Here is a 61,465-nt window from a genome sequence, read left to right as displayed (position 1 = left end):
GAAAGTCCTTGGAAGATATTTGATTTACCTTAGAATTAAAGTAACTACAGGGACTTGCTCTGGGGTTGTTCTAGCTAACTAAATTCCACTCAATGGGAAGGAAGTTTTTGATGAACTCCAATGTAGTGGAGCTGAGACCAGGCTTTGTGGAATTCAGCTCTGACAACATTGATTCGCCCAAGATAATACTTTTAAAAAATTATGAAACGCTAACCTTGTACCTATGTTTGTCCTTTGTAGTTGCATGTCTTTCTTTGTTTGCTGAAATTCATACTTTTTCAATAAATGTTGATCAAACACAACCACCGACTGTTTCTTTATTGGGATTCCATTGTAACATGCACATTTGCGCTGAGTTTCCATCTTACAGCAATGAGCAGTCACAGATTGTGATTAAAGTTTATTGAAAAAGTATGGCTTTCAGCAAACAAAGTGAGGCACAAAACTACAGAGGACAAACACAGGTACAAGGTTAGCATTTCATAATTATTATAAAGTATTGATCTTGGATGAATTTTTTACATTTTACATTTTTAGTCATTTAGCAGAGGCTCTTATCCAGAGCGACTTACAGTAGTGAATGCATACATTACATACATATTTTTTTTTTTCTGTGCTGGCCCCCCGTGGGAATCGAACCCACAACCCTGGCGTTGCAAACACCATGCTCTACCAACTGAGCTACAGGGAATGTAGTTGGAGCTGAATTCCACAAAGCATGGTCTCTGCTCCACTCTGTTGTAGAGTTCATCAGAAACGTCCTTCACCGTGGAGTTTAGTCTGAACCAGTATCTGGGCAGAGGAGGATACTATGAATTTGATGAGTCTCCTCTCTAGCCCAGTTAGAAACCATTAATTCTCACATTAGACAAATTTGAAAGCGTTATGTCAAAATACATTTGTTACTCACTAAATATGGAGTTTCGCTGAGCAACTATCATAATTTACTGCCATCAGCCCGGTATGTACTTCCCAATTAATTTTTTTATTTAAAAAAAAAATCGTGTTAAACACTATTATTGCACACAGTGAGTCCATGCAACTTATGTGACTTGTTAATACTTGCCATAACAAAATGGTTGAATACTTCTTGACTCAAGACGTTTCAACTCTTCATTATTTATTAACTTGTAAACATGTCTAAAAACATAATTCCACTTTGACATTATGGGCTATTGTTTGTCACTGATCTACACACAATCTCAATTTCATCCTATTTTAATTCCGGCTGTAACACAACAAAATGTGGAAAAAGTCACGAGGTGTGAATACTTTCTGAAAGCAGTATTGTTTTTGACCGGATTCTCTTTGATTTTCAACTGTTGGTGGGGTTAAATGTGGAATGCCTGTCATTAGACAGCCAACACTTCCTGTTCCTTCAAAATAAAGGTTCAACCTTCGAACCAATAGCTGCCTATACCGTGCCCACTAGCGGTTCTGGGGGCGGGGCAGTGCCCCTGTGACAACAATTTTGGACCCCCTTGTGGCCCCCCTAAATGTGGAGTATGAAATCATTTTTACATAACTAATTTTTACTATCGTTCTCTTTTTTTTACATCCGTTATAAGACAGTGGCAACGCGGAACACTAATTTAACCCACACATTTTCTAGAGGGACGGCTTTAGGCGGAACACAACACTATCGTACCACATGCATCTGCAAGTTTTTTTCTATTCAGAAGTTGTAAGAAATTCCGCACGAATATTATAGTTCAAGCACAAAGAAGGAAATATAGAGGTGAGTAAAATTGTTAATGTTGTATTTGTATTAAATACATTACAGAAGTGTAACGTTAGATCAGCTTATCTTAACCTGGCCGTTTGTTACTTTGTGGCAGTATGAAAAAGGATAAAATATATGATCAACAAACTCATGGTGCTGAGTGTTTTTACTTAAACCACACTCTGTAAACGCATTGTAACGTAAAACGTTTAGACATAAAGGGTAGTTACCTAGCAAGTCAGTTATTTTAAGTAAATTAATTAATAAGCGTGGTCCCCATTGCTTTTGCTCTTTAGTTTTCACCAAAATGAAGAGAAAGAAGGACATCATGTCCTTCTTCCAGAGAGAAGGCAGACAGTGAGACAGAGCCAGATGGTTCAGGTGTGGAGAGAGCAGAGAGCCTGCAGAGAGGGAGCAGGAAGACATGTCCATTGGAGAGACTGAGAGTGAAGGCATAGTAGAGCAGGAAAGTGAGACCGATGAAGAGACTGAGGCTGAGAGTGAGACACCAACAGAGGAGCCTCATGTGTCCACAAGCAGTGGACCATCAGGTTTGTGATGTTGAATAAATCTGTGGTTACTTGTAAAGCAGTGCAATTAGTCAGTTTATATGGTGTATAGAAATGACTCGGTTTGTGATTGAAATGAATTCTTATTTAACATGGTATTGGGCTTGTGACATAGATATCAGATGGATTTCAGAAATTGCCTAATGGCAATGGTATATCTAAAATTACCCAAATAGATACTTTTAATTATATATTTTTTTATTTGGCAGATAAAACCAAATCCCAGGAGGAACCTGGTGGGATGAACATATACCCAAGAACTCTGATGGGGGACTGGAGGAGGAGCTTCAAGGCGGCCTGGTACCATATCCACCCCTAGCTTGAATATTCAAAAAAATCAGACTGTTTTGTTACGACTGCAGGCATTTTAGCACTCCCAAAGTCTCAGAGACTGTATTTGATTCACAATTGGGTTTTAACAACTGGAAGAAGGGAACTTACAAAGAGGGAGGATTTGCAATTCATGCCAGGTCTGAGCGGCACAAACACGCAATGATTACATGGAGAGACTCAGAAAGCTGTAAAAAGTAATGCAACACTGGTAAATGCCCTAAACAAGGAACACAACAAACAGGTTCAAGAAAATCGGGACTATATTAAAACAATAGAAGTACTACTACTTACAGCCACACAAAACATTGCACAAAGAGGACACGATGAGTCTGCAGAGTCAGATAATAAAGGGAACTTCATGGCAATCCTAGAAACAATAGCTAAGCATGACACAACTGTTAAAAAAAGGTTGACTTCCATTCATAATGGAAAATATACAAGCAAAGGGATTCAGAATGAGGTTCTGAGTTGTTTGGCAGACATGGTTCGAACAAAAATGATAGAAGAAGTGAAAGACAGTGAGGTCTTTAGCATAATGGTAGACGAAACAAAAGATGTAAAAAAAAAAAAAAAAAAAGGAGCAGATATCTCTAGTACTCGGGTACTATTTCAGAGCTGTCCATGAGAGCTTTCTCCACTTTGAATCGGCTGATCGACTAGATGCAGCAGGGCTTACTGACAAAATCATACACATATTAGCAAGTCATGGTCTTGAATACAAAAACAACCTAGTAGGCCAAGCATATGACGGTGCTTCCGTTATGAGTGGCAAGCATTCAGGTGTCCAGGCACGCATTAAAGAACAAGCAAAGCATTCCTTTTACATCCACTGCAGTGCACACTGTCTAAACTTAGTTTTAGTGGATACAGTCAAAGCTGTCCCTGAGGTAGGACAGTTCTTTTCCTTACTAGACAGACTGTACGTCTTCACATCTGGGTCATATGTGCATCAAAAATGGCTTAGCATACAAGAAGAGATGTACCCAGGTGCACCTAGAGAGCTTCAGAGACTAAGTGACACTCGCTGGGCATGTCGATATATGGCTCTACATACTATTATGGATAGATTACCTGCCATTAAGCGAGTCCTGCAAGACATAGTCCAAGAACACAATGGTGACAGATCTGTTGAGGCACTAGGTCTGCTTGCACAGATAGATTTACAATTCATTGTGTGCCTTGTTACACTCCATAAAGTGGAGAAGCAACATTTCAATCAGATATGCTACAGTCTTCATCACTTGACCTGTCAAAGGCTGTTGATTTAGTTGAAGCCTTAGTTCAAACTTTGAATGACTACAGGGATGAGTCATTTTTTGATGACCTATGGAATGAAGTGTTGAACACAGCTGAGCAATGTGATACTGCAATACACCCCCCTGCAAAACAACCAAAAAAGCTAAGCTCTCAATTTAATGGAGACTGTGTACTCAGTACAGTGGGTCAGAACAAGAAAAAGGCAGTTTTCATACCCCTTTTTACCCTGTTTTAGATCATATGCTCAATGAGCTTAACAGAAGGTTCCCTAGCAAAAACTGTGACATAATGAATGGCATCCAAACTCTAAACCCTACAAGTGATGTGTTTCTCAAAGAGAAGTCCCTGTTTCCATTTGCTAGAATGTATGAATCAAATATTGAGGACTTGGGGCATGAACTACATCAGTTCAGAAGAATTTTAGAAAGGAAAATACAGTGGCATGCAGAGACCCTCCAGTGTAGTATAGCTGGCATTATTCATTGAGCCTTAGAAATAAGTTTTCTTTGAGCTCTTTAAACTGTGCAAGATAGATGTTTCAATCCCTGTTAGTACTGCTTCTTGTGAACTGAGTTTTTCTGCACTAAAGCTGGTGAAAATGTATCTCAGGCCCACAATGTCAGATGACAGATATTGAGTATTGAGTCAAGGAGGGCAAAGGCCTTGAGTCTAGATGAATTTGCTGATCTTTTTGAGAACCCCCCCCCCCCCCCCCCCCCCCACACACAAAAACCAGAGAATACAGTTGATGTGACCTGATACTGAATATGTAATGCAAATGAAAATTATAATGGAAATAAATTGTTGAATGATTATGAACATGGTCTTTTGCCTGCAATGCAGTGAAGAAAACGATATGACAACAATAACGTCTAATGTAACTGGCCCCTCTAACAGTACAACTGGCCCCAGCTTGGCCCCCCCAGTTGAAATGGTCTAGAACCACCACTGACCGTGCCACAGTGTCAAGGTGAGACTTCTCATTTTTTACATTTTAGTCATTTAGCAGACGCTCTTATCCAGAGCGACTTACAGTAGTGAATGCATACATTTCAAACATTTCATACATTTTTTTTTCTGTGCTGGCCCCCGTGGGAATCGAACCCACAACCCTGGCGTTGCAAACACATTACATTTACATTTAAGTCATTTAGCAGACGCTCTTATCCAGAGCGACTTACAAATTGGTGCATTCACCTTATGATATCCAGTGGAACAACCACTTTACAATAGTGCATCTAAATCTTTTAAGGGGGGGGGGGGGGGGGGTTAGAAGGATTACTTTATCCTATCCCAGGTATTCCTTAAAGAGGTGGGGTTTCAGGTGTCTCCGGAAGGTGGTGATTGACTCCGCTGTCCTGGCGTCGTGAGGGAGCTTGTTCCACCATTGGGGTGTCAGAGCAGCGAACAGTTTTGACTGGGCTGAGCGGGAACTGTGCTTCCTCAGAGGTAGGGGGGCCAGCAGGCCAGAGGTGGGTGAACGCAGTGCCCTTGTTTGGGTGTAGGGCCTGATCAGAGCCTGAAGGTATGGAGGTGCCGTTCCCTTCACAGCTCCGTAGGCATGTAAACACCATGCTCTACCAACTGAGCTACAGGGAAGGCTTCTCAATTTTACTTCAGATTTGATTAAATAAATGAAAACTACACTTTACAGCTGTGTTCGAATACCCATACTATTAGTTCATTTTACTATACTGTAAACGAACAGTATGCTTTCAGTTGAGTGTACTAGCTCGTCGCCAAGCTACCGGACGTTGATGCTGTTGCTATGCAACCTCTTGCTAGCTAGTTAACGTAACAAATTAGACGTTAGACATTTTACGACTTCGGGTGTGTTTTTAAATTCAATGTGGAGTGCGCTCCTAAATTCGAAGCATTGTCAGATTTGTTTGTTTGTAAATTCAGAGCGTTTCGCTCTCAAAGCGCACAATGGACGTTTAGGGTTGATTTGAACATTCTGACCTTACAACTGCAGTCAGGCACCCAAGCTAACGTTGGCTAGCTTGCTAGCTACTTCCAGACACAAATGAGACCACTCTGACCATTTTACTCGTCCTAGTAGAGCTGGTTAGGCAGTTTTCATGTTATCCAGAGCGTTGGTGAATGTAACTGCTGCTGGCAACAATTTAATTACGCTTTTTTTTGCCGATGTTTACCGACACCGGCCATATTCAACGGGTGTTGAGCGCTAGTAAATTCATTATTCCACGCTTTGGTACACTCAGACAAGAGTGCTCTGAAATCGGAGTAGATAGCCGATATAACTTTTGTCATACTAACTATACTCAATTAACGTCACAAATAGTACGGTTAGTATGAGTACACGGCATTTGTCTGGAAATAAAATAAACTTCTCTCAACTGCGTTACCCATTCCAGTCAGCAGATGGCGATGTGCGTCTTTCGGGCGATGCTGCTAATGTGACGTATATTCTAGTGGACGGGACCAGATGCTTCTTCAACAACCGCTAACGTTAGTCAACTACCTCGGTAGGTTAATAGCCAACAGCCGAAACACTCAAGCGCTTTACTGTCGGTTGTTTTGGTGTATATTAATCACAGTGTTTTAAACACACTGCTGTTGTATCTACTTGTTACCCCATTTAATGTGATACTTTGTTAGTCAGCTAAGTGGTTGGTTAAGTTAGCACTAATTTAGCTAGCTATTATCCACGACCATGAGCTCACTAAACTACTCTCCCCCTGCAAGTAGGGGGCGAGGCTGTTACGGTGAAAGAAGAGGATGTTGCCGTGAAAGAAGCTACTGCAGTTCATGGAGTGAAGAAGGAAGGGGAGATTACTGTCACATTGACAGAGGAGACCGGAGATCTGATTGACACCAGTAAGTACCGCCGTAATGGGTTTTCACTTTAGATATTCAGAGTTCGCTCCTCAGTAGCTAGGTTTCCATCCAATTGGCAACAGATTTTCATGCGAGTATAAATAAAATCTGCGCATTTTCCCACCAGAGATGTTTCCATCAAATTCACTTGAGGATAAAAGTCGGCGCGTGATGACGTAGTGCACATAAATACCTTTTGCTTTAAATTACCATGTACCGAATAATTATTTAGCGATTATTACATTATGGACAAAAGAGCGATATTATTTTAATTTATCAAATAGCAGCCAAGCATCGATCATTATGTCACCAGAATCAGACCCTCTGTATTTATTGGAAAGGAGCATCAAGCTCATCACCTTGCACTTTCACCAACCTGTGAAGTTCATAACTTATTGCCTCAGTAGCCTAATAAATTGTATGCTTTGCATGCTTATAGACAACTGCCATAACTACGTTTGCCCTATGGATAATATCATGCTGTTGAAGATGACGAATTCCCCTCTTTACTTGTTACTCCGTCCAAACCTCCACCCTCCAAAAAACCCAACATGAACTCTGACATCGTGTTCTCTCCTTACTCATCAACTCCAGGTCTGACGCCATTGAGAAAATGGTAGGCGCGAACACCATGGTTATCGAAGGCTTGAAAAAGACTGGAGTTTGTATGTGGTGAAATCAAGAATGTGAAAATGAGAGTGGCAAAAGTTGAAAAAAAAAGTGTGGAAAAGAATAACAGTGTCTACCATAGACGTCTCACTGATCTGCAACAATACTCAAGAAGATGGAACCTGAAACTCTACGGCGTGCCAGAGGTGGAGAATGAGGATGTGCGAGGAGAGGCTATCCGCATCTGCCAAGAAGTTATGCCTGCAGAGAAGAACAAAGTTGGTGATACCATCGACGTTGTGCATCGCCTCGGCAAGAAGCAACAGCAAAACGATTCAAGTATCATCATCCTCTTCACTGCCAGATTCAACAGGGATGCTGTCAGGAAAGCTGCTAGGAAGAACGCCTTCCTTCAGAGCCATGGTATGCGTTTCGCCGAGCATCTCAGCCCGGAGGACATAGAGAGAAGGAACAAGTTGTGGCCAACGATCAAGAAAGCACGAAATGAGGGAAAGGCCGCTTACTTCGTCGGAGGACGAGGCTTCATCGACAGTTCAGAAATCCATGTTCCTCCCTAAAATCTCACCAGGAGGAACAGATTGATGGTTTCGGCCATGGTATTCTCATTTTCCTTGTATTGATTAACGTTACCTAACAAGCATCAGGTGACTTTTTTTCCCCGGAATACTCGGCTACCTCAATTTATTCATTTGTTCTTGTATGACCAGAAGGCCTATTTTGTGATGAATGAGCCATTTGATTCAATGAAGGATGGAGCTGAGTTCAACTTTTTGCCCAAAAGGATGGAGCGAAGTACACCTTTTTGCCCAAAATGTTATTTAAGGTGATCCAAAGCTTTTTACAATCATCTTTTATATAATTTCTTTGTTTCATAATATAGTTTCTTATGTTTAGTCATATGATTTTTAGTCACACAATTTACAGTACGTTTGCCAATTGGCTGTGCAGCCAGACTTATTTGCCATTCCTTTTGCCTCGTTCCTCTCAACCATGCAATTTTTTAATTCCTCATCAATCCACAGGGATTTAGCAGTTTTTAGTCAGTTTCTTAATGGGTGCAAATTTAGTAACTGGATGAAGCTATTTCATAAATGCTTTAAGTGCGGCATCTGGTTGCTCCTCATTACACACAACAAACCAGTAAATATCCTTTACGTTTTCACCATAGGAATCACTACAAAACCTCTTATATTATCTCTTATACATTTATTTTAGGCCCAGCCTTTGGAACTTAGGTTTTTCTAGATATGGCTCCTATATTATGGTCACTACATCCGATGGGTGTGGGTACTGCTTTAGAATAGATTTCTGCAGCGTTAGTAAAGATGTGATCGATACACATGGAGGATTTCATTCCTGTGCTGTTTGTGTTTACCCTGGTAGGTTGACTGATAAACTGAACCAGATTGCAGGCACTGGTTACATTTTGATGAAAGCAAGTCAATATTTAGGTCACCTAGAAAATATACCTCTCTGTTGAGATCACATACACTATCAAACATTTCACACATACGCTACATGACCAAAAGTATGTGGACACCTGCTTGTCGAACATCTCATTCCAAAATTGCTTCCAGAGGCAGTTTGGAACTCTGTAGTGAGTGTTGCAACCGGGGACAGACGATGTTTACGCGCTTCGGCACTCAACGTTCCTTTTTCTGTGTGCTTGTGTGGCATACCACTTCGTGGCTGAGCCGTTGTTGCTGCTCCTAGACGTTTCCACTTCAAAATAACAGCACTTACAGTTGATCGGGGCAGCTCTAGCAGGGCAGAAATTTGACGAACTGACTTGTTGGAAAGGTGGCATTCTATGATGGAGCCACGTTGAATGTCACTGAGCTCTTCAGTATGGGCCATTCTATTGCCAATGTTTGTCTATGGAGATTGCATGGCTGTGTGCTCGATTTTATACAAGTGTCGGAAACGGGTGTGGCTGAAATAGCCGAATCCACTAATCAGAAGGGGGTGTCCACATAGTTTTGTGTGTGCATATATAGTGTTTTATCCAGATACTTACTGTTAGCGCTCGGTGGTCTACAGCAACTTCACACGAGAATAGGCTTTTGGTGAGGCAGGTGAACCTGTACCCATATTACTTCAACAGCATTTGATGTGAGATCCTCTAAGCTTTACAGGAATATTCCTGTGAACAGGGCGTGGGAGAACAAGTATGCTACGTAGGATTTGAATTCCGAACAACTTAAAAGGATACAAATAAATGTTATTTGATGAAAAATACATCTAAGAACGTTATCAGACCGTATAAGTTTATTAATGGGTTATATCCCCTGGAGTGACAGCTGTTTCCTCTGGTGTGACACCATCTTAATGTCACACCATTGGACATCTCAGGGAATACGGTCCATTTTGGCCATTATTGATAACAGTAAGCATTCCATTTGATTTCACTGCAACATGTTTTCATTGTGTTTTTTTTTTTTATAGTTCAATAGTACAAAAATATTTAGAATTTTCATATTTAGTGTCACACCAAAGGCAATAGCTGAAATGTGTAACATTTTGATTAATATTTCTGATAGAGCTTAGCTTACGGTCTTTTCAGACCATGTGCTCCAGCAATGTCTTTTGAATTTCCTCATTGCAGTAGAACCCTCCCATGCGCAATGGTGCCCAAATCAATCCCATTTTATTTATTACAGAATTGGAAATGGCATAAATTGACTCGAACTATTGTTTCTTGAAAATTACTTCTGTGTTATTATTAAAGGAGTAGGAGAAGGGGATTTTATTCATTTTTACATTAATATACTCAAGTAAAAAATTGTAAGAACCAATTATTCAGTGCATGAATTAACTTGTGATCCAAGTAAAAAAAAAAAAAATGTTTTTAATATGTCACCATTTTAATCAATTTGGCAGGGCGGCAGGTAGCTTAGTGGTTAGAGCGTTGGGCCAGTAACCGCAAGGTTGCTAGATCGAATCCCCGAGCTGACAAGTTAACAATCTGTCGTTCTGCCCCTGAACCCACTGTTCCTAGGCCGTCATTGTAAATAAGAATTTGTCCTTAACTGATGTGACAGACGTGACGTCCCTTTTTTTGGTTCATAATGGCAAAAACATATAACCTAATTAAAATGTGTATTTTATTTAACTATTTTATTTAACTATTTAACTACTTGACAGACACGCCTAGCTAAATAAAGTTAAATAGAACAGTACACTAGATTAGAAATCCTATTTAAGAGCTGTGAGAGGTAACATTAACTGAAGGTGCCATGTAGTTGTTAGAGCATGGCAACACAAGGGTTGTGGGTTAAATTCCCATGGCGGACCAGTACGAAAAAAAAGTATGAAAATGCTTTGGATAAGAGCATCTGATAAATGACTAAAATGTAGATTGTGGGAGGGGTTGTCCAGGGCCCGGTTTGCCAAAGCATCTTAAGGCTATGTTCATCATTAGAACCCTCGTAGGAGCATCGTTAACCCTCCAAGCTGTTTTCCAAAACCATTTTTACTAAAGGTGCACTTGAAACCGCTTGTGAGTCACAGATCTACTCACAAGTGCAGTGGATATACATGGGCAATTCCATGTTCACAGAAAAAGACTCTGAGACTCAGATTTTTCTCTTTATAATTATGCCAAACAAAAACTTTTGATTGCAAACTTAACAAACCACACAACCCTTTGCGTAACAACTACTTTTAACAATTTCCACTGAGAATTTTACAAAAACCTATTTCCTTGAAGAACAGTGCAGTTTGGTAAGGCCATTTCCATGTAAAAGGACCAACACGTGAGCACCAAGAAATGAATTCGAAGAGTTCATTTTACATTTTTTATTATGGCATATATACATTTTTCAGCAATCTTCCATCCTAAAATTAGGAAGAAGCAAAGGTTTTCAATTCTGGTCAAACATTGAAAAGGGGTATTAGAAAACGTCTTCCAGAAAAAGTCTTAAGGTATTAGAAATGCATCAAAACACAATAATGTGGAAGTTAAAACCCTTGCCAACTAATATCAATATTTATACAGTGCCTTCAGAAAGTATTCACAACCCTTTTTCCACATGTTGTGTTGCAGCCTGAATTTCAAATGGATTAAAATGTGATTTTTATCTCACTGGCCCAAACTCCACTTTCACATTATGGGGAATTGTGTTAAGTGTCAATAAGTATTCAACTCCTATTCCTAAATAAGTTCAGGAATAAAAATGTTCTTAAGTCACATAAGTTGCATGGACTCACACTGTGTGCAATAATAATAGTGTTTAACATGCTTTTTGAATGATTTCCCAATCTCTGTACCCCACACATACAATTATCAAAGGTCCCTCGGTCGAGCAGTGAATTTCAAACACAGATTCAACCACAAAGACCAGGGAGGTTTTCCAATGCCTTGGAAAGAAGGGCACCTATTGGTAGATGGGTAAAAATAAATAAGCAAACATTGAATATCCCTTTGAGCATGGTGAAGTTATTAAACTTTAGATTGTGTATCAATACACCCAGTCACTACAAAGAGTGATTAGAAAACTGACACTACACATCCAAATATATCTGACCAAATTATGAAAGACAAGCATTGTAATTTTTTATTCTGTAAAGTGAGTGTGGAAGAGGTGATTTTTATTTTTATTTTTTATTTTTTTGTCTGTCTATCAACAATGACAAGCGACCGGGGTCTGACAACTTAGATGGAAAATTACTAATAATAGCGGGCGATTTATGCCACTCCCGTTTGCCATATCTTCAATTTAAGCCTACTAGAAAGTGTGTGCCTTAAGGCCTGGAGGGACGCAAAAGTCATTCCCCTACCTAAGAATAGTAAAGCCCCCTTTGGTCGGCTATTTGAGCCAGTAATCAGCCAACCCTTAGTAAACTTTTATAAAAAATTGTTTGTCCAGATGCAATGCTATTTTACAGTAAACAAATTGAAAACACACTTTCAGCACGTGTATAGGGAAGGACATTTTAACAAGCACAGCACTTACACAAATTACTAATGATTGGCTGAGAGAAATTGATGATAAAAAGTTTGGGGGGGCTGTTTTGTTAGACTTCAGTGTGTCTTTTGATATTATCGATCATAGTCTGCTGCTGGAAAAACGTATGTGTTATAGCTTTACACCCCCTGCTAAACTGTGGATAAAGAGTTACACGTCCAACAGAACACAGAGGGTGTTCTTTAATGGAAACATAATCCAGGTAGAATCAGGAATTCCCCAGGGTAGCTGTTTAGGCCCCTTGCTTTTTTCAATTTTCACTAACGACATGTAAAGCCAGTGTATCTATGTACACTACCAGTCAAAAGTTTTAGAACACCTACTCATTCAAGGGTATTTCTTTATTTTTACTATTTTCTACTTTGTAGAATAATAGTGAAGACATCAAAACTATGAAATAACACATATGGAATCATGTAGTAACCAAAAAATATATTTGACATTCGTCATATAGACACCCTTTGCCTCGATGACAGCTTTGCACACTCTTGGCATTCTCTCAACCAGCTTCAACTGGAATGCTTTTCCAACAGTCTTGAAGGAGTTCCCACATATGCTGTGCACTTCTTGGCTGCTTTTCCTTCACTCTGCGGTCCAACTCATCCCAAACCATTTCAATTGGGTTTGGGTCGGGTGATTTTTGGAGGCCAGGTCATCTGATGCAGCACTCCATCACTCTCCTTCTTGGTCAAATAGCCCTTACACAGCCTGGAGGTGTGTTGGGTCATTATCCTGTTGAAAAACAAACTATAGTCCCACTAAGTGCAAATCAGATGGGATGGCGTATTGCTGCAGAATGTTGTGGTAGCCATGCTGGTTAAGTGTGTCTTGAATTCTAAATAAATCACTGACCGTGTCACTAGCAAATCACCATCACAGCTCCTCCTCTATGCTTCACGGTGGGACCCACACATGCGGAGATCATCCGTGCGTCTCACAAAGACACGGCGGTTGGAACCAAAAATCGCCAATTTGGACCCATCAGACCAAAGAAGAGATTTCCACTGGTCTAATGTCCATTGCTTGTGTTTCTTGGCCCAAGCAAGTCTCTTCTTCTCATTGGTGTCCTTTAGTAGTGGTTTCTTTGCAGCAATTCGACCATGAAGGCCTGATTCACTCAGTCTCCTCTAAACTGTTGTCTGTTACTTGAACTCTGAAGCGTTTATTTGGGCTGCAATTTCTGAGGCTGGTTTGAGTTTGAGTTTATTTTATTTTTACAGGGACAGTGCACATTAATCAATGTTTCAGTAAAAGTGCCGGTTTTAGCCAGCCGGCTAATTTTCAACCGCAGTCCCTGGGCAGGTTATTAAAAACAATTACAATATAGACAATCATTGAACAGTGAGCACACGCAGAGTAACATAGGACAAGCAAGACATAGCATACAGACAGAGCAACATAGAACAAAAAGCAACAAGACAAAATCCATAAAAACAACAGTGTTTCCACACCTCACAAGCTACAGACAACATGGAAAGCGGCAATACACTGCTAGGGATTATGTTCACAAGTCTGATTGACCTTTAGCCATGTCTTCATGCATTTTGTGAAAGTGTGATATGTGGTGCAGTTATGTGTGTCTGATGGCAGTGTATTCCAGACATGGGAAGCTCTCACAGAGAAAGCAGATTTACTAAAGGTGCTTTTCCTTAAGGGAACTATACAGTCACCTCTCATGGCAGACCATGTGGATCTGCTGCCATATGTTTGGGTTTTCTGTTTTGCAAAAATACTGAGTGGAGGGGGTGCTAGGCCATTTAGGATCTTGAATACAAGACATGCGTCGGTGTATTGCACAAGATTTTCCCAACTCAGGAGCTCATGCTTTCTGAGGATGTAACAGTGATGATGGCTATTGGGCTTTCTATCGAGCACTTTGAGAGCCTGTTTGTAGACAGACTGAATAGGTTTTAATGTTGTATAGCAAGCTTGGGTCCAACTAGTCAAGCAGTATGTTAAGTGGGGGAGTATCATCGATTTGAAATACAGATTTGCTACCTCTGTGGTCAAACAATTTCGTATAAATCGGAAATTAGCTAGGTTGAATTTGGTTATTTGAATTACCTTTTTCACATGCTTTTTAAAAGGGAGGTTGGAATCAAGTATGATTCCAAGGTACTTAAAATCAGATACCACCTGGAGCTTCTCCCCTGACACATAGACATCTGGCTCAGTAGCATCTGTTGCCCTCTTTGTGAAGAACATGCTGTTTTTTTCACATTGAGATGCAAACACGAGTCACTGAGACACTTTGTAACCTGGACCATTACAGTAGTGAGTTCTTGTGCAGCTTGTTGTTTGCTCTTTGCATGCACATATATCACTGTATCATCTGCATACATTTGAACTGTAATGGACTTATCCTCTTCGGCAGAGGTAACTCTGGATCTTCCTTTCCTGTGGCGGTCCTCATGAGAGCCAATTTCATCATAGCGCTTGATGGTTTTTGTGACTGCACTTGAAGAAACTTTCAAAGTTCTTGAGTGATGATGGACTGTTGTTTCTCTTTGCTTATTTGAGCTGTTCTTGCCATAATATGGACTTAGAGCTATCTTCTGTATACCACCCCGACCTTGTCACAACACAACTGATTGGCTCAAACGCATTAAGAAGGAAAGGAATTCCACTATTTAACTTTTAACAGGGCACACCTGTTAATTGAAATGCATTCCAGATGATTACCTCATGAACCTGGTTGAGAGAATGCCAAGCGTGTTCAAAGCTGTCATCAAGGCAAAGGGTGGCTGCTTTGAAGAATGTAAAATATATTTTGATTTGTTTAACACTTTTTTGGGTTACTACTAATGATGCACCGATTGTGAAAAAAATGGAGTTTAAATGTATTTGGGTCTATGTAAACTTTTGACTTAAACTGTATATACACTCCGCTTTAGGCACTCCTCCTTCTCTCCAATACTTACAACTTATGGTTCGACATGAAGAGGGTAATAGGGTAATGAACCATAATTTCTCCCTTCGGGGATCTGACCTGACCTCAACCACTCCTTCGCCTAATCCACGGATGTCCATCCGCTTCCCCTATAGCAATCCTGTTACTTCCTCCCGTCCACCCAACACATTCCAAAGGCATCTGTCTTTCTGTAGAGAACTATTATCTTCTGATGTAAAAACCCGTCTCTTTCACTCCTTTATATACTATGCTTCTGATCTATCATGTCTCCAGTATATCAATGTTCAAAGTTTACCCCGAATCCAACAGTAACAAGTCGAAGTTGAGCAGCATGTCCATCTGTGTGTGTTCTGTACAGTAATAGTTCAAGAACTTATGTTTCCAACCCAATGCTTTGTGCATCAACTGTCATCTTCATTAAGAAGCAACTTTATGGATGGAAGTAGGCTAGTATGCAAGCCATTCATAGGTTGTGTGCGTAAAAATGACCAACACCCGCAAGGCATCTTCAGAGGGTTTTCTTTTTTTGGTAACGCAAAGTAATGTAACGAGTTACTGTCCACAGTAAGTAACGTAACAAGTTACTTTAAAAAGTAACATTCCCCAACACTGCAGCTATGATATGACACATTAAGTTTTGAAAAATCTATTTTGGTTATTGAACTACAGTAAGTGAAGTGGCTTAACATCCGGTAACATAATTACATAATGGGTCCATGATCTGTACTATACAGAAATTCATAATTATTCATGTCATTATCTTCATGGTGATGTATCCTGAATAGGTACACAAAGGTAGAAAATGTAATATCCTCTTTTGCGTGTTTAGTTATTATTCTACACAATAGCTATTATTCTAATGAACTCCTCATAGATGTCTATGTTTCACAAGTTTGGCTCAGTTGGTAGAGCATGGTGTTTGCAACGCCAGCATGGTTTGTGCAACGCCAGGGTTGTGGGTTCGATTCCCACGGGGGGCCAGTACAAAAAAATGCATGAAATGTATACATTCTCACTACTGTAAGTCTGCTACTGTAAGTCTGCTACTGTAAGTCTACTGTAAGTCTTCTAAATGACTAAAATGACTCAAATGTAATGTAAATGTAAGAGTAGGTTTGAGTTCAGTACAGTAGAATAGAGTAAAGTATTGTATTTTTCAGTATAGGACAGTAGAGTAGTGTACAGTGTACTGAAATCTACTGTACAGGCATAAATTATTGGCATACATTTTAAAGTGAGTCTCAGGGCAATTCAGTTATGGAGAGAGAGAAAAACGCAGCAAGTTTGATATTTAATGATGAAATGTTGTGAAAACTAGCCTTCGGGTTTTGAGCGATCTAGTTTGGATTAAACCTCATGTGAAGACTGTTTTATCATTTATCACTCCATTTGTCTTTGGCAGGAGAGGGACCTTACTCTCGCCATGACAGCAGGAAGAGTCCTTCAGGGGAACCAGACCCAGAGACACCCAAACCAGCGAGACGACACCACTGTTCTGTGTGGAAAGAGTTTTACCAAGTTAGGTAGCCTGAAAAAACACGAGGGGACACACAGGAGAAAAGCCTCACCACTGCGCCCAGTGTGGAAAAAGTTTTATTTGGTTATGTGACCTGAAAAGGGATGAGGACACACACACAGGAGAAAAACCTTTCCAATGTTCCCAGTGTGGAAAGACTTTTGACGAAGTAGGGTACTTATTAATACATAAAAGAATACACTCTGGAGAGAAGCGTTACTGCTGCTCCAAATGTGGGACGACTTTTACCTGGTTAGGGAGCCTGAAAACGCATGAGGGCACACACAGGAGAAAAGCCTTTCCAATGTTCCCACTGTGGAAAGAGTTTTACCCAGGTAGGGGCCCTAAATAAGCACAAGAGGACACACACAGGAGAGAAGCCCTACCAATGCGCGCTGTGTGGAAAGAGTTTTACTAAGTTTAGGGGGCCTGTATAGGCATGACAGGGCACACACAGAAGGGGATAAGACCTACCACTGCTCCCTGTGTGGAAGGATATGTAACTGGTTAAGGCATCTGAATAAGCATGAAAGGATACATGCATAGGAGGAGAAGACATACCACTGCTCTCATTGTGAAAATACATTTTCCCGGTTAGAGGACATGAAATCACATGAGAGAATAGAAAGGCTGTGTTCAGACTTATGTTTTTGACTGAGAATTTGTGTTTTTGTTTATGCCTCATGAAATCAAATTGTATATTTGAAAGCTTGCTTGAAAATAGGCTTATTTTTGTATTATTGTTTTGGACATGATTATATATAAAAATCAGATGTATTCATTTTGTATTATGATATATAGAATACAAGAATAAACCCCTTAGATGTTCATTTTATGATTTGGATATTTTAAAATCTAAGTAGGTAGCCTTGCACAAGGCTTGGCTATTCTAAGCCAGAAGTCTGATAGGCTCTTGCTCCAATCCCCTATTTCTGTAGGTTGAGGCAGCTTGATGTGCAAGTACACCCCCTGGGCAGGATGTTAGTTTATACAATTATTATATAGATTAATGGTAATTTGCATTTTAATTCTAACCTTGAAAACCTCTTGAATTGAATATATGATTTGGATATTGCTAAATTAATTGGAATTTGATTGGATAAATTATTTGGATGTTAAATGTATTTGATAATGATTTGGATATGTCAATATAAATGATTAAATCAATGAAGTGTGCATTTCTTGTCAATGTATTTTATTGAGTTAATTTGTGTATTAGTCATCAAGCTAAAGGTGTATGAAAATGTGATGTTGTTCTGAGAACATTGATAAGTTGTTGAAATGCATGTTCCCATCAGTATTATTATACCATGTCAGAGAGAATTCTCACTCATTTAAAGTCTGCACTAATCAACACATGCTTCTTTTTGTACGTTTTCATGTAATATTATTCTTTAAATAGGGCAATTCGCAGTAGAAACAATAACAAACCGTTCTTCCCGCCCATGTTTCAGTAAATAGCTTTGGGATGAGTGTGGAGAAATGTAACCACTCTCAAATTCATAGACCGGTATGGACTGACCATCTGTGATAGTTTTAATATTTTGAGGCTATACAGTTAAGTTTAATATTTAGTTTCAATCAATCAATCAAATATATTATTTGACCCCAGCAGGGTCAAATAATAATAATCACAGTGGTTGTAGAGGGTGCCACAGGTCAGCACCTCAGGAGTAAATGTCAGTTGGCTTTTCATATCAGAGCATTCAGAGTTCGAGACATCAGGTGCGGTAGAGAGAGAGAGTCAAAAACATCAGGTCCGGGACAAGGTAGCACGAATGGTGAACAGGTCAGGGTTCAATAGCCGCAGGCAGAACAGTTAACTGGAGCAGCAGCACGACCAGGTGGACTGGGGACAGCAAGGAGTCGTCAGGCCAGGTAGTCCTGAGGCATTGTACTGGGGCTTAGGTCCTCCAGGAGGGGAGGGAGAGAAAGAGAATTAGAGGGAGCATTCTTAAATTCACACAGGACACCGGATAAGACAGAAGAAATACTCCAGATATAACAGACTGACCCTAGCCCCCCGACACAAACTATTGCAGCATAAATACTGGAGGCTGAGACAGGAAGGGTCGGGAGACACTGTGGCCCCATCCGACGATACCCCCGGACAAGGCCAACCAGGCAGGATATAACCCCACCCACTTTTCCACAGCACAGCCCCCACACCACTAGAGGGATATCTTCAAACCACCAACTTACTACCCTGAGACAAGGCTGAGTATAGCCCACAAAGATCTCCCCCACGGCACAAACCCGAGGGGGGCGCCAAACCCGGACAAGAAGATCACGTCAGTGACTCAACCCACTCAAGTGACGCACTCCTCCTAGGGACGGGATGGAAGAGCACCAGTAAGCCAGTGACTCAGCCCCAGTAATAGGGTTAGAGGCAGAGAATCACGGGGGAGAGAGGGGAACTGGCCAGACAGAGACAGCAAGGGCGGTTCGTTGCGCCAGTGCTTTTCCGTTCACGTTCACACCCCAGGGCCAGACTACTCAATCATAGTACCTACTGAAGAGATGAGTCTTCAATAAAGACTTCAATGTTGAGACTGAGTCTGCATCTCTCACATGGATAGGCAGACCATTCCAAAAAAATTGAGCTCTATAGGAGAAAGCCCTTCCTCCAGCTGTAGGGACAGTAAAGTAAATTCTAGGGACAGTAAGTAGGCCTGCGTATTGTGACCATAGCGTGCGTGTAGGTATGTACGGCAGGACCAAATCAGAGAGCTAGGTAGGAGCAAGTCCATTTAATGCTTTGTAGGTTAGCAGTAAAACCTTGAAATCAGCCCTAGCCTTTACAGGAAGCCAGTGTAGAGAGGCTAGCACTGAAGTAATATGATCAAAGTTTTTGGTTCTAGTCAAGATTCTAGCAGCCGTGTTTAGCACTAACTGAAGTTTATTTAGTGCTTTATAGGGTAGCCGGAAAGTAGAGCATTGCAGTAGTCTAATCTAGAAGTGAAAAAAGCATGGATTCACTTTTCTGTATCATTTTTTGGACAGAAAGTTTCTGATTTTTGCAATGTTACGAAGATGGAAAAAAGCTGTCTTTGAAATAGTGTTGATATATTCGTCAAAAGAGAGATCAGGGTCCAGAGTAACGGTGAGGTACTTCACAGGTCCTTCACGAATCCCACGCCGAGGTCCTCCTGCCCACAGTTCTAGCCAACTACTCTAAAATCCGCACCATTGTCACTTATGTTGGATTTAACAACATTCACTTTCAGCAATCTGAGGAATTGAAGGACTACAACATTCTCTTGAACACCCTTGTTTGCACAGGAAAGAGAACAGTCATCTCTGGCCCCCTGCCGTGCAAAAGAAGGGGTTAAGAACATTGCATCCACCTCGCTGCCCTAAACGAGTTCGTGAAGAAACTCTGCAAAGACAGGAATATCCCCTTTTGTGACAATTTTGACTTGCTGTGGGAGCAACCAACACTCTTTAAAAGAGATGGGATTCACCCTAACCGCAGGGGTTCCAGGATTATCTCCATCAACATAGTGAACTGCTTAAGAGTCTGGATTTGGTAGCGCTCCAGTCCTCCCTGTCATAATAAGCAACAGAGGACATGGAAATCAGATTATATCCCAGAGAAATAGAAGTGCAGTAAATGTAAGTAACTTAATCTATGTTCCTTTAACTGTTAGCTCTGAGGGTATTGTCTGCAATAATCATATGCGCATAGAATTTAATTCCACTGTTTGCACTGAAACTTTCTGCCTTAAGACGAATCCCACTGTGAGCAGCCCACTCAGTACCATTGACTCAAATGTAAATGTCACTGACATGTCTACCTTGGATCAGCCTCTCAGAATAGCACTAACAAGCAACCCAGAAAAGGACAAAAAAACAGCCCATATTAATGTATGTAGCCTGAGAAACAAGGGTCATGAAATTGACAACTTATTAACATCCGAAAGCATTCATATTCTGGTCATCTCTGAAACACACTTAGATCATTAATTTGATGATGCAGTAGTAACTATACATGGTTATAGAATATATAGGAAAGATAGAACTGCAAATGGAGAGGTGTTGCCATGTATGTCCAGAGTCATATTTCTGTTAGGCTGAGAGAGGATCTCATGTCAGATGATGTGGAAGTAATATGGCTACAGGTTCTGCCTCACCTAAAGCCTATTCTTGTAGGAAGTTGCTATAGACCACCAAGTGATAAAAGTCAGTATTTGTACTAAACTCAGCAAAAAGAAACGTCCCTTTTTCAGCACCCTATAAAATCAAAATAACTTCACAGATCTTCATTGTAAAGGGTTTTAACACTGTTTTCCATGCTTGTTCAATGAACCATAAACAATTAATGAACATGCACCTGTGGAACGGTTGTTAAGACACTAACAACTTACAGCCGGTAGGCAATTAGGTCACAGTTATGAAAACTTAGGACACTAAATCAAATTTCAAATCAAATCAAATTTATTTTTATATAGCCCTTCGTACATCAGCTGATATTCTCAAAGTGCTGTACAGAAACCCAGCCTAAAACCCCAAACAGCAAGCAAAGCATGTGAAAGAAGCACGGTGGCTAGGAAAAACTCCCTAGGAAAAACTCCCTAGAAAGGCCAAAAACCTAGGAAGAAACCTAGAGAGGAACCAGGCTATGAGGGGTGGCCAGTCCTCTTCTGGCTGTGCAGGGTGGATATTAAAACAGAACATGGTCAAAATGTTAAAATGTTAAAATGTTCATAAATGACCAGCATGGTCAAATAATAATAATCATAGTAGTTGTCGAGGGTGCAACAAGCACGTCCGGTGAACAGGTCAGGGTTCCATAGCCGCAGGCAGAACAGTTGAAACTGGAGCAGCAGCACGGCCAGGTGGACTGGGGACAGCAAGGAGTCATCATACCAGGTAGTCCTGAGGCATGGTCCTAGGGCTCAGGTCCTCCGAGAGAAAGACAGAAAGAGAGAAAGAGAGAATTAGAGAGAGCATATTTAAATACACACAGGACACCGGATAAGACAAGAGAAATACTCCAGATGTAACAGACTGACCCTAGCCCCCCGACACATAAACTACTGCAGCATAAATACTGGAGGCTGAGACAGGAGGGATCAGAAGACACTGTGGCCCCATCCGATGATACCCCCGGACAGGGCCAAACAGGCAGGATATAACCCCACCCACTTTGCCAAAGCACAGCCCCCACACCACTAGAGGGATGTCTCCAACCACCAACTTACCGTCCTAAGACAAGGCCGAGTATAGCCCACAACGATCTCCGCCATGGCACAACCCAAGGGGGGGGGGGGGGGGGGGCGCCAACCCAGACAGGAAGACCACGTCAGTGACTCAACCCACTCAAGTGACGCACCCCTCCCATGGACGGCATGGAAGAACACCAGTAGGCCAGTGACTCAGCCTCTGTAAAAGGGTTAGAGGCAGAGAATCCCAGTGGAAAGAGGGGAACCGGCAAGGCAGAGACAGCAAGGGCGGTTCGTTGCTCCAGCCTTTCCGTTCACCTTCACACTCCTGGGCCAGACTATACTTAATCATAGGACCTACTGAAGAGATAAGTCTTCAGTAAAGACTTAAAGGTTGAGACTGAGTCTGCGTCTCTCACATTGGTAGGCAGACCATTCCATAAAAATGGAGCTCTATAGGAGAAAGCCCTACCTCCAGCCGTTTGCTTAGAAATTCTAGGGACAATTAGGAGGCCTGCGTCTTGTGACCGTAGCGTACGTGTAGGTATGTACGGCAGGACCAAATCGGAAAGATAGGTAGGAGCAAGCCCATGTAATGCTTTGTAGGTTAGCAGTAAAACCTTGAAATCAGCCCTTGCCTTAACAGGAAGCCAGTGTAGGGAGGCTAACACTGGAGTAATATGATCAAATTTTTTGGTTCTAGTCAGGATTCTAGCAGCCGTATTTAGCACTAACTGGAGTTTATTTAGTGCTTTATCCGGGTAGCCGGAAAGTAGAGCATTGCAGTAGTCCAGCCTAGAAGTAACAAAAGCATGGATTAATTTTTCTGCGTCATTTTTGGACAGAAAATTTCTGATTTTTGCAATGTTACGTAGATGGAAAAAAGCTGTCCTTGAAACAGTCTTGATATGTTCTTCAAAAGAGAGATCAGGGTCCAGAGTAACGCCGAGGTCCTTCACAGTTTTATTTGAGACGACTGTACAACCATCCAGATTAATTGTCAGATTCAACAGAAGATCTCTTTGTTTCTTGGGACCTAGAACAAGCATCTCTGTTTTGTCCGAGTTTAAAAGTAGAAAGTTTGCAGCCATCCACTTCTTTATGTCTGAAACACAGGCTTCTAGCGAGGGCAATTTTGGGGCTTCACCATGTTTCATTGAAATGTACAGCTGTGTGTCGTCTGCATAGCAGTGAAATTTAACATTATGTTTTCGAATGACATCCCCAAGAGGTAAAATATATAGTGAAAACAATAGTGGTCCTAAAACGGAACCTTGAGGAACACCGAAATTTACAATTGATTTGTCAGAGGACAAACCATTCACAGAGACAAACTGATATCTTTCCGACAGATAAGATCTAAACCAGGCCACTAAAGAGACCTTTCTACTGACTCTGAAAAACACCAAAAGAAAGATGTCCAGGGTCCCTGCTCATCTGCGTGAATGTGAGAGACATGAGAACTGCAGATGTGGCCAGGGTAATAAATTGTAGTGTCCGTACTGTGAGACGCCTAAGACAGCGCTACAGGGAGACAGGACGGACAGCTCGTCGTCCTTGCAGTGGCAGACCATGTGTAACAACACCTGCACAGGATCGGTACATCCAAACATCACACCTGCGGGACAGGTACAGGATGGCAACAACAACTGCCCGAGTTACACCAGGAACGCACAATCCCCCCATCAGTGCTCAGACTGTCCGCAATGGGCTGAGAGAGGCTGGACTGAGGGCTTGTAGGCCTGTTGTAAGGCAGGTCCTCACCAGACATCACTGGCAACAACGTCACTTATGAGCCAAACCCACCGTCACTGGAATAGACAGGACTGGCAAAAAGTGCTCTTCACTGACGAGTCACGGTTTTGTCTCACCAGAGGTGATGGTCGGATTCGCGTTTATCGTCGAAGGAATGAGCATTACACCGAGGCCTGTACTCTGTAGCGGGATCGATTTGGAGCTGGAGGGTCCGTCATGGTCTGGGGCGGTGTGTCACAGCATCATCGGACTGAGCTTGTTGTCATTGCAGGCAATCTCAACGCTGTGCGTTACAGGGAAGACATGCTCCTCCCTCATGTGGTACCCTTCCAGCAGGCTCATCCTGACATGACCCTCCAGCATGACAATGCCACCAGCCATACTGCTCATTCTGTGCATGATTTCCTGTAAGACAGAAATGTCAGTGTTCTGCCATGGCCAGCGAAGACCCCGGATCTCAATCCCATTGAGCACGTCTGGGATCTGTTGGATCGGAGGGCTTGGGCTATTCCCCCCAGAAATGTCCGGGAACTTGCAGGTGCCTTGGTGGAAGAGTGGGATAACATCTCACAGCAAGAACTGGCAAATCTGGTGCAGTCCATGAGGAGGAGATGCACTACAGTACTTAATGCAACTGGTGGCCACACCAGATACTGACTGTTACTTTTGATTTTGACCCCCCTTTGTTAAGGGACACATTATTCAATTTCTGTTAGCCACATGTCTGGGGAACTTGTTCAGTTTATGTCTCAGTTGTTAAATCTTGTTATGTTCATACAAATGTTTACACATGTTAAGTTTGCTGAAAATAAACGCAGTTGAGAGTGAGAGGATGTTTCTTGACAAACTTCTCTCGTATTTCGCTACTAGCTTTTAATTCAATATTTTCAAAACCTGCAATGAGTTTCTAGCCAGAGGGAGGGTATTTTTTTGCTCCTCACTTAGAATCTCATAGGGTTGGACAATCACTGTTTTTAAAATTGTGTAACTTTTGATGATGACATCGGGTATTACTTTTTAACTTTATATTTTTTTCTATGAAATGTGCCATTTTCACATATGTAGACACCGGTACTGTGCTGGAGATAATGGAAATGAGATTGAAAATTGGTGGAGTTGCCCTTTAATTACCACTAGCCTAGTCACTAATGATAGCTAGCTAGCTAACATCCCTGACCATGAGATCACAAAGCTACTGCCCTCCTGCTAAAGAAGAGGACGTCTGCTGGACGTAGAAAGGGCGCCTATGGCTGAACATTGTCATGAAAGATGAGAAGGAAAAGGATGTCACGGTAAATAAAAAAGTCGAGGCTGAGGCTGTTACAATGAAAAAAGAAGAGAAAGACGTTTCAGTGAAAGAAGAGGAAGAGGCATGAAAGTGTGTGAAAGTCCAATTGACACACTTATCAAGAGAACATCCCTGGTCATCTCTACTGCCTCTGATCTGACTCACTTAACACACATGCTTTGTTTGTAAATGATGTCTGAGTGAGCTCCTGGCTATCCGTAAAAAAAGAAAATGCAAATTGTGTCGTCTGGTTTGCTTAATATAAGGAATTTGAAATGATTTAGACTTTTACTTTTGATATTTAAGTATATTTTAGCAATTACATTTACTTTTAATACTTAACTTTATTTAAAACCAAATACTTTTAGACTTTTACATTTACTTTTAAGGTATCTTTACTTTGACTCAAGTATGACAATTGGGTACTTTTTCCACCCCTGGCCATTCACACCACCCTCTGCAGGGCCTTGTGGTCGAGAGCAGTGCAGTTGCCATACCAGGTGGTGATGCAACCAGTCAGGATGCTTTCCATGGTGCACCTGTAAAAGTTAGTCTCTTTAACCTCCTGAGAGAGAATTGGTGTTATACGACTGTGCTAGTGCGAGAGGACCATGTTAAGTCCTCAGTGACGTGGACACAAAGTCCCTTTCGGCTGCTGTTAATCCAGCGCAGTTGTGAAACACCCGCTTGTTGGCAAACATGACACCCAGCCTGTATTCAAGCGTATGTTGTGTATCAACCGATGACTGGCGCAACACAAACAACTGAGATGATGTAAAATAGTGTCTAAGCTACAACATATGCATTTTTTGATAATTTAGGTTATAAAGTAGTTTGACAACCCTGTTTGTGAGCTTTCCAATCATGTTAAACTCAACCGTTAATGTTATTCAGCGGTGAAGACATGGATGTCTTATGGTAGGGTTCGGTATGGAAAATGGGTCATCTTTGAGCACCTCTATCTCCTGACTGTTTTACCATTCAGGTCCAAAAAGTCACTCGGACCACTTCTACTATGGGCAAACATGTATGGAAGGATTCATTCAAATCAAAAGGGGTGCAGTCAGAAATGGATTGAAATCATATGGAACGACTGGTACAAACCAAAGCTGGTCTCCGGGGTAAGGCAGTTGGTTATGGCATGACTAGGGTCTTTTGTCAACCTCGATAAAGGGAAAATAATTCTGGGGTGGGTCCTCTTCAGATAGACAACTCTCCCAACAAATCACATTACAGACATGCCAAAAGGTTGTAGGTTTGCAGGCAAACTTTGCAGGTGAAGTTTGCAGGCAAAACCTTTGCAGTGGTTTAAAAGTGAAGGTGGTTGATGCAAACTAGCCACTTGTGGAATGCACTCATTAAACATAACCTCTGTGATCTCCATATTGCTAACTACTATTTTGTATTTTAGGGGGCTTAGTTCCTCTATGCCAAAACTGACATTCGCTAGCTGCAACCTGGTCTCAGGGCCTTTCATATTATTTTGTACATAATTACAAGACACTCCATTTAGTATGATATGTAATATTTCGTATGTTATGTTTTCATTTGTGGATGTCTATCACCCATTTTGTATGATATGTTATGAGTTACAATTCATATTATATTAAACAAATTTTCAAAATGTGCAATATGTTATGAATTTTCAAAATGTACAATATGTTACAAATTTGCTAAAAAGTAGTAAGTAGTTGAAAAGTTGCTAAAATACTAAAATTGTCCTTGATGAGATTAGAACTCGGTTGCTAGACATTTGTGTTACCATCTGTCTTATGTAACCATACCAAACACAACATATCATATTAATTTGAGTGTTCTGGATTTACATTTAGTATGTTACGTCCAGTCTATGAGACCAGGCTGTTCTATTAAGTACAGAAGGTGTTAAACATTAAATATAAGTTAACTGTTGTAAGGTGCCATGTGTCCATAAAATTCATATAGTTTGTATAAGCTGGAAGTTGAAGCGTAAGTGCTGTTGTCCATTAGTTTACTACTTGGAGTGGGGTGGGTAGGGTTAGGGGAAAATAATAAAGGAAAATATATTTTAAAAAGGTGTGTATATATAGTACCAGTAAAAGGTTTGGACACCTACTCATTCCAGGGTTTTTCTTTATTTTTACAAATTTCTACATTGTAGAATAATAGTGAAGACATCTTGTTTCAAGCAGACCAACATAGTGCCCAAGAACGCCAAGGTAACCTTCCTAAATGACTATCGCCCCGTAGCACTCACATCTATAGGCAGGAAATGCTTTGAAAGGCTCACATCAACACCATCTTCCCAGACACCCTGGACCCACTCCAATTTACATATCGCCCTAACAGATTCACAGATGACGCAATCTCTATTGTACTCCACACTGCCCTCACCCACCAGGACAAAAGGAATACCTATGTAAGAACACTGTTCATTGACTACAGCTAAGCATTCAACACCATAGCAGCCTCCAAGCTTGTGACCCTGGGACTAAACACCTCCCTATGCAACTGGATCCTGGACTTCCTGACAGGCCGCCCCCTGTCGGTGAGGGTAGGCAACAACACATCCGCCACACTGACCATCAACACGGGGGCCCCATAGGGGTTTGTGCTTAGTCCCCTCCAGTACTCTCTGTTCACCCATGACTGCATGGCTGCGCATGACTCCAACACCATCATCAAGTTTGCTGACGACACGGCGGTGGTAGGACTGATCACCGACGACGATGTGGCAGCCTATAGGGAGGTCAGAGACCTGGCAGTGTTGTGCCAGCACAGCAACCTCTCCCTCAGGGTCAGCAAGACAAAGGACCTGATCATGGACTACAGGAAATGGAGGGGAGGTTGTTCCTAAGAGTTCACATCACCAAAGGAATTAACATGGTCCACACACACCTGCACAGTTGTGAAGAGGGCACGACAGCACCTTTTCCCCCTTGGAAGGCTGAAAAGACTTGGCAGCTTCGCCATTGAAAGCATCTTGACTGGCTTCATCACCGCTTGGTATGGCAACTGCAAGGCACCTGACTGCAAGACGCTACAGAGGATGGTGAGAATGGCCCATTACATCACTGGGGCCAAGCTCTCTGCCATCCAGGACCTCAATACCAAGCAGTGTCAGAGGAAGGCCCAACATTATTTCAAAGACTCCAGCCACCTAAGCCATGGACTGTTTTCTCTGTTACCGTACGGCAAGCGGTCTGGAACCAACAGGACCCTGTTGGGTGCTAGTCTACACCTGTTGTTTACGAATCATGTGACAAATAACATTTTATTTAATTTTATGTAGACTGGGGGAGTATCGTATGCCAGTTGAGTTGAAATACTACAATTGTGGTGGCAAAATGTGCCCAAATTACTGAAGTGCCCTGTTAGAGTGAAGGAGGTGGCAAGTGTATGGACTGTCCACTATGTCTCCTATACGGAGGTGGTGAGAAGAGTGGAAGAAGGGAGTAATGTTGAAGAAACCATGGTAGTTGGATTAGTGACACCAGTAAATGTTCCTCGCCAACAGTATCCTGACATGTTGCATGTTAAAAAGATAGACTTTGTATAATTTATTGCATAGGTTATAAACTGCACAGAGCAAAGAAAGAGGAAATCTGAGAATATGCATTGCCGCTGTTTTTTGGGACTCTGAGGCATTACAAGGAATCCTATCAGACGAATGTTCCATCCTAGGGATGTGAATTGGACTATGACTGAAGGAGTGGGATGGATTTTTTTGTATTTGTTGTATTTTATGTTGTTTTTCCCACAAAGAAAACCTAAATTCTCACTCACAACCCATACAGTAGATGGCGGTAATAGACCTTCTCGGTTGTAGTCTGTCAATAATCTCTCAAAGAAGAACAACAGCTAGTCAGCAGCATCGGTAGCTTGCTAGCCAACAACCGAAACGTTAAAGGCCTTTAGACTGTTTTGGTGTATATTATTCACTGTGTTTTAAACACACTCCTGTCATGTCTTTGTGTTACCCCATTTAATTTCATATTACGTTGTTTCAAGCAGATCCACAGGCTGGTTAAGTTAGCAGTAGCACTAATTTAGGCTAGTCGCTAATATCTCCGACCATGAGCTCACCCAGCTACTCTCTCCCTGCTAAAAAAGCGGTCTGCTGGACGAAGAAAGAGGGTATGTGGCTAAATATTGTCGTGAAAGAAGAAAGTGAAGAGGAGACAGTCACAGTAAAAAACGAAATAGAAGGTGAGGATGTTACATTGAAAGAAGAAGAGAAAGACGTTTCAGTGAAAGAGGAAGACGCATTCAGAGTGAAAGAGGATGGTGCCGTTTTTGGAGTGAAGGAGGAAGGGGAGATTACTGTCACATTGAATGAGGAAGAGGAGACAGGAGATCTGATTAACACCAGTAAGTACTGCCGTAAATTTGTTTTCACTTTGGATATTCGGAGTTCGCTCATCAATACCTCCAGCGGAAGGCCCTGTGATGAGAGGGGCAATACCATACACACATATCTAAAAAATAAAATAATGGAGTTTAGAAATATTAGGAAGAGCAATGTCGGATTCCGGAGTGTGTGTGTATGATGGGATGTATAGACATGATGGATAGAATATGTAGTATATCTGAAGAATACTAAGGATAGTATATGTACAGCAATAGTTAAATAGAATAGGCCTCGACTATAATACACTAGTATTTTCATATGAAGTGGGTAAAACGGTATATAAAAAAGAAATGAAAACACGCACACTGCTGCTCATGCTCCCAGGTGATTTTATTTATAACAACGTTTGGAACCTTAGGTCTGCTTCAGGCATCCATTTCTCAGATGGGGGTGGAAGGTCCTACATATAGGGGCAGTACTCATAACATGTGTTCACAATATTAACATTCAATGTATCAAAATATACGATCATACACAAGGAATGTGATCAATATTTACATATATATATATATATATATATATATATAGTACCGGTCAAAAGTTTGAACACCTACTAATTCAAGGGTATTTCTTTATTTGTACTATTTTCTACATTGTAGAATAATAGTGAAGACATAAAAACTATGAAATAACACATATGGAATCATGTAGTAACCAAAAAAGTGTTAAACAAATCAAAATATATTTTATATTTGAAATTCTTCAATGTAGCCACCCTTTGCCTTGATAACAACTTTCCACACTCTTGGCATTCTCTCAAACAGCTTCATGAGGTAGTCACCTGGAATGCATTTCAATTAACAGGTGTGCCTTGTTAAGTTCATTTGTTGAATTTCTTTCCTTCTTAATGCGTTTTAGCCAATCAGTTGTGTTGTGACAAGGTAGGGGTGGTATACAGAAGATAGTCCCAAGTCCATATTATGGCAAGAACAGCTCAAATAAGCAAAGAGAAACGACAGTCCATCATTACTTTAAGACATGAAGGTCAGTCAATACGGAAAACATTTTAAGAACTTTGAAAGTTTCTTCAAGTGCAGTCGCAAAAACCATCAAGCGCTATGATGAAACTGGCTCTCATGAGGACCGCCACAGGAAAGGAAGACCCAGAGTTATCTCTGCTGCAGAGGATACGTTCATTAGAGTTACCAGCCGCAGAAATTGCAGCCCAAATAAATGCTTCACAGAGTCAAGTAACAGACACATCTCAACATCAACTGTTCAGAGACTGAGTGAATCAGGCCTTCATGGTCGAATTGCTGCAAAGAAACCACTACTAAAGGACACAAATAAGGAGAAGAGACTTGCTTGGGCCAAGAAACATGAGCAATGGACATTAGACTGGTGTAAATCTGTCCTTTGGTCTGATGAGTCCAAATTTCTGATTTTTGGTTCCAACCGCCGTGTCTTTGTGAGACGCAGAGTAGGGGAACGGATGATCTCCGCATGTGTGGTTCCCACTGTGAAGCATGGAGGAGGAGGTGTGATGGTGTGGGGGTGCTTTGTGGCGGTTCTAGACCATTTCACCTGGGGGGGCCAAGCTGGGGCCAGTTGTACTGTTAGAGGGGCCAGTTACATTAGACATTATTGTTGTCATGTCGTTTTCTTTACTGCATTAGCAGGCATTAGCAGGCAAAATACCATGTTCCGCGTTGCCACTGTCTAATAACGGATGTAAAAAAAGAACAATAGCAAAAATTTGTTATGTAAAAATGATTTCATACTCCACATTTAGGTTGGCCACAAGGGGGTCCACAATTGTTGTCACAGGGGCACTGCCCCCCCCCCCCCCCCCCCCCCCCTCCCCCCCAGCTAGTGCTGGTGACACTGTCAGTGATTTATTCAGAATTCAAGGCACATTCTGCAGCGATACGCCATTCCATCTGGTTTGCACTTAGTCCCACTATCATTTGTTTTTCAACAGGACAATTACCCAACACAGGCTGTGTAAGGGCTATTTAACCAAGGAAGAGAGTGATGGAGTGCTGCGTTAGATGACCTGGCCTCCACAATCACCCGACCTCAACCCAATTGAGTGAAGGAAAAGCAGCCAACAAGTGCTCAGCATACGTGGAAACTCCTTCGAAGCTGGTTGAGTGAATGCCAAGAGTGTGCAAAGCTGTCATCCAGGCAAAGGGTGGCTACTTTGAAGAATCTAAAATATAACATATATTTTGATTTGTTTAACACTTTTTTGGTTACTACATGATTCCATATGTGTTATTTCATAGTTTTGATGTCTTCACTATTATCTTACAATGTAGAAAATAGTAAAAATAAAGAAAAAGCCTTGAATGAGTAGGTGTGTCCAAACTTTTGACATGTACCGGTGTCTTGGATAAGTGGAATTGCCTTGGGGCAGGGTACGAACAACAGATCCAATTCAGGAAAGTCATATTTCTGGTCGAAATGCTGTTAACTTACTGCTGCTCTGTTGTGCTCCACGTTGGCAGGCCAGGGTCGGTGCCGTTTTGCAGTTGGTCTCGATCTGTGTGGTGTTGATGTTTGAGCCCATGTCCCTCAGCAGCTTGACCGCAGGGACGTGGCCATTCATTGCAGCCAGCCTCAGAGGAGAGATACCCAGACTAGAGATACTTCTAGTCCTGAAAGGAAACAAATACCCAGAGAGGAACAGACAGGGAGAGGGGAAAACATGGACAGGGAGGATTATACACAGTTAAGAGTGGTATAAATCCTTGTCACTGACAGGGATGGTCATGAATTTCAGGGGTTGATAAACAGTCATACCAGGAGTTGATTTCAGTGCCATCGTTTAGGAGAATGTTGATGCAGCCCCCTGAGGTGGCTAGGCTGAGACGAGTGTAATCTGAAACGTTACTGTGCTCCTTGTTGGCCCTGTGCAGCAGCAACTGCTTTACCATCTGGAAGGAATGGACCACAGGTTAGTCAATCTACAAAACACCTTTGGGTAATTTCCACTAAGGACATTCCTCGGTATGTTAAATTATTAGACAAATGTAGGCTTCTACTGTAACTGCTCACATACCTCGAAAGAAATCAAATGTTATTTGTCACATACTTCGGAAACAACAGGTGTAGACTAACAGTGAAATTCTTAGCTCCTGGTGATGGGGGGGGGAGAGATTGATACAGTTACATATCAAGATATTATTTGACGATATATCGTATATTCTTTTGACAAAATTGTATTACTATTATTTTTGTGCTAGTTGACAGTACCGGCACCAAAACTCCAGTATTTTTCCTTCATAGCTTGTTCTCCATCTTATTTTTTAAATAGGAAGCCAATTTGTTTTCAGCACTTATTTCCATGACTAATTAACTCATTTTCTCATGCTTTCTATGGTGGGCAATATGTTTGGAACATTGAATCAGAATAAAAACACAGTATCAACTTGCAATACATTTAGAATCGTTCGAATCGCATACAAATCGTATCGCCACCTACAGTATTTATCACGATTATATCGTACCTTGAGGTCCCTGGCAATTCCCAGCCCTAATACTTCCCACGATGTCTTCTATTGTGTCTGTGACGCTCTGTGCGGGGAAGGCCAGTATAAGTCCGTTGGCGGTCTGGGTGAGGCCTTTGGCTTTCATGTACTCTTTGGTGAATAGCTCCTTGAGGATCATCTTCTTATTCTGTTGGCAGGGCCTTCTCTATGGCTGAGATCCTCTGGCCCAGCTCGTTCGGCCACTTTCACCGGGTGCGTCATTCAGACCCATTCAGCAATATGGAGCGCTTCAAATTCAAGTACTTCCGGCTTCACGCGCCATCGGGAATTTTCCACTGGTTTTAATCTGTATGGTCTTCAGTAATGGGGTTACCCTGTAGGGGGCTTAGCCTCTGCTTGTAGCTGCTGAGACAGGACAACAGTAGCCACAAGGTTGTACCATACAATATTTTAGTAATCATTACCTGTAACTAGGGATGGGCATTTGACTGTTCAAGTACTTAAAAAAAATGTTTTCACTGAATTTTTTTTAAAATAAAGCAATTATGCCAGTGGTCCCCAAACCTTTTATAGTCCCGTACCCATTCAAACATTCAATCTCCAGCTGCGTACCCCCTCTAGCGCCAGGGTCAGCGCACTCTCAAATGTTTTTTTTGTTGCCATTATTGTAAGCCTGCCACACACACACCCTATACAATACATTTATTAAACATAAGAATGAGTGTGAGTTTTGGTCACAACCCAGCTCGTGGGAAGTGACAAAGAGCTCTTATAGGACTAGGGCACAAATAATAATAATAATAATCAATAATTTTGATCTTTATTTAGCCATCTTACATATAAAACCTTATTTGTTCATATAAAATGGTGAATAACTCATCACAGGTTAATGAGAAGGGTGTGCTTGAACTCTGCAATGTTGGGTTGTATTGGAGAGAATCTCAGTTTTAAATAATTTTCCACACAGTCTGTGCCTGTATTTAGTTTTCATGCTAGTGAGGGCCGAGAATCCACTCTCACATAGGTACATGGTTGCAAAGGGCATCAGTGTCTTAACAGCTAGATTTGCCAAGGCAGGATACTCTGAGCGCAGCCCTATCCAGAAACCTGGCAGTGGCTTCTGATTAAATTACATTTTCACAGAACCGCTTGTTGCAATTTCGATGAGGCTTTCTTGTTCAGATATCGGTAAGTGGACTGGAGGCAGGGCATGAAAGGGTTAACGAATCCAGTTGTTTGTGTCATCTGTTTCGGGAAAGTACCTGCGTAATTGCGCACCCAGCTCACTCAGGTGCTTCGCTATATCACATTTGACGTTGTCCGTAAGCTTGAGTTCATTTGCACACAAAACAAAATCATACAATGATGGAAAGACCTGTGTGTTGTCATTGTTACTGCAGACAGAGAAGAGCTCCAACTTCTTAATCATAGCCTCAGTTTTGTCCCACACATTGAATATAGTTGCGGAGAGTCCCTGTAATGCTAGATTCATATCATCCAGGTGAGAAAAAGCTGTCAGACAAGTGAAAATGATGGTCAGTAAAGAAAACTTTAAGCTCTCAATTCAAAAATACGTGTCAATACTTTGCGCACTTCTGTATGTTGTAAAAGCGTTACATGGTCACTGCCCATATCATTGCATAATACAGAAAATACATGAGAGTTCAGGGACCATGCTTTAACAAAGTTAACCATTTTCACTGTAGTGTCCAAAATATATTTTTAACTGTCAGGCATTCCCTTGGCAGCAAGAGCCTCTCGGTGGATGCTGCAGTGTACCCAAGTGGTGTTGGAAGCAACTGCTTGCAAGCCCGTTATGGCTTTTGTGCCATCAGTACAGATACCAACACATCTTGACCACCAAAGTCCATTTGATGTCACAAAGCTGTCCAGTGCTTTAAAAATATCCTGTCCTGTTGACCCCCCCATAAACGTAAGGGACATATACCAGGAGCTGTGCCAGGCCCGCCACGTCTGTTGACTCATCCAGCTGTAATGCATAGAATTCACTGTCTTGTATGCGAAGTAGTAATTGTTTCAAAACATCTCCTGCCATGTCACTGATTTGTTGTGAAACAGTGTTGTTTGATGAAGGCATTGTCTGTATAATTTTTTGGCTTTTTCCCCCAGCATTGTCTCAGCCATATCCGCGGCAGCAGGAAGAATGAAGTCCTCCACAATAGTATGTGGCTTGCCTGTCCTAGTCACTCGGTAGCTCACCATATAAGACGGTTCTAGTCCCTTCTTATTAATGGTATCTGTTGCTTTTATACATGTCTTACTACTCGAAAGTCATCTTTATTCTCGCTCAAAAAACTTGTGGGGCTTATTTTTCAAATTGACATGTTTCGTTTCTTAATGTCTGTGCAAGAGTGAAGGTTTCCCGCAAGAGAGTAACGGTTAATGTGATTGGATGTTAATTATTTGACTAGGCTACCTGTATTTGACATTGTGTTGTTATTTTGCTGAACACCAGATGGTTTAATGTTATTTTTGGCAGTGATACGAGGCTAATCAGGTGAGAAAAAAACATCACCCAAATGTATAACCCTGTTGGAAAATCTAAATGGACTGTTTGAAAATGTTTGGCTTACCCCAGTTTGGGAATACCTGATCTATGAAAACAGTGCACAGCAATGCCTATTTTATCGTAACCCTTACAGATAACTTCCTAACTGCCCCATATACTTTGAGTGTACAAAATATTAGGAACACTTTCCTAATATTTCCCTCAGAATATTTCCCTTAGAACAGCCTCAATTCATCTGGGCATGGACCAGTGTTCCAAAGGGATGTTGACTCCAATGCTTCCCATAGTTGTGTCAAGTTGCCTGGATGTCCTTTGGGTGGTGGACCATTCTTGATACACATGGGAAACTGTTGAGCATGAAAAACACAGCAGCTTTGCAGTTCTTGACACACTCAAACCGGTGCACCTAGCACCCACTACTATACCCCGTTCAAAGGCACTTATATTTTGTCTTTTTTTTTTAAATATATTTTTTATTTTAAATCTTTTGTGTTGCCCATTCACCTTATGAATGGCACATACACAATCCATGTCTCAATTGTCTCTAGGCTTAGAAATCTTTATTAAACAGTCTCCTCCCCTTCATCTACACCTATTGACTGGTTTAAAGGGATCATAGCTTTCACCTGGTCAGTCTATGTCATGGAAAGAGCACGTGTTCTATACACTGTTTTGCAAGTGCCATTGCAGATTCATTTATTGAAACCGTAATATCAGCTGGTTATATCTTCAAAAAGGCAGTAACCTCAGTGGTGGTGCTTGTTTGTAGAAACATATGGCTATGCAATGGCACAGCCTTGTTTTTATTAATTTAGCAGACAATTTCCAGAGCCTTTATCACAGTTGTTCAGGGATGCAAACTAGTCATCTTTCTGCAAAATTTACCATTTTGAATCCAAAATAGGTGACCTATGGCTTTGGATCACTACTGGCTGTAAGCGAACGAGTGATGCGCGTTTGGAGCAATCGTTCACATAACAACAGAATGCAGCACGAGACTGAAGAGAGAAGAGACAACCAATTTTCTAGTTACAGCATCAGTGCGCGCTCTGGAGAGACAGCAGAGAGTGGAAAGGCAGTTTGCCAGTTACAGCAGCGCGTCCCCTGAACGATAACGAAGAGGTCGGTGAGAAGCCTGACCACGGAGACGGGGGTGAGAAGGTGATGAAGCGTACTTCATGAGCTGTAACCAAAAACAACTGGCATTTGGAAAGTTTGCGGTGAGGGACAAAGTGTGGTGGAACAAGTATTGTTAGCATTGTTAAGTATCTTGCTAGCCTGTTGGGGATAGGGGGCAGTATTTGCGCGGCCGGATAAAAAACGTACCCGATTTAATCTGGTTACTACTCCTGCCCAGTAACTAGAATATGCATATAACTATTGGCTTTGGATAGAAAGCACCCTAAAGTTTCTAAAACTGTTTGAATGGTGTCTGTGAGTATAACAGAACTCATATGGCAGGCAAAAACCTGAGAAGATTCCTTACAGGAAGTGGCCTGTCTGACCATTCCTTGAGCTTCTTGACTCTGTTTATTGAAGACTGAGGATCTTTGCTGTAACGTGACACTTCCTATGGCTCCCATAGGCTCTCAGAAGGCGGGAAAAAGCTGAATGATGTAATTCCAGCCCCAGGCTGAAACACATTAGCGCTTTTGGCAAGTGCTCTATCAGAGGACAATTGGCTGAGGCGCGTGCACGAGTCGACCCTATGTTTTTATTTTCTATCGTCTTTGAACCTAAACACAGATTCCCGGTCGGAATATTATCGCTTTTTTTACGAGAAAAATGGCATAAAAATCGATTTTAAACAGCGGCTGACATGCTTCGAAGTACGGTAATGGAATATTTAGACATTTTTTGTCACGAAATGCATCGTGCGCGTAACCCTTATTTACCCTTTCGGATAGTGTCTTGAACGCACGAACAAAACGCCGCTATTTGGATATAACTATGGATTATTTGTGACCAAACCAACATTTGTTATTGAAGTAGAAGTCCTGGGAGTGCATTCTGACGAAGAACACCAAAGGTAATAACATTTTTCTTATAGTAAATCTGACTTTGGTGAGTGCTAAACTTGCTGGGTGTCTAAATAGCTAGCCCTGTGATGCCAGGCTATCTACTTAGAATATTGCAAAATGTGCTTTCACCGAAAAGCTATTTTAAAATCGGACATATTGAGTGCATAGAGGAGTTGTGTATCTATAATTCTTAAAATAATTGTTATGCTTTTTGTGAACGTTTATCGTGAGTAATTTAGTAAATGTTTAGTAAATTCACAGGAAGTTTGCGGGGGGTATGCTAGTTCTGAACGTCACATGCTAATGTAAAAAGCTGGTTTTTGATATAAATATGAACTTGATTGAACAAAACATGCATGTATTGTATAACATAATGTCCTAGGTGTGTCATCTGATGAAGATCATCAAAGGTTCTTGCTGCTTATAGCTGTGGTTTGGGTTTATGTGACATTATATGTTAGCTTGAAAAATGGGTGTCTGATTATTTCTTGCTGGGTACTCTGCTGACATAATCTAATGTTTTGCTTTCGTTGTAAAGCCTTTTTGAAATCGGACAGTGTGGATAGATTAACGAGAGTCTTGTCTTTAAAATGGTGTAAAATAGTCAAATGTTTGAGAAATTGAAGTAATAGCATTTCTAAGGTATTTGAATAACGCACCACAGGATTCCACTGGCTGTTACGTAGGTGGGACGATTTCGTCCCGCCGACCCTAGAGAGGCTAGCTAGCCAGAGAAATGTTGAGCAACATTAGCCAACTTAACTGATCAACTAATTGAGTTTATGGTGTGAAAATTAGCTGGCTAATAAAGTCAGACAGCTAATGTTAGCTAGCTAACGTTTAACATCAGATGAGCTATCGTTAGTAACCTAACCAATTCGCTATTATATTAACTGGTATACAACACCTTGCCGTTCATCAAGTTATAACGCATTAGTTGCCTACTGGACCCTGGAAATCTGTGTGAAATGTTAACTAGCTAACGAACTAACATCTATCTATGAACTAATGTTTTCCCTCTACAGTATGTGGTAGAATAAGAGAAATAGGTGAAAATTAGGCATTGCTTGCTAAACAAGTGGATTCAGGGATCAAGTTTAGCTGGAGCTGGGCCTGGCTTAAGCTGGATGCCACTATAGAGGTGAAAGGAACACCACACACTTTCCCTCTTTCTCACTTTTTTAATACAGTGGATAAAAAGGGGTATGCCAGGTGTACTCTCTGCCTGAAAGAGATCAATTATGCCAACAAAGGGTATCATGCTCTGCTGGCACATTGTAGAACAGATGTCTACAGGCAGAAAGTGTACAATGTAATAATGTGTAGTGTAATCCAAAGATATTGATTTTGTTGTGTTGAATTTGACAGTAACACTTGTGTGTGAGGGGGGATTATATATTTTTTAACTCCGTGAATGTTATTTTTGCACATGTAGCCTTGTGCACTTTTTCAATGTCTACTATAGTGGCCATTAAAAATAGAGACAAAATAGAATGCCTGTTTGTTTCATTCTATTTCTACTTTAAGATGTTTTTTCCCCAAGTGCAATATTTAGATGTGTGTGGTCACAAGCGTTCTATTATAAAGACTGTCATGGCTAACTGCAATATTAGTGTATTGTTTTTTTCTCAAGTCATGAGTGTCATTTGCAGTAAAGTTTAGGCAACAAATAACATTGGATTGGTTTCTTTACATGTTTTAGCTGTGAGTTAGGTTCACATTAACCACTTTTTATTTTACACACAGAGACTGATCATGTAGATCATATTCTTTGTTGTTTAATTAGTTAAAACCCGCATTTCCTCCTGGAATGGATTTTTTGCATGTTTCAGTGCAAAAAAAAGTGTCACCTTTTTGGGCCCTCACCAGTTTGCATCCCTGTATGTTATAGTAAAGAAACATGATGTAATATAACAGAATAAAATATAACCAAATATTTTTCAAAATTAATAAAGTTGCCAGTGCAAAGTGATACGCGTCTGGAACAGTTATTCTCAAAGAGTGATGATTTGAAACTGGGCTCAATTTGGCGAGTATACATTTTTTCAGGGTTACAAACTTAAATTGTTTTTCTTTCCGATAAACAGACATTCCATTTATTTTTTTTATTCTGATGGTTCTTTGGAATTTGCCAAATGGATTAAGAATTCCACATTGAACACTGCATGGTGATAAATTACAGCAACGACATCAGTTTGGTGAGAAGGCCTAGGCTTAATGTTCTGATAAAAAATATGCTTTTTGTCTTTATCAAACTAATGTTTTTGTATATTTTTAGTGTGGAACCTGTCTTTGTTCGCAAAGTAGCCTCAGTTGAAAATAGACAGGACGCAATTATTCCAAAACTGCAGCCTGTTGTTGGAACACATATTTCCCTACTTCAATCAACCAGTCCATTTTGAATTTGTGATAATACTGACGTCATTTGGCAAGGAATGTAGCTTGTGTATCCCATCAGTTGGAACATTTTTATAGGCATTTATTTCTGTATGCCTAACTGGAGCTTGTGTGTGCTCTTAGCACGCGTGTGAAGAGGGAGCGATCTGAACTAGGCTTGGGCGGTATCCAGATTTTCATATCGTCCTTAACTCATCCCGGGATTTATGGTATTACTGACATGCTAAAAATGCCAGAAAAGACCCCATTGGGCCTCTATTAGCAGAATGCTAACAAAATGAACACAAACTAATTGTGAAATCACAGACGCTGTTAGCTAACTGCTAACGTGCAAAAATTAACAAACTAATTGCAAAGACAGGCAAATCCTGCTCATAAAGTTATACAAGCATAGCTAGTAACTACCGAATGTCATTTTTGGTGAGTGTTAACATTTGCAAGCGAAAGTGAACTAGAGAAATTGTGCAAATGAACAAAGTTGTGATGAATGCTTTTCTGAAGGAAGAGCAGGATGTGTAAACGGAGCATAGGGGAGGAGATTAAAAAAACTCTACTAGGAAGCACAGGGAAAAAATGGCAGCTATACGAAACTCATCCAGAGCTCTTTGACTTCTGGCGGAAAGCCATTGTAAAATATCTGAGGGCAAACATTTACACGGAACAAAAATATAAACGCAACATGTAAAGGGTTGGTCCTATGTTTCATGAGCTGAAATAAAAGATCCCCAAAATGTTCCATATGCACAAAAAGCTTATTTCTCTCAAATTTTGTGCACAAATGTATTTACATCCCTGTTGGTGAGCATTTCTCCTTTGCCAAGACAATCCATCCTGACCGGTGTGGCATATCAAGAAGTTGATTAAACAGCATGATCATTACACAGTTTCAGCATGATAATGCATGGCCCCATGTTGCAAGGATCTGTACATAATTCCTCGACGCTGAAAATGTCCCAGTTATTTCATGGCCTGCATACTCACCAGACATGACACAAATTGAGCATGTTTGGGATGCTCTGGATCGATGTGTACGACAGCGTGTTTCAGTTCCCGGCCATATCCAGTGACTTCACACAGCCATTGAAGAGGAGTGGGACATTTCACAGGCCACAGTCAACAGCCTGATCAACTCTATGCCCAGGAGATGTTGCCCTGTATGAGGCAAATAGTGGTCACACCAGATAGTTTCTGATCCAGACCCCTACCTAATTTATTTATTTCAATTGACTGATTTCCTGAACTATAACTCAGTCAAATCTTTAAAATCAAAATTGTTGCATGTTGCGTTTTATATTTCTGTTCAGCGTGCATCTAAAACGACTTGAAGTTAGGTCTCTTGACTTCCCTCATTTTTCATTTCACTGAGTGTATATGAATATTTCCAGTTATGGGTCAAATTTTCATTAACTCACTGTCCATAAAACCTACAGATCTACAGACAAGTGTGCCGGGTTCTCTGACCTCTCTTACCAAAGCTATACCAATTACTTTTTCAAAATTTCTTCCAATTGATTTTCTACCAATATTTGGGCTATTAATACTTTAGTTATGTGTACAGATCACATTTTCAAGAGAAAGATCACATTTTACGTTCTACATTATTATCATTTTAAGGGCCACCAAGTTGAAACAATTATGGACATTTTGTGTAAACTGATCTAGTACTGGATTAAACCTAATTGGAAGACAGTTTTATAATGTGGATGTTTTGTTCAAGTCTATTTAACTAAACACTGTCTTTTTACAGGAGAGAAACCAGACTCTCACTCTGACCACGGGATGAGTCCTTCAGTGGAACCAGACCCAAAGACATCCAAACCAGCAAGACCACACCATTGCTCCCAGTGTGGAAAGAGTTTTACTAAGTTACGAAACCTAAAAGAGCATGAGAGGACACACACAGCAGAAAAGCCTTTCCAATGTTTGCAGTGTACAAAGAGTTTCTGCTGGTTAGGGAAGCTAAAAGTACATGAGAGAATACACACAGGAGAAAAGCCTTACCACTGCTCTCAGTGTGGAACAAGTTTTACCCAATTAGGGACCCTAAAAACACATGAGAAAATACACTCTGGAGTGAAGCCTTACCACTGCTCTCAGTGTGGAACTAGTTTTACCCGGTCAAGGGACCTGAAAGAGCATGAAAGAATACACACAGGAGAGAAGCCTTACCACTGCTCACAATGTGGAAAAACGTTTACCTGGTTAGGTAGCTTGAAAACGCATGAGAGGACACACACAGGTGAGAAGCCTTACCACTGTTCCCACTGTGGAAAGAGCTTTCCCCTGTTAGGGAATCTCAACAACCATGAGAGAACGCACACGGGAGAGAAGCCTTACCACTGCTCCCATTGTGGAAAGGGTTTTGGACAGTTGGGGCATTTAAAAGTGCATGAAAGAACACACACAGGAGAGATGCCTTACCAGTGCTCCCATTGTGAAAAGGGTTTTGGACAATTGGGGCATCTAAAAGTGCATGAAAGAACACACACAGGGGAGAAGCCTTACCAATGCTCCCATTGTGGAAAGGGTTTTACCCAAGTAGGGAGCCTGAAAACACATGAAAGAACACACACAGGAGAGAAGCCTTACCAATGCTCGCATTGCGGAAAGGGTTTTACCCAGTTAGGGAGCCTGAAATCACATCAGAGGATACATACACGGGAGAAGAAGACCCCAGGAAGGGCAGCTGCTGCCTTGGCAGGAGCTAATGGGGATCCATAATAACAATTTAAAAAATACAATACTCCCAGTGTGGAAATATTATTGGACAATTAGAGCACCTGAAATTACATGAGCTACTAGAGGCTGAGTTATGTTTTTGACTGAGAAAGTGTTTTTGTTCATGCCACATGAAACCTAATTGTCTGAAAGTTTTTTTTTTCCCAGCACAAATTTAATTAAAATGTTAAAATGTGTATTTTATTTTGATTATGAACTTTGATTGATCGGATACAAGTATAAACCTTTAGATATTGCTTGCTATATGATTTTGATATTTAAAAATGTAAACTATTCAATATATTAATAAAATGTACATTTCTTGACTAACCTTGAAACCTCTTGAATTTAATTTATTTTAGTTAATTTGTGTACTCATAAGAGGAGAAAGATCCAGAATTATGTAGAAATGCTTATTAATGTATGGAAACCAAGCCAGGAGTTTTTGTATGGAGATCAATGAGAGAGTTTTGAATTTGGTTAACAAAAACATGAATGGATTATTTGCTCCATGTGCATTTGATAGAATATAAGTTTTGTAATGCTTAAGTTGTTAGGGGTCTACTAAGGTAAGTAGGACACGTGACATCCCAGCAACTTTTTTGCCTGGAGTTTTGCCTGTTGTTCACACACGTATCTGCCCTCTCATTGGCTACAATTGTCCCAACTGGTCTTGCCTCCTCCCGACTGCCTTCCATTTTTGAAGACATTTATTTTCATTGTTAAAGTGGCCACTTGAGTATCTGGACAATATAATGGATAATCTGTGGTTGAGCTAATTAGGACAGCTGATTGGGGCTTGATACTCTATTTTATACCATCCATTGCATCTTGCCTATGCCGCTCTGTCATTGATCATCCATATATTTATATGTATATATTCTTATTACATTCCTTTACTTAGATTTGTGTGTATTAGGTAGTTGTGTGGAATTGTTAGATTACATGTTAGATATTGCTGCACTGTCAGAACTAGAAGCACAAGCATTTCGCTACACTCGCAATAACATCTGCTACCCATGTGTATGTGACCAATAAAATTTGATTTGATAGAAACTGGAAAACGCCATGGAGAGCTTCAGTTTTCTACAGTTTCATTCGGATTTAATTTACCTGCTATTTTATCATTTTTGTACCTTTTGGGATTTTACATTTTTGCAATTCATATCACTTGGAACCTGTTATACACTGATTTATATATGTACACTAGATGACTGACACGGTTGCTGTTTTGAACCCACCGCACCTTCATCTTGGCACCCCCCACCATTGTAAAAAATATTTTGGAAGCTATAGAAAGGCATTTATTAATGTCTACATTTATTTTTGCCACATTTATTCTATTACAGACATCTGAATGCAAATGTTTAAATTACATTGTGAGCTAAGCAAAAACATTTAACAAATATAAATAATTTTATTTCAAGTATAATTTTTAGAAAGTACTACAAAAAATAGTTATATACATGTCATTTGTCCTTCCAACATTTAAATGAAATACTGAAGAATTCCATTAATTCCTATAGAGGATTGCTTTTCTGAGGAGTGCCAATATGGCCGACCAGAGGTTTCAAAGCCATTCATTGGCCAATACATAGCATCAGCAATCCAGGGTTTATATACAGAATTCACACCCCTTGACTTTTTCCACATTTTGTTGTGTTACAGCCTGAATTTAAAATTGATTAAATTGAGATTGTTTGTCACTGGCCTACACCCAATACCCCATCATGTCAAAGTGGAATTATGTTTTTAGACATTTTTACAAATTAATAAATAATGAAAAGCTGAAATGTCTTGAGTCAATAAGTATTCGAACCCTTTATTATGGCAAGCCTAAATAGGTTATGGAGTAAACATTTGCTTAACAAGTCACGTAAATTGCATGGACTCACTGTGTGCAATAATAGTGTTTAACATGATTTTTGAATGACTGCATAATCTCTGTACCCCACACATACAATTATCTGTAAGGTCCCTCAGTCGGGCAGTGAATTTCAAACACAAAGACCAGGGAGGGCACCGATTGGTAGATGGGTAAAAATAAAGTGACATTGAATGTCCCTTGGAGCATGGTCAAGTTATTAATTACACTTTGGGTGGTGTGTCAAAACACTCAGTCACTACAAACATACAGGCGTCCTTCCTAACTCAGTTGCCAGAGAGGAAGGAAACCGCTCAGGGATTTTACCATGAGGCCAATGGTGACTTTAAAACAGTTACAGAGTGTAATGGCTGTGATAGGAGAAAACGGAGGATGGATCAACAACATTGTAGTACTCCACAATACTAACCTAAATGACAGAGTGAAAAGAAGGAAGCTTGTACAGAATAAAAATAAGGCACTAAAGTAAAAAATGTGTCAAAGAAATTAACACTTTGTGTTCAGGACATAAAGTTATGGAATAACTCCAACACATCACTGAGTACCACTTCATATTTTCAAGCATGGTGGCTGCATGATTGTTATGGGTATGATTGTCCTTTTTTGGGATAAAAAACGGAATAGAGCTAAGTACAGGCAGAATCCTAGAGGAAAACCTGGTTCACTCTGCTTTCCAACAAATATTTTCTTTGTATTTCATTACTTGAACATGTTCTTCGTAATGTTCTAGGAACGTTCTCCAACTGGTTTGACATTGGGAATGTTCTAAAATAGTTCAGAGAAAATGTAATTCTGAGTCATGTTCTCAGAATGATCAAAGAACGTTAAGAAAACACTATCTGTACTTCAGCATAATGTTTCCTACAGGTTTCCGCAAGGCATGTTCTCAGAAGTTTCAGAGAACATTAAGAACCAATTTTCTTCTGTGGGAATTTCAGAACTTTTGTAACATTCAGAGAACGTTCTAAGAATGTTATTTGAAAACCTATTAATTCTATCGTCAGAACATAAAAACTTTCCATAAAAACAAAAGACACATTAGTAATGTTCAAAGTACGTTCTAAGAATGTTCTTTAAAAACATATACATTCAGTTCTCAGCGTCAACATAACTCCCACTAATTTGCCACACCTGATCTTAATTTGGGCTTGTTTCCCTTGAAATGGGGTCTGTTTGAATAAACTAAAATGAACAGTTTTGTATGAGTTAAAAAAAAACATGGCATGCTAGCTCCATCCTGGTGGCGCAGTGGAATCTCACTGATGCCATGTCACAATACAAAATGTGTTTGCATGATTAATGCCTAAGAACATTAATTTCCATGTGAACTTTCTGTGCTTGGAGTTCAAAACAGTTAACTCAAGCTAAGTTAGCAGTAACCAGGTTTCCATCCAACCTTTTTATGCGAGTAAAGTACATGTCGGATAACAAATGTCTTGACTGTCCTGATGGAAACAGAAAATGTGTTGGTAAACATTCCAAATGTCGACCAAAAAAAATCCCTAGACAAGGTGTGATATTTTTCTGTCCGTAAAATGTATTACGCGAGAAATGCCGGTGAAAACGTTTTTATGCCCAAATATTGACATAATAACATCAAAGTAAACTTGGAGTCTTTACATGTTGTGTGGTCCTCCCACTAGGACTCATCTGGAAAGCATGCAGTTTATAAGGCTACAGATGAAAAAGTTATGAACTTCACAGGGTGGTGAAAGTGCAGGGTGATGAGCTTGATGCTCCTTTCCAATACATATCAAGGGTCATATTCTGGTGATCAACGATGCTTGGCTACCATTTGATAAATACAAATGATCTTGCTCTTTTGTCCATAATAAGCTCATCATGTAGGCCAGGGGTGTCAAACTCATTTGGCCTGGAGGGCTGTACTGCAAATGTGTTCAAAATTTACCTCCAAAATTTGCTAAAAATAGTCCTCTGTTGTTTTTGGAATTTTCTATGCTCCCTGACTGTCTAGTGATAATTAGCAAGCTGGACAGTCAAGAAACTGTAGGAATACAGGACCATTATCATTTCTACACAGTTTCGATTTGGTTTTAGTCATTTGAAAGTATATCGAGTTAGTTTACCCCTGTACATTTTTGGCTAGAGCGCATGTGCCTGCCCAATACCAGAGTGGGCACACTCGCTATACAGTGCATTTGGAAAGTATTCAGACCCCTTGACTTTTTCCACAGCCTTATTTTAAAATGGATTAAATCGTTTTTTTCAATACTCCATAATGACAAAGCAAAAACAGGTTTTTAGAAATGTTTGCAATTATAAAGGAAATGTAACTTTGTGTGTCTTGGATTTGGTGTCATAAACAATCCTTGGTTCCTGCCTGATATGAGGGGGGGGGAGATGGTGCCAGACACATGCCGGAACCAACCCTATGAACACACCTGTATTTGGGGAGTTTTTGGAGCAGGCTTTCATCAAGGATCTCTCTGTACCTTGCTCCGTTCATCTTTCCCTCGATCCTGACTAGTCTCCCAGTCCCTGCTGCTGAAAAACATCCCCACAGCATGATGCTGCCACCACCAAGCTGGTGCTAGGTTTCCTCCAGACGTGACGCTTGACATTCAGGCCAAAGAGTTCAATCTTGTTTAATTCAGACCAGAGAATCTTGTTTAGGTGTCCTTTAGGTGCCTTTTGGCAAATGACAGGCAGGCTGTAATATGCCTTTTACTGAGGAGTGGCTTCAGTCTGGCCACTCTACCATAAAGGTCTGATTGGTGGAGTGCTGCAGAGATGGTTGTCCTTCTAGAAGGTTATCCCATTTCCACAGATGAACTCTGGAGCTCTGTCAGAGTGACCATCAGGTTTTTGGTCACCTCCCTGACCAAGGCCCTTCTCCCCCGATTGCTCAGTTTGGCCGGTGCGGCGAGATCTAGGAAGAGTCTTGGTGGTTCCAAACTTCTTCCATTTAAGAATGACGGAGGCTACTGTGTTCTTGGGGACCTTTAATGTTGCAGCCATTTTTTGGTACCCTTCCCCAGATCTGTGCCTCAACACAATCCTGTCTCGGAACTCTACGGACAATTCCTTCGACCTCATGGCTTGGTTTTTGCTCTGACATGTACTGTCAACTGTGGGACTTTATATAGACAGGTGTGTGCCTTTCCAAGTCATGTCCAATCCTTTGAATTTACCACAGGTGGACTCCAATCAAGTTGTAGAAACATCTCAAGGATAATCAATGGAAACAGGATGCACCTGAGCTCAATTTCGAGTCTCATAGCAAAGGGTCTGAATGCAAAAATGTCTAAAAACCTTTTTTTGCTTTGTCATTATGGGGTATAGGGTGTAGATTGATGAGGGAAAAAATGATTTTATTCATTTTAGAATACTTTTTTTTAAGTAAAGGGGTCTGAATACTTCACGAATGCACTGTATAACACAATTATTTTGTGAGAAAACCATCATTAGAGTTCAAAATGCAACGGAAACCCATTTAACTTGTATGTTTTATTCAGTACATGGGAATTTAACCGCAAAAGGTGTCATTACGCACAGCTTTTTATCTACAACAAGTGAATTTGATGGAGACATCTCTGGTGGGAAAATGCTAATATTTTTTTTATGCGGATTTTAGGATATTTGCATGAAAATCTGTAGCCAATTGGATGGAAACCTTGCTAGTGTTATTTGATTTATATATTTTTATTTAACCTTTATTTTGTTGACAGGAAAGTTCTCTTTTAAAGATGAGCCCTGCATAAACACATCAAACACATACAATATACAAAATTACAAAACATATTAAGAAAAACAGACACATTTATGACCATCTAATTTCAGAGCGCTCTGGAAGTTTTTCCACATAAAGGGCGCAAAAACACTGAAAGCAGATTTACCCAACTCTGTGGAGACCGAAGGGGCATCCAGTGTTATCCAAGCCTGAGACCGGGTTTGGTCATTTGTAGGTCTAAATTGAATTAATGATGATAGATAAATATCTAGGAAGTTTCTGCATGAGTGCTTTGTAAATAAACACAAGAAAATGCTGCTCTCTCCAAATAGGCCCAAGACACTTTTTGATACAAAACATAATGGAGAGTTCTATAAACATTACCAGTAATAAACGTAAGGGCACAATGGAAAACAGCATCTAGTGGTTTAAGTGTAGATGCTGCTGCACGCATATAGATAATATCCCCATGATCTAAAATATACATAAAAGTTGCCTCAACAATTTCCTTCTTATTAACAAAAGTCAGACATGCTTTGTTTCTGTAAAAGGCCAGCAAAATATTTCAGGCTGCAAAGTTTGGTAAAAAGCTGTGAAATATTTCAAAGGCCATGAAAATATTTCAATGACCTGCAAAATATTTCAACGGTGTCTGGCATTTTCAAAGACCTGCTAACTGTTTCAAAGGACAGCTAAATATTTGTAAGACCATCAAAATATTTCAACGGTTCACCGAAGTTTCTATTTTTGAAATTGGCAGATTTTTTGGCTTTTACTTTATTTGGCACTGTCACGTCCTGACCAGTAATAGGGGTTATTTGTTATTGTAGTTTGGTCAGGACGTGGCAGAGGATATTTGTTTTATGTGGTTCGGGGTGGTGGTTTGTTTAGTAGGGTATTTGATTTATGTATTCTGGGGGTTTTTGGGCACTGTTCTATGTTAGTGTATTTCTATGTTTTGTGTATAGCCCTGTGCCTTACCAGCCTGTCGTTGTGTTTTGTTTGTGTACGTGTTTATTTTGGTTCTCCTTCTTGTCCGTTTAAAAATAAAGAAGATGAGTACACATTTCCCCGCTGCATTTTGGTCTAAATCCGACGACAGTCGTTACAGGCACTTGCTATAGTAATTTATTTATTGAACTTATTTAGCATCTTGAGATGAGAACATGTTTTATTAAGTTGAGCTCTTTATGACAGAATGTTAAAATTACTTGCTTTGCGTGATGTATCGAAGTCTCTACCTTCTTGCTTTTTGTGCTGTTGTCTGTGCCCAATGATGTTTGTACCATGTTGTGCTGCTGCCATGTTGTCTTACTACCATGTTGTTGTCATGTTGTGTTGCTACCATGCTGTGTTGTCATGTGTTGCTGCCTTGCTATGTTGTTGTCTTTGATCTCTCTTGTCGTGATGTGTGTTTTGTCCTATATTTATTTATTTTTTAATCCCAGCCTTCGTCCCCGTAGGAGGCCTTTTGGTAGGCTGTCATTGTAAATAAGAATTTGTTCTTAACTGAATTGCATAGTTAAATAAATAAATAAAATAAAAAATATATACAGTAGAAGTCAGAAGTTTACATACACAGGTTGGAGTCATTAAAACTCATTTTCAACCACTCCACAAATGTTTCATTAACAAACTATAGTTTTGGCAAGTCGGTTAGGACATCTACTTTGTGCATGACACAAGTAATTTTTCCAACAATTGTTTACAGACAGATTATTTTTTTATTATTATACAATTATTATACAATTCCAATTCCAGTCAACACTAAGTTGACTGTGCCTTTAAACAGCTTGGAAAATTCCAGAAAATGATGTCATGGCTTTAGAAGCTTCTGATAGGCTAATTGACATAATTTGAGTCAATTGGAGGTGTACCTGTGGATGTATTTCAAGGCCTACCTTCAAACTCAGTGCCTCTTTGCTTGACATCATGGGAAAATCAAAAGAAATCAGCCAAGACCTCAGAAAAAACATTATAGACCTCCACAAGTCTGGTTCATCCTTGGGAGCAATTTACAAACGCCTGAAGGTACCACGTTTATCTATACAAACAATAGTACGCAAGCATAAACACCAATGGACCACGCAGCCGTCATACCACTCAGGAAGGAGATGCGTTCCGTCTCCTAGAGATGTACGTACTTTGGTGCGAAAAGTGCAAATCAATCCCAGAACAACAGCAAAAGACCTTGTGAAGATGCTGGAGGAAACAGGTACAAAAGTATCTATACAGTAAAACGAGTCCTATATCGACATAACCTGAAAGGCCGATCAGCAAGGAAGAAGCCACTGCTCCAAGACTGCCATAAAAAAGCCAGACTATGGTTTGCAACTGGACATGGGGACAAAGATCGTACTTTTTGGAGAAATGTTCTCTGGTCTGATGAAACAAAAATAGAACTGTTTGGCCATAATGACCATCGTTATGTTTGGAGAAAAAAGTGGGAGTCTTGCAAGCCGAAGAACACCATCCCAACCGTTGTGCCCTCTTCATGATTGTCTTGGTGTGCTTGGACCATGTTAGTTTGTTGGTGATTTGGACACCAAGGAACTTGAAGCTCTCAACCTGCTACACTACAGCCCTGTCGATGAGAATGGGGGAGTGATCTGTCCTCTTTTTCCTGTAGTCCACAATCATCTCCTTTGTCTTGAACACGTTGAGAGAGAGGTTGTTGTCCTAGCACCACACGGCCAGGTCTCTGACCTCCTCCCTATAGGCTGTCTCGTCATTGTCGGTGATCAGGCCTACCACTGTTGTGTAATCTGCAAATTTAATGATGGTGTTGGAGTCGTGCCTGGCCGTGCAGTCATGAGTGAACAGGGAGTACAGGAGGGGACTGAGCACGCATCCCTGAGGGGCCCTTGTGTTGAGGATCAGTGTGGCGGATGTGTTGTTACCTTCCCTTACCACCTGGGGGTGGACCGTCAGGAAGTCCAGGATCCAGTTGCAGAGGGAGGTGTTTAGTCCCAGGGTCCTTAGCTTATTGATGATCTTTGAGGGCACTATGGTGTTGAACGCTAAGCTGCAGTCAATGAATAGCATTCTCACATAGGTCTTCATTTTGTCCAGGTGGGAAAGGGCAGTGTGGAGTGCAGTAGAGATTGTATCATCTGTGGATCTGTTGGGGCGGTATGCAAATTGGAGTGGGTCTAGGGTTTCTGGGATGATGGTGTTGATGTGAGCCATGACCAGACTTTCAAAGCACTTCATGGCTACAGACATGAGTGCTATGGGTCGGTAGTCATTTAGGCAGGTTACCTTAGTGTTATTGGGCACAGGGACTATGGTGGTCTGCTTAAAACATGTTGGTATTACAGACTCGGACAGGGAGAGGTTGAAAATGTCAGTGAAGACACTTGCCAGTTGGTCAGCGCATGCTCGCAGTACACATCCTGGTAATCTGTCTGGCCTTGCAGCCGTGTGAATGTTGACCTGTTTAAAGGTCTTACTCATATCGGCTGCGGAGAGTGTGATCACACAGTCATCCGGTACAGCTTGTGCTCTCATGCATGTTTCAGTGTTATTTGCCTCGAAGTGATACCCTGATGAAGACAGCTTCGCTGTCGAAACGTTGGTTATTACATTTTTGCATCTGAGCTCTTAGAGTGTGCGGCTTTCCTTTATTTTCTAGTGTTCTACTCCGCTAGCCAGCACCTCGCCTTTATAGGTGTGCGTTTCTTTTTTTCTAGATTTGCCTCGAAGTGAGCATGGAAGTAGTTTAGCTTGTTTGGTAGGCTTGTGTCACTGGGCAGCTCTTGGCTGTGCTTCCCTTTGTTGTCTGTAATGGTTTGCAAGCCCCGCCACATCCAACGAGTGTCAGAGCCAGTGTAGTATGATTCGATCTTAGTCCTGTATTGATGCTTTGCCTTTTTGATTGTTCGTCGGAGGTCATAGCAGGATTTTTTTATAAGCTTCCAGGTCAGAGTCCCGCTCCTTGAAAGTGCCAGCTCTGTGCAATTACTGCTTGTAATCCATGGCTTCTGGTTGGTGTATGTTCATACGGTCACTGTGGGGACGACTTCGTCAATGCACTTATTGATGAAGCCAATGTCTGATGTGGTGTACTCCTCAATGCCATCGGAGGAATCCCGGAACATATTCCAGTCTGTGCTAGCAAAACCATCCTGTAGCTTAGCATCTGCTTCCTCTGACCACTTTTTTCTTGATCTAGTCACTGGTGCTTCCTGCTTTAATTTTTGTTTGTAAGCAGGAATCAGGAGGATAGAATTATGGTCAGATTTTCCAAATGGAGAGCGAGGGAGAGCTTTGTATGCATCTCTGTGTGTGGAGTATAGGTGGTCCAGAGTTCTTTTTCCTCTGGTTGCACATTTAACATGCTGATAGAAATTTGGTTAAACGGATTTAAGTTTCCCTGCATTAAAGTCCCCGGCTACTAGGAGCGCCGCCTCTGGGTGAGCGTTTTCTTGTTTGCTTATGCCGGAATACAGCTCATTCAATGCTGTCTTAGTGCCAGCCTCTGACTGTGGTGGTATGTAAACAGCTACAAAGAATACAGATGAAAACTTTCTCGGCAGGTAGTGTGGTCTACAGCTTACCATGAGATACTCTACCTCAGGCGAGCAATAGCTCGAGACTTCCTTGGATATTGTGCACCAGCTGTTGTTTACAAAAATGCATAGACCGCCGCCCCTTGTCTTACCAGATGCCGCTGTTCTATCCTGCCGGTACATCGTATAACCAGCCAGCTGTATGTTGATATTATTGTTGTTCAGCCACGACTCCGTGAAGCGTGTTGATGTTACAGTTTGTAATGTACCGTTGGTAGTTTAATCTTCCGCGTAGGTAATCGATTTCATTCTCCAAAGATTGCCCATTTGCTAGCAGAATGAAAGGAAGTGGGGGTTTATTCGATCTCATGCAAATTCTCATAAGGCAGTCTGTTACTTTTATTATTTTTATTGTTGGTCATTGTTGGTTAAGGGCTTGTAAGTAAGCATTTCACTGTAAGGTCTACACCTGTTGTATTCGGCGCATGTGACAAATAAAATTTGATTTGAAGGTAGATGTCAATTCTTTATGGCTAGCTAGCTATCCCTATTGACTTACTATGGACTTACCCATTCACTAAAACCTTCCGTCTAGCCAGGACAATGGCAACGAAACAAGATATATCCCAAGCAAATGTTTTATTTCATAACTGTCATAACTATGCGAATCCTAATAATGTAGCTAACCAGATAGTATAACAAGCAACAATTACCTAAAACCAATGTTATCCAAGGTAGATGTCAATTCTTCGTGGGTAGCTAGCTAATAATTATTTGTGGCTATCTGGTTAGCTAACAGTAGTAGCTAACCAGTTCTCTATTGATTTACTATGGGCTTATGATTTACGCACACTACAGTCGGTATTGTAGGCAGGTAACCATGCCAAAATTAACACGACGTTTGTTTATTAACGTATCAAGATAAAATATCATAGTCAGACAATATATGAGATGTGAATTGACAACATTTCATTCCGAAGTCTTGGTTTCACAGACAAGGCTTAAGCATAGTTCCAGAATAAAATGCCTGTTTGAGCTGTTTTAACTCAAAGCGACTTGCACAGACTTATCTTAAAATAGTCGTAGATTTAAGCCTGTTCTGGACTAAACAAAGCCGATTGCAAGAGGGAGGATTAGAGCTACTCTAGGACTAAATTGAAGCTTAAATTAATCCATCAAAGAGGCAGGTTTAACTTCTGCTTAGTACTGTTTGTGAGGGAGCATGGACTATTTAGAACATCTAAATGAAGACCAACATGCACTACAGTGGCCAGCCAGACAAGTACTTGTGGATAGGAGTAATCCATTAAATTACTTTGATGAAATAGCTGTTTGAGACCGCTTTCGTATGTACGAAGAAAATGCATTGGAGATAATATCTTTGCTTGGGCCTAGACTTTCCTCTCGGTCTCAAAGAGGAAGGCCTTTACCCAATTCTCTCCAAGTTCTGATCACTTTGAGGTTTTTGGCATCTGGAATCTTTCATTGGCGAAACTGGTGATTTGTGTGGTGCCAGTGAAGCAACTGTGTGTAGAATAGTTCACAAAGTCTGCAGGGCCATTTGTGTACTAAGGAGTCTTTACATCAAGTTTCCTGATTCTGCTGGCCAAGCCAACTATAAAGTGCAATTCTATGAATATGGGCCCTTCCCAGGAGTGATTGGCTGTATAGATGGATGTCATGTTCCCATCAAGTGTCCATCAACTCCTGATGCTAAGGAGTACAGGAACCGTAAGAACTGGTCTTCCATCAATGTTCAGGGTGTATGCTCTCCTAATTTAGAGTTTTCAAACATTGTTGCCTGTTGGAAAGGTGCAACTCACGGTTCAAGGATTTTTCTCAACTCTTCATTGTGTGCTAGGTTTCAGAGAGGACAACATAGTGGACTACTACTTGGTGACAGTGGATATGGTCAGAGTAACTTTTTATTCACTCCACACATAAATCCCACAGCAGCTGAGCAGCAAAGATACAACCGAGCTCATATCCGGACGAGAGGGATGGTCCAGCGTATGTTTGGAGTATGGAAAAATAGATTCCAGTGTTTCCGCAATACACTTCGTTTCAAGCTACGAAGATGCTGCAAGGTGATCATTGCTACAGCTGTGCTGCACAACTGCCTGAAGCAGCATTGCTGTCCTGATTCTCCAATGGAAGATCAGGATCGAGCAGATGTGCCCATGGCTGAGGCAGGCAATGACCAACGAGGACTTGCACACAGAGTTGCTTTCACATTGCAGCACTTCAACTAGATCAGGACTAGATCTGACCAGGGTTCGTGTCACAAGTAATGCATTATACAGGGAAGAGTTATACGGAATACGGTGCCCTTTGGGACGCATTCTGCTTGTTGTATTTGTATTTATTATGAATCCCCATTAGCTGCTTCCAACAATTAAAAACATTACATTTCATATTTCTGTATTTTGATTGCTGACAAGCAAAACATTTTGGGACTATGTCAACAATGGACTAATATAACAAATACCAAAATGTAGTTTTGGGGTGGAATTTTCCTTTAAGTGTGTGCCCTCAGTCCATACTCTACTACCATTTATCTACAACACAAAATCCATGTGTATGTTATCGTGTGTGTGTCTTCACAGTCCCTACTGTTCCATAAGGTGTCTTTTTAACATTTTTGATCAGATTTTACTGCATGAGTTACTGATGTGGAATAGAGTTCCGTGTAGTCATGGCTCTATGAAGCCATGAGCCCCACCCTGCCTATTGTAAACCATTTCTCCATCCCATTCCCCCAGCTAAGCAAACAAAGGGGAGAGGCTGTGACTTTAAGTTATGTAGTAAATTACTTTTCCTGTCAATTACTTTATTTGATAAATGCCCTTTATTTTGTATGTGTGTCCCTTTTGAAGATTTAATAAAACCTTCATTTAGCCAAGAAATCCATATTTTCATTGATTAAATATTCAACAGACTGAACAGTCATGTATCAATGAGATGAATTAGTTGCATTGCAGTTGTGTGTGGTGTTGATGCCATTTGACCTCATCTAGCGTTGGTATGGAATAACTGATAACTGACAAAGTACCTCAGCCTCAGGAAATCATTGGGGAAAGAAGTCACACTACCAGTTTGCACTAATCTCTGTTGTAATACAGAGATGCAGACAGTATAAAAGCACACATTCAATATAACAATGTCTTCATTGTGTTTTAATTTAGAATGAAAGCATAGTCTTCCTTTATTCACCATTTCAATAATGAAAGGGCAATACCAGTATTAATGGCCAGCAGAGTCAGATAATATCCATAATGACAATAGAGAAAGTACTCACACTTCAAGACCCTATGCACAGACGGCTTTTCATAAAGGCATATGGTAAGTAAAGAAAGACACATTTCTGGGTGTGTGGGGAGTGGGTCAGTGACTTGAGGGGTAGAAAGAATCAGTAGAGGCAGCAACAGACTGGTGGAGGGGGGGCAAGGTGGGATTGGGCCAGGCACGTCCAGGTGTCAGGCCAGGGTTTTCTCAGTCGCGCTCCAAGAGCCTCAGGAAGGGGAGACAGAGAAGAAGAAAAGGCGAGGGTTAGTTATTCTCCACCCTCATCGCCCTGGGTGGAGAAGCCTCTCATCATAACTCTTGATGAGGAGCCTGGTACTAGGGTGTCTGGAGTCAAGAATAATTGGGTGGATAGCATCGGGATCCCAAACCCTGCCGGATCTGATCACCGCCACAAACCAGACCTCAGATGGGGTGGCTTCCATACCCACCTCCCTCGCGGCAGAGACACTACTCCTCCAACATGCACAAGCAGTTAGCTTCCCTGAGGAGCTAAAAGCTCTGAAAGCCGTTATGGAGGTAGCTAAGGACAGCAGTCTTCTCTCTCTTGCACCAGAATATGATCAAATCCTTGGAGTGATCAGAGTCGGAGGGAGGCTGCGCCAAGCAGAAGTTTTGGATCCCGATGCTATCCACCCAATTATCCTTGACTCCAGACACCCTAGTACCAGGCTCCTCATCAAGAGTTATGATGAGAGGCTTCTCCAACCAGGGCCAAAGAGAGTCTATGGGGAGATGAGGCGGAAGTACTGGATACTTGGAGGACGAGGAGCCATTCGTAAGCACCAATACGCTTGCGTGGAATGTCAGAGATGGCGGGCCAGAGCCACGGTGCCCAAAATGGCAGATTTACCCCCTGCTCGCTTACGCCTCCTCAAACCACCCTTCTGGTCAACAGGAGTCGATTGCTTTGGCCCCTTGACGATCAAGCTAGGTCGTCGAGTGGAAAAGCGCTGGGGCATTCTATTCAAGTGTTTGACCACTAGATGTGTCCACCTGGACCTACTGGAGAGTTTGGATACTGAAGCCTTCCTCATGGCCCTACGGCGGTTTATCTCCCGACGGGGGGAAACCCTACGAGATCCTGGCTGACAGAGGCACAAACTTCAATGCAGGAGAAGCCAGGTTGGAGGAAGCCTTCCAAGCCATGGAACCCAGCCTCCAGGATCAGCTGATGGACCAACAAATCTCATTCAAATTTAACCCTCCAGGAGCTCCTCATTTTGGAGGAACATGGGAGCGAGAGATCAAATCTGTAAAGACGGCCTTACGAGTCGTACTGGGGGACCAAACTGTCACAGAAACTGTTTTGCGGACTGTCCTGATAGAGGTGGAAGGGATACTGAACTCCAAACCCTTGGGATATCTCTCTGCAGACATCGCTGACCCCGATCCGGTTACACAGAATATGCTCTTGATGGGACGCAGAGAGGCGTCACTTCCTCAAGCCATGTACGCTGATACCAACCTCGTTGGCAGGCGCCGGTGGCGACACAGACAGATCTTGGCTGACCATTTCTGGGCCCGATTCATTCGGGATTACCTACCAAGTCTACAGCACAGAGGGAAATGGCGGAGAGAAATGGCCAGCCTGGAAACTGGCCAAGTCGTAATGATGGTGGACCCTCAGCTGCCTCGAGCCTCCTGGCCTGTGGGCCGTATCACTAAGATCATGCCTGGGACCGATGGTCGTGTTAGATCAGTGGAGATCCAGGTAAAGAACCGGACATATATCCGGCCAGTTGCCCGACTAATTCCTCTCCCTGAGATGACAGAGGACGGGGAGCAATGAGCCTTTTTTGAGGAGTGTGGAAATTAACCAATTTCCGGGGTGGCTGTAGAAAAAGCCCATGGAGTTGGTGGAATAATCCTTTAATTCATTGCCACTTACTCAGCTGGGCCAGGAGTGTTTTAATTAGGTCAGGTGGAAATGTTCGACAGATCTCCACTCCATAAAAGGAGGAAATCACCATCGCCTGATCGCGCTGCTTTCTCTTCCTTCACTCTGTCAAATCCAGAAGTTCTGTGCGTCCATGAATCCACGTAAATCCACCGACTCTGTTACCTTTCATCTGAACTTTCATCTGAACTCTCTGTTGAGATCGGGAGAGTGGGCCATCCGTTGTTGTTTGAAGTTATTATCGCGGAGCGCGGCTTGGAGCGCACGCTTCAAACATTTTGTTTAATGTGAATGGTCAATGATTCCGGCCCTACGGATCATAATAGGCCAATTATGTAATTGGTATGGTTAATATGTAATGAAATTCCGTGTACACATGAAGACACGTGAAAGGGTGAAATAAGAAAGTAATTGTTTGTTGAACTGATCGGCTCTGATATCCAACTAATGGCGATTATTGATTTGCATAACCGATCACTGTTTGTATTATTCTTTCATGATTTATGATAAATAGTTACGAGCCTAAATTGCTCACCGATGATTCCTATTGACTTAATGAACTGGATTGTTGAATTCCCTAAATTATGTTAATAATGAATGATTGTTATGATTAGATCTTTGTGATGATGGATTTGATTGGATACACTTTATTCTGTTTCCTTTGTTATGCAGCACAGACTACTCAGTAAATATACCACTTTATGGTTAAAGGAATTCCTGCCTCAGTCTCATCCATTCCTCTGTCACCTGACCCGTGACCACCTGTTCACCCTCACTGTCAGTCATCCTACCTGTCCAGCTACCCACACATATTCCACTAATCTTTCAGTTGCTGTGGACAGTGGATAATCTGACTAACACACACACCTGTTTGACCTTGCTGTGATACTGTCAGCCTACTTATGTTCATTTTCTCAGTCAATTCAGGTAGAATATAATTGCCCTGCATTTGTGTTAACCATGGCAGCCACCATTGTAAATAAAGAGATGTGCAGAAAGATAATCAGCCTCTGTGTCTTTGGATCCTTTCCCTTTAATGTATTTTTTATGTCAGCCAGGCCCATCTTTTTAAATAAACGCCATTTATTTCAATCTCTAGTTGAGAAAGGAGTCTATTGCTTGAGTCCTTGTATAGTTTTCACTTCTTGTTACCTGATAAATAACCAACAACCATGGATAACCATGTTGTGGAAAATATCTTACACAGGGACACTCGAAGTCAATCTTAAATGAACCATTGTTTATTGTCATCGCACTGGAGAGGTTCCAACCAACGCAATGCACCATAGTACACATGTCAATCAGGAGCTCTGCCTGGGCAGACCCAGCAGTTGTCTTATATACGGCTATACACAGACAAGTTATATTTGCATGATTTGGCATTATTAATTAATCATTACCGTTTTGTTTCATTCATGTAACTGACCAATACTGTTTCATAACATGTGACAGACCAACACCTCACAAGGCTTCTTCCTCTCTAAGATGATACCTTGAAACTGAGATATCTTTTGTTTGTTCTCAAAACACGGTCTGTGTGTATAGCCAAATTGCAGCTACTGATAGTAAGGATTTGTACAGTCAGCCACTTGCATGAACACAGAAATTGGTTTATAGAACAGCACATGAATAGAACACAGAAATTAGTTATAAGAATAGCACAAACATTAATATTTCCCTTACAACCACAAGGAGAATAAGGCGGGGAAACAGCCCATGTCAGCCAGGTCCATCTTTTTAAAGAAACAAATGATTTAAATCTCTAGTTGATTAAAATAAGTAGTTTTGTTCTGGTCTCAATATGATAATCCAGAAAATTGCGGTAAACAGCGCAAAACCTCGGCAAGAAAACACAAACCTTCGAAAACACAATTTAATTATATCTCTATTTGAGAAAAATACGTCGTTTTGTTGTGATCACAAGAAAATTCTAATATTTCAGGTAAAGAGCCGCACAGTCAGACAGACATCTGAATGTTCTATCACAAAGTGAGAACAATTGGTTTCCCTGGCTGATATGGCTTCTACTTAGATGTAAGAGTAAATGAATAGATGACATTCACTGATATAAACCTGTCTCCATTATAATCGCATCATTTACACAGACCAACCGTGGACCTTCGTGTGAAAATGTGTTCCATGGTCTGTTTTGTTAACAAGCTCAGTGTATTCCAAAGACTTGTGGTAACCAGATGATCGCAATAATTTAGGTAACATAGTAAACGACGCCACCTCTGGTATGTTCTATTGTGAACGGTCTGGGACTCGTTGTTGTTTCCCTCTTTATTACTCAAATATATTTTACTTATGAAGTCAAAGACGAAATTAACTGCAATATACTGGTCTCAAATATATTAGCAAAACTAGGGTACACAGAACAATGGCGAACCCACTGTAAAATCAGAGGCTTTTTTCTTGTATTAAAACGTGTCCCTATCCAATAAGCCTAGCTCTGCCCACTGGGGGCGCTGCTTCCGGAGCGCTCTCTGAAATAAGCGCTGCTATCGTCATATTCCACTAGATCGAGTTATCTCATCACACCGCCATTGATTTTGTCAAGTGTGTACGTACTGCTAGCGAAGTCAGGTGCAGGAGAGCAGAGATTTGTGAACAGGCACACACTTTATTGAGGCAAAAATGCAAAATGCGCAAAACAGTCACATGAATTATGTTTAACAATAAACATCTTCGTGAAATACCACGGAAAAAACAAACCAGTATGGCACGTCAACAAATAACACGTAACACAAACAATCTTTCACAAAGACATGATGGGGAACAGAGGAATAAATAAAGATAAATACAGATTGATTGGGGAATGAAAACCAGGTGTGCAGGGAACAAGACAAAACAAATGGAAACATGAAAAATGGAGCGGCGATGGCTAGAATGCCGGTGACGTCGACCGCTGAACGAACAAGGAGAGGAGCCGACTTCGGCGGAAGTCGTGACAGTACCCCCCCCCTGATGCGCGGCTCCAGCGGTGCGTCGACACCGGCCTCGGGGACGACCTGGAGGGCAAGGCGCAGGGCGATCCGGCCGGCGACGGTGGAAATCACGCAGCAGTTCAGGGTCCAATACATCAGCCACCGGAACCCAGCACCACTCCTCCAGACCGTACCCCTCCCACTCTATGTGGTACTGAAGGCCCCACGCCTCGAATCCAGGATGGAATAGACGGAGTGCGCCGGGGCCCCCTCGATGTCCAGAGGGGGCGGAGGAACCTCCCGCACCTCAGACTCCTGGAGTGGACCAGCCACCACCGGCCTGAAGAGAGACCCATGGAACAAGGGGTTAATATGGTAATCGGGGGGAAGCTGTAACCTGTAACATACCTCGTTCACTCTCCTCAGGACTTTGAATGGCCCCACAAACCGCGGGCCCAGCTTCCGGTGCGAACACCGGGGCCTCACTGCGGTGACGGTCCGCGCTGGTCTTTTGGAGCAGCGCGGCTTGCTGGAGGTGACCATGGGTGGCTTCCCATGTCTCCTCCGCGCATCTGAACCAATCGTCCACCGCAGGAGCCTCGGTCTGACTCTGATGCCACGGTGCCAGAACTGGCTGGTACCCCAATACACACTGAAAGGGGGAGGGGTTCGTGGAGAAGTGGCGGAGCGAGTTCTGCGCCATCTCTGCCCAGGGCACAAACGCCGCCCACTCCCCCGGCCGGTCCTGGCAATAGGACTGCAGAAACCTGCCCACATCCTGGTTCACTCTCTCCACCTGCCCA

The 61,465-nt window shown here is 41.4% G+C and overlaps 1 protein-coding gene, 1 long non-coding RNA gene and 1 other non-coding gene across 6 annotated transcripts; all 3 read left to right on the top strand.

Moving 5' to 3' along the window:
* Window positions 1–1,591: 1,591 nt before the first annotated feature.
* Window positions 1,592–4,701, top strand: LOC106577605 (uncharacterized). The gene is made up of 3 exons (XR_006760475.2): window positions 1,592–1,738; window positions 2,020–2,274; window positions 2,502–4,701. It is a non-coding gene; the product is annotated as an uncharacterized LOC106577605 (transcript).
* A 494-nt stretch (window positions 4,702–5,195) lies between these two features.
* Window positions 5,196–17,923, top strand: LOC145861757 (uncharacterized). 3 transcript variants are annotated; one of them, XR_014381396.1, is made up of 3 exons: window positions 5,196–6,371; window positions 6,595–6,723; window positions 16,634–17,923. It is a non-coding gene; the product is annotated as an uncharacterized LOC145861757 (long non-coding RNA). The 3 variants fall into 3 exon arrangements; XR_014381395.1 differs by having other exon boundaries at window positions 6,592–6,723; XR_014381394.1 differs by lacking the exon at window positions 5,196–6,371 and having other exon boundaries at window positions 6,378–6,723.
* Window positions 17,924–28,756: 10,833 nt separating this feature from the next.
* LOC106577602 (uncharacterized) lies at window positions 28,757–44,238 on the top strand. Of its 2 annotated transcripts, none has more exons than XM_014155804.3 (2): window positions 28,757–29,305; window positions 41,475–44,238. In XM_014155804.3, the coding sequence occupies exons 1-2, from the start codon at window positions 29,011–29,013 to the stop codon at window positions 42,446–42,448; spliced, it is 1,269 nt and encodes a 422-aa protein (XP_014011279.2). In that variant the 5' UTR covers window positions 28,757–29,010; the 3' UTR covers window positions 42,449–44,238. The 2 variants fall into 2 exon arrangements, 1 of the variants encoding a protein (XP_014011279.2); XR_014381393.1 differs by lacking the exon at window positions 41,475–44,238 and adding an exon at window positions 31,267–31,641 and having other exon boundaries at window positions 29,092–29,305.
* The last annotated feature ends 17,227 nt before the right edge of the window (window positions 44,239–61,465 follow it).

This window comes from Salmo salar, chromosome 18 (genome assembly GCF_965601325.2).
Source record: "Salmo salar chromosome 18, fSalSal1, whole genome shotgun sequence".
Taxonomy (NCBI): domain Eukaryota; kingdom Metazoa; phylum Chordata; class Actinopteri; order Salmoniformes; family Salmonidae; genus Salmo; species Salmo salar.
The sequence above is the reverse complement of the archived record's forward strand: the minus strand, read 5'-3'. Positions and strand labels throughout refer to the sequence as shown.

What these genes read in the sequence shown, in the direction of transcription:
- LOC106577602 (XM_014155804.3), top strand. Translation starts at nt 29,011, where the DNA reads ATGAGCTCACCCAGCTACTCTCTCCCTGCTAAAAAAGCGGTCTGCTGG. An exon ending in AGGAGATCTGATTAACACCA is followed by an intron (nt 29,306 to 41,474) that starts GTAAGTACTGCC and finishes GTCTTTTTACAG; the next exon opens with GAGAGAAACCAGACTCTCAC.